The sequence below is a fragment of the Macrotis lagotis genome, chromosome 1, assembly GCF_037893015.1.
Source record: "Macrotis lagotis isolate mMagLag1 chromosome 1, bilby.v1.9.chrom.fasta, whole genome shotgun sequence".
Classification (NCBI taxonomy): domain Eukaryota; kingdom Metazoa; phylum Chordata; class Mammalia; order Peramelemorphia; family Peramelidae; genus Macrotis; species Macrotis lagotis.
The window spans coordinates 919217092-919287820 of NC_133658.1; the positions used below are offsets into that span (position 1 = coordinate 919217092).

A 70729-nucleotide genomic window follows, 5' to 3' on the forward strand; every position below is an offset into this window, starting at 1 on the left:
GAGCTGGGGGCATCCAGAATGGGAGAGACTCCTTTCCAATCTTGACCATCCTCTGCTACCTCTTTTCCTGGAAGTCCCCTGCATTCCTATCACCTTTCCTGGGAGCCTGCATCAGGGGAATGTCCTAGAGGGGGGAGGATGTGGCATGATGATCAGAGTGGGGAATAGACCTGAGGCCAGGGAGGATGACCCACTCCCCAACTTCTCCCTGTGAAGCTGCTGGCCCCACGTCCTCCTAGCCCCTGGGCCCTTGATGGCAGGACCCTGAGCAAGCAGAGTGGGTCCCCAAGGTCAGTGACAGAGCTTGGGGGGGAGGGGAGGGATAGAGAGGTCTCTCCTCTGTGATCCTGAGTACCAGGGGTTTATTGGAAGCTGACCACTCATAAGGGTAGTTACTGTCAAAGATGTAGCATCGATAAATCCCTCCATGGGCAGGGGTCACAGACGGGATGGAGAAGTTGGTCTGAGTCCCCTGGCCATGGGACTGGGTCACCCCATAGGTGATCTGTTCTCCATTCTTGTACAGAGCAAACCTGTCATACCACACCTGTGACTGACCCTGGAGGGTCACATTATGTCCTGAGGCCACCTGGGAACTGGGCAAGATGGAGAGGTGGGGGGAGGTCATAGGAATCTGGGGCAAGAGAAGAGTCTGGCATGAGAAGAGGCACAGCCCTCCCCTCCCTGTGCCCAGGCTGGAGCTAGCAGATGATGAGCAGCAGCTGCTTCATGCTCCTGTCCCTCTCCTGGTTTCAAGGGTGCCTGGGGCTGGCAGGGATTTGGGTGTCCAGGGTCCCAGAGCCAGCCCTGACTAGGAAGTCTGAGTCTGGGATTGAGAATGGTGGCTGGGGGGATCTCCTTTCACTTGGTACTATTAGCTCTAGGGGGTCACTGACCTGTGACCATGATGACTGGTTCATGTAGCGACATGGGAATCTCCCAGAAGTCTCTGCTCTCATGTAAGAGATGAGGACCTGGGCCTCCCTCCCATCTGCAGACTTCTCCATGTCCAGGTTGACTCCTTCCTTCCTTAGATGGTACAGTTCATTCCCCAGGGGCCCTTCACATCAGAGGTTCACCAGCTTCCCCTGGGGAATCACCAAGCCTGGTTCAACCCTGAGGGAGGGTCTGGGCAATGGACCTGTAAAAGAAGCAGAGCTCAGAGGGTCCCCCTCACAATTAATGCCCCAGGGCACAGCCAGTGGTCCCCTCTCAGACTCCTTCCCTGGACCCACTCCCCATTTTCATTTCCCTCAGGCTACCCTGGGGACAGCTCCCACTGCTGAACAAACAGGAGGGCCAGGGGGCATTTGGGGAAAGACTCACCCTTTTCTGCCCAGATGCCCCAGAACAGAAACAGCCCTGGAGGAGAGGGTCACGGTATGACTTATCTTCATGTCCCAGAACTCACATCCTTGTCCCCAAACCTGAGGGACAAGGGAATGAGGCCCCAGAGCCCCTGTTGGGTCTGGATGTTGAGGGGACAGCCAAACCCCAGGAGCCCTGGGCCACTGTCCTGCTTGTGCCCCTCCTCCTGGTGCCTCCATTTCCTGCTCTGTACAATGGGGAGGAGGGGTCTCTGCAGTGTCTCTCAGGTTCCTGCTAGCCTAGGTCTCCCTCTTGAAGACACCCTCTTCCTAGGACTTACCAAGCCAGAGTTGGCCATCATGCCCTCCAGGGCTGGTGAGGACAGAGTGGACACATGAACCACTTAGGAGAGAGTCATCAACCCAGGGTGAGGTCCAGGCTGGCTGTTTTCCAGGTTCCCCGATCCCCTGCCCCAAAAGAGAGTTGGGGTGACTCCTTCCTCTTTGTGGTTTCCCCTGTATCCAATGAAGGTAGGGTGAGCTTCTTGGCAGAGAAGGCTGCAGAGCCCATCTTGAGATTTGTGCCAGTTCTTGCCCTTCTCTGGGCCTTGCATCTCAGTCTGTAAAATGGACAGAAAGTCAAAGACCCTCCTTTTGCTACAACTCTCTGAAAAATCCTCTAATCAATCATGCAACCAATATTTTTGTAGCACACCTGGGTGCCAGTCACTAAGCTGAGCTCTGGGGTTATTAAGAAAGACAATAAAGACTGTCCCTGCCCAGTGACTGTCCAGCGGTGGGGGACACCAAACTGTCCCTGTGGATAAGCATGATTTAGTCAGAATAAACTGGAGATGATCTCAGGAAGAATTCACACACTTTAACATGAGTCCCCAAAAGTTTCCTATAGATGAAATTTTATTTTCTTTTGCTTTCCTATTTTTGAAAATTCAATTCTATTTTTATTTTCACTTCTGTTATAAATAGCTCGAGAATACTTAGCTCCAAGTGATTAAAATAGTTTTTATTAAGCTATCTTCACAAAATGGCACACCTCTCTCATGGTGGGAGAGAGGGGTGGGAAAATCCCAACATACAAGCTCTTCCATGCACTGTGAAAGACTTTGCTCCTGCCCCTTCGTGCCAACCATAGGCTGCGTCACAAATCTAATTGATACATCAATTCCTTTACATGTACCCACCCTACTCATTTTAGCTAGATCTCTGAGCATGTGCACAGGAGAAGGCCAGGACTAGGTTACTCTTGACCAGTTAAGGACTACTTTCTTCTAATCTAGTTTGTCATCTTTGAAATGGGATCAGGAAAACTCTCAGTTTTGTGATTGGCTGGGCCATTACCCCTTTGTCATGGATTCCCTAAGGGCTCCCCCCCACACCCGAAGACCAACAAAGTCCTACATTCCTCACAACTCCCTTCTTTTCTTTTGAATGACAACTTGGTCTTCACACTTCACCAGCAGTCGCATCCTCAAATGAATTCATAATCCTCATCTTTGATTGCATTACTGGCTTTTGCCTATCAATATTTTTACCTCTTCATTATTAGAGCCATACACCAGTCCTAATTTGCTGATAAAATTTTGTACTATTTGAATTATTAACTGAATCATACAGGGGAGACATACACATGGCTAATAGGATTATCCCACTTAGGGCCAACAGTAAGATATCCAGTAACTGGTTCCACCATGAACCAGTAAACCCATTCATCCAAGAAGTACTAAAGGGGCTTGTCCAGGTTTGGACTGGAACATGTGCCAACTATCTGATATCCCTGGTTATCTCCTTCCTCGCCTGCCCATTGTCATCTATCTTTTGACAACAATTTGATAAGTTCAGTTTACCACAGACTCCTCCTTCAGCCAACAGGTAGTCTAATACCAATCTATGTTGAATAATGGCATCTCTTGTTTGCATGGTTTAACCAACCAGAATGTACAAGGACCTAGCTGTTTGGTAATTATTTCCCCTATGTCTTAGAATCTAATATAAATTGGGGGTCTATAGCCCCAACTCCCATTTTGTGCTCAGGTAGTGCGCCCTTAAATCTAGATAACAAATGCCTGACCAACTCTTTGGACAACTGGGTCTAGGCAGTAGTCCTTACAAATCCAATGTCTCTCCAGTGCTAGTTGGTCTTCCAGAAATATAGTTTCAACAAATGGGTAATACTGTTCCTCTTTACTTCCAAGGGGCCCACTTAAATCCATATAATCATCTTGATAATAGGTACATTTCCAAAGTTGCTGTATGGGGCGGTTAGGTGGTACAGAGGATAGAGCACCAGCCCTGGAGTGAGGAGGACCTGAGTTCAAATTCGGCCTCAGACACTTAATAATTGCCTAGCTGTGTGGCCTTGCGCAAACCACTTAACTCCATTTGCCTTGAAAAACCTAAAAAAATAAACCAACACAAACTGATGCTGAGTGAAGGGAGCAATAGAATGTTGTACACATTAATAACAACCTGTGAGATGATCAACCTTGATAGATGCAGCTCCTCTCAGCAGTTCAGGGAGCTAGAACAACCCTGGGAGATGGTTATGGGCAATGCCATCTAGGGTACGGGAGGGTGTGTGGATAGAGGATCCAGGTGTTTGGTGGCTCCTGGCCCTCCGGACAGATGGGACCCTGTGGGGATCCCATGGTAATTCTCATTTTTGTCCTTAGAGGCCTAGCCAGGGGTCCTCTCCAATTCTCTACAACTCTCCTGGCATTAAGGAAGATGGAGCTGGCAGGGATTTGTGGGTGTGGGGGTCCAGAGCCAGCCCTGGCTGGGGCCAGAATCTGGGATTTGGACTGAGGGTTGGGGGGAACTCCTTTCACCTGTCACTATCAGCTCTAGGGGATCACTGGCCTCTGACCACCATGATTGGTTCATGTAGTGACATTAGTATCTCCCAGCAGTCTCTGCTCCCATTTTAGAGCTGAGGTCCTGGACCTCCCTCCCATCTGTAGACTTCTCCATGTTCTGGTTGCTTCTTTCCTTCCACAGATGGTACTGATCAGCCCCTGGGGGCCCTTCACAACAGAGGATCACCAGCTTCCCCCAGGGGATCATGAAGTCTGGCTAAACCCTGAAGGAGGGTCTGGGCAATGAGCCTGCAAGAGATGCAGAGCTCAGAAATTCCCCCTCACCCCTGCCTTCCCAGGGATCTCCCCCAGGTCCCCTCCCAGCATTCTCCCCTGGAGAATGTGTTTTTTAATAGGAATAGATGTATTTTATCAGGTTTTTTCAGCATCTATTGAGAAAATCTTATGGTATCTATTGCTTTTGCTGATATGTCCAATCATATTGAGTGTTTTCTAATATTGAACCACCCTTGCCTACCTAATATACATGCTACCTGTCCATGGTGTCTTATCCTAGTAATAACTTGCTATAATCTCATTAGTAAAATTTTATTCAATATTTTTGCATCCATATTCCTTAAGGAAATTGGACTATAATTTTCTTCAGCTGTTTTGGTTCTTTCTGGTTTAGCAGCAGTATATTGGAGTCATAAAAAAAATTGGCAGAACTCCTTCTATTTTTTAAAAATAGTTCATGTAGAATGGGAATTCATTGTTCCTTAAATGCTTGGTAGAATTTACTTGTAAATCCATCTGGACCTCTATAATTTTTCTCAGAACGTTTATCTTTTTCAGAGATGGGGTTTTTTAAGTATTTTATTTCCTTTTCTGTTAATTGGGCAGTTTTTTTTTGGTAAATATTCATTTACTTTATTTATTGACACAGGTTCAGCAAAGTAGCTTTGAAATATCTCTAATTTCCTCCTCATTGGTGGTAAGTTCACCCTTTTCATTTTTGATACTGGAAATTTGGTTATCTTCTTTCTTTTATTCATCAGATTAACCAAAATTTTATCTATATTGACTTTTTCGTAAAATCAACCCTTAGTTTTATTTATTAGAACAATGGTTATTTTTTGCCTTCAGTTTTATTATTCTTTCCCTTGATTTTCTGAATTTCTAATTTGTTATCTAATTGGGCTTCTTTAATTAGTTCTTTTTCTATCTTTTTTAGTTGCATACCTAATTCATTGATCTCTACTACTTCTATTTTATTCTTTTAAGCATTTAGAAATATAAAGTTTCCCTTCAAAACTGCCTTGCCTGCATGCCATAAATTATGGTATGATGTCTCATTATTATCATTTTCTTGGATGTAATTATTGATTATTTCTGTGATTTGCTGTTTGATTATCTAATTATTAAATTAAGATATTTGGTTTCTTAAACATTTTTGGTTTATTTCTCTTAAACATTTTTGGTTTATTTCTCCATTTCTCCATGACCATTTATTTATGTGTAATTTTTATTGCAACATAATTTAAGAAGTATGAATTTATTATTTCTGTATTTGCTTATAATGATTTTATGTCCTAGTACATGATCAGTTGTGGAATAGGTACCATATACAGGATAGAAAATATATATCCCTTTGTATACCCATTAAGTCTTCTACAGAGGTAATTCAGTAACTAAGGTTACTAAGATTTTATTCAACTTTTTAAACTTCCTTCTTGTTTATTTGTTGCTTAGATTTATCTAGCTCTGAGAGAGGAAAGTTGAGGTCCCCCATTATTAAAGTTTTACTGTCAGTGTCTCTCTGTAATTCCCTCAAATTTCCCTCTAGTTATTTGAATGCTGTGCCACTAGGTGAATCCATATTAATGGCATAACTTCCTTAGCTATGGTGCCTTTTAAGAAGAGGTAAGTTTCTTTCCTTATTTCTTTCAATGAGATTAATTTTACTTTGCTTTACCTGAAATCAGGATCACCACCTCTAATTTTTTTTACTTCAGTTTAAACATAATATATTTGACTCCATCTTTTTATCTTTACCTTGTTTGTATCTCTGCTTCAAATGCTCATGAGCACATCGAGCATGTACAAAGGAGAAGGTCAAGACTTGAAGTTACTCCTGACCAGTTAAGGACTAATTTCTTCTAATCTAGTTTGTCACTTTTGGAATGGGATTAGGAGAACTCTCCCAGTTTTGTGATTGACTGAGGCCATTCTCCTTTTGTAATGGATTTCAAAGGGGCCCCCCTCCACACCCTATGAAGACCAAGGACACCCTTCATTCCTCACACTATTTAGCTGCTGAGACCTCTGCTAATCCTCAAGCTGTGGGACCTATGCATTGTGGCTAAAAGCCTTCCACTTGCTTTCCAACTCTCCTGCCTAGCTGGACTTTACTTTCCCTTTTCTCCCAAAGACACAGACCTTCAATGAAGCTCCCTCACACTGTCTACCTTTGAGAACTTCTTTGGATCTTCCCTTTTGCTTGGTGGGTTCTGAAGCTTTAATGTCAGTGCCAAGGCTTTATTTAGCTTTGGTAGGGAAAACTCTGGGAGTATTCTAGCTTCACACAATCATCCTAAGTCCACCCCAGGCAATTCCCCAAAAGAGTTTTTTAATAGGAGATAAGATTTTGCTTTCCAATTTTTGACATTTCAATTCTATTTTTATTTTCTCTTCCATATTCTCTCCTCTCTACTTCCTTCTCCAGTGATTGAGAGGGAAACAAATGGGTCACATTTTGGATAGCCCTGCTGTTCACAATGCTTTCCTTTCCATGGCCCTGGGAAGTAGGGAGCCCCAATAGGGTAGCCCCCATTTTATAAGGTGGAGACCTTGTGTGAAGTGACTTGCTCTTGGCTCCACATCCCTCCCTCAGTCTCCCTGTCCATACTTTCTGGTACCAGTGTGTCTGCCCAGGGTCTGATGGCAGGCATCTGCCCCTCTGCCAACCCATCCCCCCCTCCTGTCCTGTTCTGGTAGCCAGCCCTGGCTGGACTTTGGCTTCTTGTCTCTGGGGCTTCTCTGGCCATAGCTCCTGCCCTCCAATGCCCCTGGTGGGGGAGGGTACTACTTCACTTCTAAGTTCTCTTATTACTCAGAATTTCCTGGCACCCCTTCTCTGGGGGTCCCATTTGATTTGCTTTAGGTGGATTGCAGTCAGGGCTGTGCAGGGTTATCCCTGATGGGGATGGTCATGGCTTGGAGGTTGCAGATGGTGGAGGAAGGTGAGGAAGAAGAGTAGAAAGGTGGGGAAGATCAGGCCCCTTCCTCTCTGGGGGAGGCAGCACCCTTTCCTCTGCAGCCCAGCCAGCCCTTGTTCCAGTGTGCAGGAGAGAGGAAGCGCCTCACAGATGTTTCTTAATGGATGGATCACCCTGGGCATCCACAAGCCCCAGAGCACCTGCCACCCCCAGCTCCTCTGCCCCTTCCCCCTTCATCAGAATGGAACTCTCTTCCCTGGAGCTCTCCCTTGGAGGGTGATCTGTCCTGTTAGACAATCAGTTCTGGAGACCCTGGACCTTCAGCTACTCTCTGTCTCTCTCTGTCTCTCTGTCTCTCTCTGTCTCTCTGTCTCTCTGTCTCTCTGTCTCTCTGTCTCTCTCTGTCTCTCTCTGTCTGTCTCTCTCTCTCTCTCTCTCTCTCTCTCTCTCTCTCTCTCTCTCTCCTCTCTCTTTCATTTCTCTGGCTCTGTCTCTCTCTTGTCCTTGGAATATTAGTATTTTTGCATTTAAGATAGAAACCTCCATTCATTACATCTGTGACTGCTGAATTCATTCATTCATTTATTCATTCAGTCACTTGTTTGTTCATGTGTTCCTTCCCTCTTCTTGTTCTTTGCCATGCCCAGGATGCTCTGGCCAGGGCTGCCCGGGCAATCTCTCAGTCCCCCCGGAGGCTGTGCAAGCTTCGATGAGCAGGATGCCCAGGATCAGGAGGACCAGCCCAGCCAGGGCGAGGCGGACCACATTGCCCACAGTGTCATCCTGGGGAGCAGCACCTGGGGGATGGGGGTTTGTCACTGACAGAGGGGCCTCCATCCAGGACCCCTGACCCCCCAAGTGTGAGCACTTGCTCAGGCCCTAAGCCCGCCCTCCCTGAATGTAACCTGTCAGGCAGCCTGTGGGGGGGGGGGGGGCAGAGGCCTGAGGGATTGGGGGGGACTCTGGGATCCTGCTTCCACCCAGTCTGTCCCCTCCTTCCCCCAATGCTTCCCCTTCCTGGCTCATTGACCCTCCGACGGCAACCTGACTCTGGCCAAGTCACCCCAGAGAAAATGCCCCCTAAGGCCAGAGTCACCAGGGAGTCTTCACTGTGTCTGACAAAGGTCCCAGACGTCACGCCCCCCCCCCCACTAACCCCCAGCACCGCAGCTCTTGAGTCTAGCCCTGGACCTGCCCATCAGTCCTCCCAGATCCCAGGATGGGGGGGGGGGCACCGCTGGTCCGAAGGGACCATTCCGTTTGGGACCCTCAGACCCGCTGCCCTTGCTCTTCTGTCACCCTGAGGCTTTGCTATATCAGAGATGTTGGAGAGAGGAGGGTGGAGAGTCACATGGGGGCCTTCTGCTTAGAGCGCTGGAGTGGGGGCCCCCAAGTGTCCCCCCCTCGTCACTGAGGGAGTTAGGGATGAAGAAATAGAGTATCTCCCCCCTAGTGGAGCTGTGACTGTATTGGTGAAGGGTGGGAAGCCATGGGATCTGCTGCGGAAGGGCTGAAAAGGGCCCGCTATGGGGGCGGCCTTGCCTTTCTCTCTGCTCCAGGCCTCCCCAGCCCCTTGCTGGCCAGCCCTATCTTCCTGCTTCCCCACCCGGAGGCTCCCCTGCCCCCTCCCTCCGGTCCTCCTCATGACTTGGTTTACTCAGAGAAATGGGAGGCTCTGCCCTGGCCTAGACACGAGACGGCCAGTCAGAGGGCAGAGAGAGACCCCCCTCCTCCCGCCCTGCGCTGAGGGCCACTGATTGCTCACTGGCTGGGGATGACGCCAGAGCTTGGGCATCCTGAGGGCATTGAGGGGGTGAGGCTCCCGGGAGAGGAAAGGGGGGGCTAAGTGGGATTGTCCCCCTTCCCCTGTCTACACATCAGACTTGCTCTGCTCTTCTCCCCTCCCACCTCCTCCCCCCATTTCCGGGACATTGAGGCACCCAACTGTCTCAGAGGGTGTGAGTGTCTCCAAGGGCCCGGGAGGGGAGGCCTCACAGTCTGAGGATGACCCACAGTCCGGACTCCCCTCCCCCCCCCCCCCCAAGGTGCCTGACCTCCAGTTCTCCCGGCCCCTGGGAGCAGCCCCTGCGCAGGCAGCGTGTGCCTAAAAGCTGCAGCATAGAGAAGTCCCTTCATGGGCAGGGGTGGCAGTCAGGATGGGGAAGCTGGTCTGAGCCCTGGTCATTGTCCTGGGCCACCCCGTAGGTGACCTCTCCTCCATCCTTGTGCAGAGCAGAGCTGCCCTACCACACCTGTGACTGACACCGGAGGGTCACCTCCTGTGCTGAGGGCACCTGGGAGCTGGGCGAGGCTGAGAGGAGGGGAGGGCAGTCACAGAGCCCTGGGGGAGGAGGAGAGCCTGGCATGACAACAGACCCATCCCTCTGCCTCTCGTGCCCAGGCTGGAGCTGGCAGAGGATGAGCAACAGCCACTTCATGCTCCTCTCCCTCTCCTGGCTTCAAAAGATCCCAGGGCCGACAGAAGTTTGGGGGTCCAGGGGCCCAGAGCCAGGCCTGGCAGGTGCCACAGTGTGAGCCCATGGCAGAGGGGTCAGGGGGGGTCCTCTCCTCTCACCTTTAACTATCAGCTCCAAGGGTTATTGGCTTCTGCCCAGGGTGATAGGTTCATGTAATGACATAGTTCTATCTTAGCTGCCTTGGCTCCCATGTAAGACATGAAGACCTGGGCTTCCCTTCCATCTGCAGACTTCCCACTGGACTGATGGACTCCTTGTTCTCTCTCTACTTGAAGCACCGCAAAGGAACCTACCCTCCCCCAAAGGCCTGGGAATCCCCAAATTCTGACATCCTCCCCATTCACTGACTCTTCAGATGATAGAACAGCCCCTGGGGGCCCCCTCACACTAGAGGGTCCCTAACTTCTCCCAGGGGATCACCAAACCTGACTCAGTCTTGAGGGAGGGTCTGGACAATGGGGCTGCAAGAGAAGCCGAGCCCTGAGGTTCCCCCTCACCCCTGCCTCCCCGAGGCTCTCTCCAGGCCCCTTCCCAGAATCCTCCCCGAGAACCATAGCCCCAACCTGGGTGGCAGAGGAGGAGGAGGAAGAGGAAGAGCAGGATGAGGAAGGCTGAGGTGCCCATCAAGATGCCCATGTGGAGGCTGGCGAATCCTGGGGCATCTGGAGGTGAAACAAGGGCAGGGGGCATAAATGACCCCTTCCTGGCCCTTGGCTGGGGCTCATTCACAAATCTGGTCCAAACCCTTTGGTGAGGCCCTAGGAATGCACCTGGCCTTCTACTAGGCAGGTCCAGGGGTGCAGAGAACACAAGGAGCTTCTGCTCTCTGTGGGCTTCCATACCAAGGAATAGAGGAAATAGCCACAGGAAATGAGGCTGAGGGTGGGGGTCAGGGAGAAGGGGACCCTGCGGTGAGGTCTACCCAAGAAACAGACCAACAAGAGGAAGGAAGTCCCTGCCTGGGCCACTCGCCAACACAGAGAAGAGTCCCGGGAGTCTGTAGCTTGGTTGGATAGAATTTGAGTCAGGAAGAGCTGAGTTCCAATCCAGTCTACATCCTTCATGGCTGTGTGACCCTGGCCAAGTCACCTGACCTCTGCCTGGTTTCCTCTTTGGTAAAATTGGGATAAGAGCAGAACCTCAGGCACGAGTTGAAGGTGCAAAAGGGGATTTCCAGAGGACATCCTGTGGGGGGGGGGAGAAACCTAGGGATACCTCCAGATTCTAAGGGGAAGGAGAGGGGTACAGCTGGTGCCAAAGGGCAGAAGGTGAAGAAGGGGCAGTCTGGACCCTGACTGCCAGCCCAGCCCCTGCCCCAGTCCATCCCACAGGGGCCTCCAACAGTCACCAGAGATCAAATCTCTCCAGAGACAGTGGGAGGGCCATGGTCTGCTGGAAGCCCTAGATGGAGAGTGAGATTGGGGACAAGTCCCTGCCCTTTGGGACCTCATTTTCCCTTCTGTGAGGGGAGGAGGGGAGGAGGAGGGGCAGAATCCTGCCCTCTGCCTCTGTTTGCGGGGCATTTCAGTGCCCTATGGGGAGGGCAGGACAGCAGGATGGGAGAGACCCCAGCCCAATCTTGGCCATCCTCTGCCCACTCCTGGAGGTCTCCTGCCTTCCTAGCACCTTTCAGAGGGGCTTGAGTCCAGGGAGATGAACGGGGTGGGGGTGGGGTGCTGATGATCAGAGTGGAGAATGGACCTGGGCCCAGGGAGCCGAGGCCCCTCTCTCTGAGGATGACCCACTGCCCAGACTCCCCTCACCCTCCCTGTGAGCTTCCTGTCTCCCTTGCTATCATGGCCCCTGTGCCTCAGTGGCAGGACCCTGAGCAGGCCGAGTGGGTCCCCAGGATGAGTGAGGGAACTCGGGAGGGGGTGGGAGGGGTGGAGAGGGCTGGGACTCTCTCACCTGTGACCCTGAGCACCAGGGGGTCGCTAGGGGCTGACCACTCATAAGGGTTGTAGCTGTGAAAACTGTAGCATCGATAAGTCCCTCCGTGGGCAGGGGTCACAGCCGGGATGGAGAAGTTGGCCTGAGCCCCCCGGCCATTGTGCTGGGCCACCCCGTAGGTGATCTCTTCTCCATCCCTGTGCAGAGCAAACCTGCTATACCACACCTGTGTCTGACACTGGAGCATCACCTCCTGTCCTGAGGCCACCTGGGAGCTGGGCAAGGCTGAGAGGGAGGGGGGGTCATGTAGGCCTGGGGGAGGAGGAGAGCCTGGCATGAGAACAGGCACAACCCTCCCCACTCTGTGCCCAGGCAGGAGCTGGCAGAGGAGGAGCAGCAGCCGCTTCATGCTCCTCTCCCTCTCCTGGTTTCAAGGGAGCCCAGGGCTGGCAGGGGTTTGGGGGTCCAAGGACCCAGAGTCATCCTTGGCTGGGTCCAGAGTGTGAGCTGGGGATGAGGATAGTGGGGAAGGGGGTCTCCTCTCACCTGTCACTCTCAGCTCCAGGGGCTCACTGTCCTCTGACCACCATGATTGCTTCATGCAGTCACATTGGTATCTTCCAGCAGTCTTTGCTGTCATGTGAGAGATGAGGAACTGAGCCTCCCTCCCATCTGCAGACTTCTCCATGTCCTCGTAGCCTCCTCCCTTCCACAGACGGTACAGTTCGGCCCCCGGGGGCCCTTCACACCAGAGGGTCACTGGCTTTTCCTGGGGGATCACCAAGTCTGGCTCAGCCTTGAGTGAGGGCTGGGGTAATGGGCCTGCAAGAGAAGTCACATTCACAGGGCACCCTCACCCTTGCCTCTGCAGAGATCACCCCCAGACCCACTCCCACAATCTCCCCTGGACTCTCAGCTGCCTCTTCTTTTTGTCTGGCTGCCCTGGGGGCAGCTCCCATCCGAGGAGGGGCAGGGGGCATTTGGGGAAAGGACTCACCCGCTTGTGCCCCGATGCCCCAGCACAGACACAGCCCTGCAGAGGAGGTTCTGTGTTAGAATCAGCTTCCTACCCCATAACGCACACCCTTGTCCCCAAATCTGAGGGACAAAGGAATGAGGCCCCAGAGCTGAGTAGACACACTCCAGGAGCCCTGGGCCACTGTCCTGCTTTTGCCCCTTCTCCTGGTGCCTCCATTTCCTGCTCTGTACAAAGGGGAGGAGGGGTCCCTGCGATGACTCTCAGGTTCCTGCCAGCCTTGGTCTCCCTCCTGAAAGGCCCCCTTCCTAGGACTTACCGAGGCAGAGTTGGGCAGAGAGTGTGGGGGCCATTGTGCCTTGCAGGGCTGGTGAGGACAAAGTGGACACATGAACCACTTAGTGGAGAGTCATCAGCACAGGGTGGGTCCAGGCTGAGCCTTCTTCCAGGTTCCGCAATCCCCCATCCCATAGGAGAGTGGGGGTGATTCCTTCCTCTTTATGGTTTCCCCTGCATCCATGGGGGTTGGGTGAGCTTCTTGATAGGGGAGGCTGCAGAGTCCAGGTTCAGATTTGTGCCAGTCCCTGCCCTTCTCTGGCTTTGGTTTTCCCTCTATAAAATGGACAGAAGACTCTTCCCTCTGCTAAGACTCTGGTAAAGCCTCTAATCAACAACCAATATTTTTGGAGCACACCTGGGCGCCAGTCACTGAGCTGGGCCCTGGGGTTATTCAGAAGGAGAATAAAGATGGAACCTGCCCAGTGACTGTCCAGTGGTTAGGTGGAGATACCAAACCGTGCCTGTGGAGAAGCAGGATCTAGTCAGAATATACTGGAGATGATCTCAGGGAGATGTCACAACATTTAGCTTGTGTCCCCAAAAATTTCTTACAGAAGATGAAATTTTATTTTCTTTTGCTTTCCAATTTTTGAAAATTCAATTCTATTTTTATTTTCACTTCCATATTCTCTTTAGTCTTCTCCCTTCTCTCCTCACAGAGAGGGAAATAAATGATACCTCTTATCCAAACAAAGTCCTGCCCACACTTCTGGGCTCACCATATCTCCCCTTACCCCAAATGAAAAGTAAGATACAGAAAAGAACTAGACAAAAGTCTGCCTCAACTTGCCCTCAGAGTCCACCAGTTCTCTCTTTGGAGGTGGAAATACTGTTCTCCATGATTCTTGGCTTTTTGGTGGATGTCTTTATTGATCAGAGCTGCTAAGGCTTTCACAGCTGATGATCAGGTCATTATTGTTTTGGCAGTTTTTCTCAATTTGCTTCTCCCATGAGTCATGGGAAGAGGTTGGATTTTAGCTGAGACTTGTGGGAACCCTGAGAAACCTCAGCACAGAGATGACAACTGAATGAAGTCGAGGTCAGCAATTAAAAGCACCCAGGACAGAGAACTGGAGGACACCCTCCATGGGTGAGAATGACAGAGGGGAGACAGGAGGAAAGGTCAGATAGGCAGGAAAAGACCCAGAGGAGGAGGAAATCCAGAGAGCCTAGAGAGAAGAGTGGATCAAAGGGAAGAGTCTGATGGACAATGTAAACCTGGAGATAACCAAAGTCAGAAAGAATGAGGATGGAAAAGGGAACTGTGTTTGGCCAAGGAAATCCTGGGCATCTTTTGAGAGAGCTGTCTTGATGCAATGAGACTAGAACCTGGACTGGAATGTCTTAAGACCAAAGTGATTTGAGAGCTAAAAGTATTTTTGAGAGATTTAAAAAATAAAAATAAAAATGGTCATGACCTCTCACGCATATATTCTTTTTTGGATTTTTCTTGTTTCATTTTGCATCAAATCATGGAAAGCTAATGACTCTTCGCAGTCTTTTCATTCATTCTTTTTTACAATGTAGTAATATTCTGTTTGCCTTCATGCACCAGTATTTCTCAAAAGTTCCTTCATTCTGCACTTACAAATAAAGCAAACATTGCCTACCAAAAAGTAAAATAAGAGGAGAAAATGTGGAGGCACCTTCTATGCTGCCCTCCTCCAGGATCTTAGCCAGTCAAGAGTGGAGGAGCACACAAATCATTACTGAAGACAGAAATGTAAATGAAAACAACTGTGAGATTCCACCTCACAAGTATCAGATTGGCTAAGATGACAGAAAGGGGAAATGATCACTGTTGGAGAGTTTTTGGGAGGATTGGGGCATTAATACATTGCTGGTGGAGTTGTGAACTGACTGTTGTGAATGTTGACTGTGAACTTTGTCTATTTGGTAGAAGAATAACTCAATAGTCCCAGATGCTGAGGGCATCTAGAGGGGCCAGGGAGGGTAGGCCTCATTCTCTGAGGATGCCCCACTGCCCTGACAAATGTTCCCCTCCCTCTGAGCCACCTGCCCCCTATCCTTCCTGAACCCGGTATATACAACCATCCCTGGTGGCAAGGGGGTCAATCCTGAGAGATAAGCATCAGGTCCTTCTATAGAGTCAACATCAGAGAAGGGCAGACCCTCAGGCTTGACCTGCCTCCTTCAGTCACCCTCACCTTCACCATTTGGGGAGCTCCAGGAAACCCATCTCACATGTTGGGTTCTTAAACCTTTCTTCTCCATCTCCCTATGGGGAAGAGAGCACATGGACCATGACATCACTTTGAGAGATGGGGAAACTGAGGCCTGGAGAGAAAGGAAGCGGAACAGGGCTGACCAATGGATTCTTTAATCTCAGAGACAGAATTTACCCCATTTTAACCCAACGTCAAACCCAGGTCTCTTTCCCCACCTGGGCACTATCGTTGTTGACATAGCGCAGAGCTCTCGCCTCTCCTCTCCTGGAGGATTCCCAGCAGCCTTTGGAAGAAGGAGACACCATGTGTTACTGAGAAAACTTGATCTACGTCAATTTTTTTTCTGCCTTCCCAAGGTGCATTGTGGCAATGCCTGACCTGCCCAGTGGGGTCTCTCTTTGCTCCTCGACCTTTCTCTTGTGCCCCTCCTAGTAACCAGAGCCCTCCTGTCCCCTCAGCTTGCCATCTGTCTGCTCTGTGTTATTAGTTGGTCTGCTCAAAGGGGACAGGGTCTGAGACTGTGGGAGGGCACAAAAGAGGTCAAACACCTAGCCCAGGTCTAGGGGATACTCTAGGCTCAGCCCCAAAGACTGTTGACCTCAGTTTTTTCATCCATGTCATGGCAATCATGGGCTGGATGATTTAATGGGGTTTTGTGCTCAAAGCCCTCTAATAAATCAGCTCCCCGTGGGCTCCAGGGTGGGGGGCCTTCCCTCAACCTTTGGGGCTCCCCCAGGGCTGATAAAGGGTGGTGATATATGAGATAAGAATGAGACAAAGGCAGATTCCTCAGAGAGTGACCAGAGGGAAACCCATTCTGCTCTCCCAGCTCCTGCCCCCTGGAGGGAGGCTGCAAATTCTGCCAGCTCTACCCCACTTTGCTTCCTTCACTGAGGACAAGGGACGACACAACAAGGACCTGTCAGCACAAGGGAGCATGGGACATTTGTGGGGTAGGATTGGGGATTTGGGTCTCTCTGTAACCCCCAAGTCATGGGCTTGTTGAGAGCACAAAGCTCTGCCAAGCTGAAGGCCTGAGAAAGGTGGGAATGAGCCAGTGAGGCAGTGGTAGATCCCAACTTCATCTAAAGGGTTCAGGCTGGAGGGGTAGATCTGAGCTCTGGAGGGACTGAGGAGAGGAGCATGTGGGGAGGGGACTCTTTGCTCTTGTCCTCTTCCCCATCCTAGACCCGAACATCTTCTTGGGGGGACCCGGGGACCCAGGTACCCATTAAGGAACAGATTGACAGGTCTGGGCTAGGGACCCTCAGCCTGCTTACTCCCTTCTTATCTTTCTTTGGGGGGGGATTTGAAGGGGATTGGGGTGAGAGACCAGGACTCTAAGTTTCTTCCTTCTGAGATTTCTTCAAGAAGGTTTTACAGGGAGCCGGGAAGAGAAAGTAGATCCACCTCCAATTCAATATATTGGGGCTCCAGGATACAGTGGATGTTCCCCGGACAAGGCAGACCCCAAATGAGAAAGTGAGAACAGGAGCAAAAATCTTATATCCTCTCTCTCTGAAGGGTTAGAGAAGGGGGCTCGAAATGATCTCTGACTTTGACCTGTGGCCCCACTTTGTCCTCAGGACTTTTTTCTCTGGGCCCTCTTTTCTGGGGCGTTCAATCTCAGGCTCCATTCCCTTTAGTAGAACACCTACTGACACAGAGCAGGCAGATGGTAACTTGGGGGAGCAGGAAGGGCCTGGTTCCTAGAAGGAGCACAATAGAGAGGTAGAGAAACGAGGGGAGACCACACTCAGGACCCCTTTGTGGGCTCAACCCGCCCCCATGATGGTCCCAGAGGCCAACCCCACTCTCTAGTGCTCAAAGACCAAGTGATTTTCCCTTTGAGAGGTGACTTTCACCCTGAGGAAGGCCAGGACCCAGGAGCCCTCCCAGGACCTTCCCTGGACCAGCTTCCTCCTCCCATCTGTGGGACCTGAGGACACTGGGAGCTACAGCTGTGCCTACAGGGAAAGGACCAACTCTGGTGGAGGATCACACCCCAATGATTCCAGGCAGGGAGTGGAACCAGGTCAGGGGTTGGGGAGTTTGAAATATCTCTGTATTCTCTACCCTGGTGAGGTCTCACAGAGACAATGTCCTGGGCTCTATGCAACCAGCATTGCTTTGAGAGCTAACAGGATTTTAGGGTTTGGGAAAAAGGTTTTCTTTCCTTATTTATCTATTCATTCATTCATTTATTTATTTACCTATTTATTTATTTGTTTGTTTGTTTATTTATTTGTTTATGTAGCTATTTAGCTATCTACCTATCTATTTTTTTATCTATCTGTCTAATTATTTAATTGCTTTCCTTATTTAAGGCACTGGGGTTAAGTGACTTGCCCAAGGTCACACAGCTAGGGGATTATTAAGTGTTTGAGGCAGGAAGTGAATGCAGCTTCCCCTAACTCCAGGGTTAGTACTCTATCGACCGGGCAACCTAGCCTCCTTGAGACATTTCTATTCTGATCCAGAATCCTAGGAAGAAAGATAGGGAGGGGCCTGAGATGGGGATGTGGAGGAGACCCAGAGTTGAAAGGGGCCTTGAAGGTTCTTCAGCCAAACCTCTCCATTACTAATATACAAAGTCAGGTCCAGGGAGGAAGGACTTGTCCAGGGTCAGAAAACATTTCAACAATAGAAGCTGGAGACAAATCTGAGCCATCTCTCTCCTGGACCAGGATCAGAGTTGAAGCTGAGCCCTGGACCTGCCTGTGATGACCCAGATGATGTGAGGTGGCTGCATCTTCTCAGAACTTCTGGGGTCACCAGATGCATGAGAACATGGGCTCCTGGGATGCACAAATCTCCTTAGATCCTGGGGAGCAACAACTAGAAGGTACCAGAGATCTCCTGCTTCAGTCCCTCATCTACAGAGGAGAGAACTGAGGCGAGGAGTAGCTGGGGACACCACAATTCACAAAGCTGGGACTGCAGAGGACTACAACTTCCCCAGTTCAAATCCCACCTCAGGCCCTTACTACTTGTTTGACCCTAGACAAGAAACTTTACCTCAATTGCCTGACTTTCCTCATTTGTAAAATGAGCTGAAGAAGGAATTGTCCAACCGCCCCAGCTGCCCCTCCCAGAAAACCTCAGATGGAGTCGTGAAGACTGGGTCATGGACGATAAATAGCTAAACAGGCAGAGCAGGGGCTTGACCCAGAGGTCCTCACTACCAGGCCTGTCTTCTTGCGCTCACAGAGTCTCTGCCCAGGCCTTCCCTCTCAGACCTTCCGTATGGTGGTGATGCTGGGGACACATGACTCTATGAGTCTGGCTGCCCCCTCACACATTCTTCAATGGTGTGACCTTTTCTCTGCTGAAAGTGGGGACCCCCCTGCCCCTTCAAAGCCAGAGAACAGAGGGGACATTGGCTGACTTTTCACTCCTCTCTGTGAGGGCCGGGATGCAGATATCTACTGTTCTGTCCACCACAGAAGAATGGTTTAACACTTTGTGTCTGAAACCAGTGATGCCCTAGAGATCTGGGTGACAGGACAGGGCATGGCTAGGGCTCCAAGACAGAAAGTTTTGAGACTCAAACCTGAGAGGGAGCCCAGGACATCTGGGAGGGCCTGTGGTTTTGGGCTCTTTTGACCTTCAGAAGAAACCTTGGAACAGGGTTGAAGGTCCTAAGGAAGGGGAGAAAATAGAAGATTGTACCAGGTTGGGTCATGCTTCAAGATAATGAGACAAGGACAGAAGGAAGAAACAGCCCCCCCATTTCTAGGTGTGGCCCAAAGAAGGTCTAAGATTTATCATCATTGCCTCTCCAGGGAAGGAGACTTTGGGCAAGGAATGGCCAAGGCCCTAGAGGAAGGGAGAACAGGTGGTCAGAGAGGATTTCAGGACCCTCCCACCCCCTTTTTCTCTGAATTTACAGATGCTAGACCTCCCCTCTCAGCCTGGCCCAAGGCAAAGGAGGCCTCAGGGGCTGATGTGAGCCTCTTTGCTGGGGGCCCTCATGGAATAGAAGCTTTGTTCTGTACAAAGAGGGAGATGAAAAAATCCTGTCCAGCTTGAACATCCCACAAGATGAGGCCCAGTTCTTCCTGCCCCCCCACCCCCCAAGTGCTCTGGGATTTACAGCTGTTTCTACTCATCTAATACCAATAGTGATCCCTGGCCACAGCCAAGTGACTCTTGGCAGGATATAGTTACAGGGAAGAAGAAGTCCCCCAGGACTCCCCGAGGAGACCAATTCCCCTCAGTTTCTTGTCCCTCCAAGGAAAAGTAACCACAGCCTTGTTCTTACAGGTGATATGACATAAGTGAGAAACAATATTAGAGCACTATCCTCAATCCCAGATTAATAAGTACCAGGCAGGGAGCTGGGACGTGGGCTTCCCTCAGTATTCTGCTGTGACATTACCCACCTTGGGTTCTGGCTTTCTAACTCTCATTTGAATGGAGGACACTCTCTAAAAAAGGATTTGTGCCAAACCATTGGAGGCTGGTGCTGATGGGAGGCTGGGGAAGATGAAGGGGAAGGGAAATTTCAAGGATAATTGCAGGGACAAAATTCATGAGAATTCTCTGTCCCACCCCAGCTTCAGGGTCCAGGTACTTCCTCATCTCCATCATCAACTGTGTCATCTTCCTCTTCCTCCTCCTCCTCCCCAGCCTCCTCATTCTGGAATTTTGCCATGGATCCATCCCTACAGGAGAGTGCAGGATGAGGGAGTGAAGCCCTTGAGGTCTGAAGGAAGTAGAAGTTGGGTGAACACTGGGAGCTCCATCTGATCTGGAAACATCTCTAATTTTGCTCCCCTTCCCTTCTCTCTCCCAGGGACCCCTGGGACTAAAGTAGCTGATGAAACTTCTTAGATTCTCAACCTATAATTTCCAGATCCTTCATTTTACTCTAATCTTAGACCTTCTTCATAAACAAGTCCTTGGTGAGCAGACAATGGTTAGAAAGCCTGCCAATGTGACCTCACTACCCACTTCTCCCTGCTCCTTTACATTGCCTCCTTCCATCTTCCCCCCCCCCCCCCCCGCCCTCTCTACAAGTAACAAGGCTTCTTCAAACCATACGCGTCCTCTCTAACCCTAACTACAAATCCCCTTCAACAATGAATTCTGGGCAAGAACACAACTGACTCAGCCCTCCCTGTGTCAGCCCAAGGGAAAGTGACCTAAAGCCCCTTGGACTCATTTTCCAGGCTGTGAGGACTGGGACAACAACCCTGGAGAGTCAATGCTCATTTCACTACAAGGGTCCAGGAGGACTCCATATCAGCCTACCTTCCCCCAGGGCCTTGGAAGATACTTTCCTGAGGTCCCAGCTGGTTCTTTGAATAGCCAGACCATTATCATCCAATTTGTGGATCCCCAGGATCTGTCTTATTCCCATAAAGTGTTGCAGGTTCTTAATAAATGTTCATCTAATAGAATTTAACATAACCTGGGCTCTGAGCATCGTTCTATTGAATTTATGTTTGTCAGGGCCCTTCCTCTCAATGTTGTATACATTAGCTAAGTACAAGTATCACCTGAAGAATTTACAAGCTCAGTATTGGCATGGACCTTGGGCTGGATCACCCTTAGTGTCCGTGACAAAGCTGCCCCTCTGGCTCCACTCCCACCAGGTTCACTGCACACAAATTTCTGGTTTGTCATTTCTCTTCCACCACATCTACAGGCTCCTCAGATCCCAAAAGGAAATGAAGTTTTGCTCACTCTCTCAAATTTCTTGGGTAGAGGGAATGGAGTCATTCTCCATGTGCCATTTTCTTTATATATTCTCTGTGTTTTTATCCCTACTGTCAGTCTTTTTGCCTCTCTCTGTCTCTCCCTCACTCTGTCTCATTCTACATCTTTGTTTGTGTGTCTCTCCCACAGCTGCCACCCTCTTGTGAAAATGTTCTCATGCCCCTGGACTAGATACATACAACTCTTATAAAATACACTCTATCAGAAACAAACAGAATTATAATTATATTAAAATGAAGCAGAACCTGAGAATGAGACATTGAGACTGTTCAGCATGTGGACACCAAGGCTGAAGAATCCCTCAATTTCATTCTGGAAGGAGTCCCAGGTGCAAGGAGCTTTGTCCTCAGTCACCTGAACTGATTCTCAGAGTTTGCCTCAATCCCATTTCCCATGAGTCAGATTTTCATTTTTCCATTATCTGCTAAGGTTATCTAAATGTTCATGTCCTCCCATGAGGGGAGTTCCCGTGTATCTTCAATAACCTCTCCATGGGTAGAGGTCACAGTTGGGATGGAGAAGTTGGCCTGAGCCCCCCAGCCATTGAACTTGGCCCCCCCATGGGTGATCCATCCTTGCAGAGAGCAGAGGTGTCATATTCCAGCTGTGACAGACACTGGAGGGAGCCCTCCTGCCCTGACCCAGGGTCAGTTGGGAGCTGGGTAAGGCCAAGACAGAGAGGGAGTGATAGAAATCTGGGGGAGGAGGAGAGCCTGGTATGAGAACAGGCTCAGGCCACTCCCCCTACATGCCCAGGCTGAAGCTGGCAGAGGAGGAGGTGAAGCCACTTCATGCTCCTCTCCCATTCCTGGCTTCAAGGTAGCCCCGGGCTGCCTGGGATATGGGGGTGTGAGAGCCCAGAGGCAGTCCCCTCTGGGGCCAGAGTACAAAGCTAGGGATGAGGATGGGGCGTTCTCCTCTCACCTGCCACTATAAGTTGCAGGGGATAACTGCTCTCATAATACAGAGACTGGCTCTTGTAGTGACATTGGTATCTCCTGGCAGTATTTGGACCCATCTTAGAGATGAGGACCTGGGCCTCCCTCCCATCCTCATACTTTTCCATATTCCTGTAGCCTCCTTCTTTGTTCAGATGCTACAGATCAGCCCCTGGGGGCCCTTCATACCAGAGGGTCATCAGGCCTGGCCCTGAGGGAGGGTCTGGGCAATGGGCCTGCAGGAGAAGCAGTCCAGAGGGGCCCCCTCACATGCCTGCCAGGGCTCACCTCCAGTTCCCCTCCCAGAATCCTCCCCTGGACCCCCTCCCCATCTTCCTTTCCCTCTGGCTGCCCTGGGGACAGCTCCCAGTGCTGAACAGGCAGGAGGGGCAGGGGGCATTGGGGGAAAGGACTCACCCTCTTGTGCCCAGATATTCTAGCATATACACAGGGTCGTAGGGGATGTAGACTCAGCTTCTGGCCCAGGAACCCACATCCTTATCTCCAAAACTGAGGGGCAAAGGAATGAGAGCACCAGGCTGCATCTGGATGCTGAGGGCGCAGCCAGACACCAGGAGACCTTGGCCACTGTCCTGCTTGTGCTCCTTCTCCTGGTGCCTCCATTTCCTACTCTGTAAAATAGGGAGGAGGGGTCGGTGCAGGGACTTCAGGTTCCTTCCAGCCTTGGCCTTCCTCTTGAAGATCTCCGTCTTCCTAGGACTTACCAAGGCAGAGTTGAGCAGAGGGTGTGGGGGTCATTGTGCCCTCCACAGCTGGTGATGACAGAGTGGGCACATGAACCTCTTAGGAGAGAATCATCAGCTCAGGGTGGGTTCTAGTCTGGTCCTGCTCCAAGTTCCCTGATCCCCTGCCCCCAGTGGAGTGCGGGGTGACTCCTTCCTCTTTGTGGTTTCCTCTGCATCCATGGAGATGGGGTGAGCTTCTTAGTAGAGGAGGCTGCCAGGCCCAGCTCGTGATTGGGCCCAGTCCCTGCCTTTCTCTGGGCCTTGACTTCTCCCTCTGTAAAATGGACAGCAGATGAAATCCTTTTCCCCTCTACTAAGACTTTGAAAAATGCTCTAATCAACCAGACAACCAATATTTATGGATCACTACAGGCTGCCAGTCACTGAGCTAAGATCTGGGATGTAAATAAAGACAGTAAAGACCATCCCTGCCCAGTGACTGTCCGGCAGCAAGATCTAGGCAGGATAAACTGGAGATGATGTCAGGGAGATGTCACAAACTTTACAGAGAAGCCCTACCTCCAGTCTGACTGACACTGGAGGGCCACCTACTATCCTGAGGCCACCTGGGAGCTGGGCAAGGGTGAGAAGGAGAGGTGGGCATAGGAACCTGGGGAGGAGGAGAGCCTGGCTTAGAACAAGGACATCCCTCCCTCATTGTGCCCAGGCTAGAGCTGGCAGAGGATGAGCAGTAGCCACTTCATATTCCTCATTGAGGAGGTGAAATTTTATCAGATTTTGTTTGCAAATTTTTTCATCATTCAATTCTAAATCTATTTTCACTTCCATATATTCGATTCTCCACTCCCTTCTCTCCTCACAGAGAAGGAAATAATTGATAGCCCTTCTCCAAACAATCATACCCAATACTTCTGGGCTCACCATGTCCCTCCTCCAAAATGAAAAGTAAAATAGTGAAAAGAATTAGAAAATCTCTGCTTCACTCTGCACTCAGGGGTCTCCACTTCTCTCTGAGGGTGGAAAATTTTTTCTCCAGGGACTTTGGATCTGTGGTGGATCTCTTCATTGATCAGAGAAGCAAAGACCTTCACAGCTGATGATCAGGGCGATATTATTTTCTAAATTTTTCTCTTGGTTCCAGTCACCTCAATTTTTTATGAGTATACTCAGATTTGTCTGAAATCCTCCCAGAGGTTGGATGTTAGCTGGGGCTCAAATGAATCCTGAGAACCATCAGCACAGGGATGACAGTTGGATGAAGGGGGGCTGATGAGGTCACCAAGCAAAGTGGCAAAGAGGGAGAAAGGACCCAGGACAAGACAGATTTCCAGCTTTGAGCAGAGAAGACAGAGGGATGGAGACAGAGAGGGGGAGAGCCAAGGGAGGGTGGGGCCCAGAAAGCCTAGAGAAGAGCATGACAGACAAGGTCAAATGCTGGGATGTTCAGGATCAAGAGTGAGGAATAAGAACTTGGCAGGGAAGGTCTCTGGTGTCTTTGGAGTGAGCTGGGGTGAGACTGGAAGCCACATTGCAAGGGGTGGGAGGAGAGCTCAAAGAATCTAGGACAGAAGAGAGGAAAAGGAAAATGGCTAGGAATCTTGGTCTCTAAACTGTGAGCTGCATGCTTCTTACTTCTTTTGGAATCAATTCATCGAAGTCTTCTGAATTTTTCAAGCCTTCCTTCTTTTTCATTTTTAATTTAAAAATGCATTTCTTTTCCCCAATTTCATGCAATGGTAGTTTCCAACTTTCATATTATTTTTCCAAAATTTTGAATTTGATAGTTTTCTCGCTCCCTCCCTTCCCTTCCTTCTTACCCCCCCCCCACAAAAAGCTATCTGATGTGATATTCATCTTTTCACATCGTAGTGATTTTCTATTGCATTCATGGCCCATATTTTGTTTTTTTTTATCTATTTCATTGTAAACTTCAGAGATAGAACAAAAATTTCCCACAAAAAGGTGAAGGGAGAAAAAGTGAAGTCACCTCCTGCAACCCCCTCCTCCAGGAGCTAAATCAGGAAAGGGTGGGGGAGCACAGGCATGTGTGCAGGCTATGGAGAAGTAAACCGGGAGAGACAGGAGATATGTGAGAAAGTGGGGGGTCTTTGAAGTGACCTATGGAAGATAAACTCAATTTTGGGGGGTAAACGTCAGGCCAATCCTGAAGCTTTGTGGCTCCTGGGCAGGTTGTGCAGTTCCTGAGACAGGAAGAGGACCCTGAAAGTACAGGTTCCAAAGCTGGACATCCTGAGACTGGGGTTTTCTGCCCTCATGTTCTCCTTGCCAGGTGTCTCAGTTTATCAGTTGTCCAGAGATATTGTGAGCTCCTGGGAAGGGGTGGGATCCTGACTTCTGTGTGACTTGCCAAGGATTTGTTTTTATTTTATCATTTTCCTTTTTTCTTTTCTTTTCTTTTCAAAGCAATGGGGTTAAGTGAGGTGCTGAATGTCACACAGGGTCTGAAGAAGATTTGAACTCAGGTCCTCTGGAATCCAGGGCCATGCTTAATCCACTGTGCCACCCTATTGTTCCTTGCCAAGGAGTTTTAATTTTTCTTTTGTCTTTCTCAACAAGGACCTAGCTTATTCTGATTTCTTTTGCCTTGATGCTGAGCAAATCCTCAAGTTTCACATCTGAATCCTCCTTGGGGGGAGCTGAGGTCCTGAAAATGGACGTGGTCACCCTGAGACCTTGGCCTCGTCCCTCTCCTGGACCAGTTCTAGGTGAGGAGGGTGTTGAGGATGATGAGGACCAGCCTGGGCCGGCAGAGGCTGACCTTGGTGCCCACACGGTTGGGGGTTAGTCATTGACAGATGGACGTCCCAACACTCAACGGTGAGGAAATACGCAGCCCCTGAGCTCTCCCCGCTGAGCCCAGCCTGGCAGACTGGCTGTGTCAGTGAGGGGGGCAGAGATGTGAGGGTTCGGGCACTGGGCACCTGCTTCCCCCAGCCTGGCCCCACCTTCCCTCAGCACTTAGACTTGCTCCACAGGTCACTACCCCTCCCTCTGCAGCCTGGTTCTGCCCAAGGCACTGGAAGGAAACTGTCCCCCGTGGCCTCAATGTCCCCCGGGTGGCCTTCACTGTGTGCAGGCTCCACCCTCTCTGTGACCCCAGGTACCCACTCTGCTCTGGGACACAGTCCTCCTGCTCAGTCCTGCCACCATCAGTGTAAATGGAGGGGCACAGGGAGAAGAAGGAAGGAGCTGGGGAGGGCGGGAGGGGCCCTCTGGATCCCCGGGCCCCTTGTCCTGGCTGCCCCTGCCCCTGAGGTCCTGCGGAATCTGGGGGAAGCAGAGGGACAGAGGAGGGAGGAAGGGGAAGGAGGTCACCCTGGAGCTTCTAACTCAGACGAATTGGGTGGGGACACCTGAACAGCCCCTCCTTCATTTTGGGGAAGCCAAGGATGGGAGAAACAGAAGCGCCTTCCCACATGTGACTGGGTGAGTGTGGGGGACCACAGGAGGTGCTGGGGAAGGGACAAGAAGGAAGGGGGGTCCCGAGAAGGAAGGGGGGGTCCCTGCCCATCCCTGCCCCCCACCCCCTCAGCCCCCTTCGTCTCCTGCTTTATTCTGCCTCCTTCTCCAGGCTAGAGTTCCCCTGCCCCTGGGCCTCCCCTCCAGTCTCCTGCTACTCTGATTTATTCTGAGATCCCCAATAGCAGAGCCCCCATTTCATAAGAGAGACACTGAGCCCTTGTGTGGAGTCATGCGCTCCTCCTGGTCCCTCATCCCTCCCACAGTCCCCCTTCCCCAAGCTCCCCTCCTTTCTGGTGCCAGTGTATCTGCCCAAGGCCTGGTGGTGGGCACCTGCCCCTATGCCAACTCTGGTCACCTGGTCTCTCTTCTTGGGGCCTGTTGTGGGAGTTAGCCCCGATTCAGGCTTCTCGTCCTGGGGCTTCTCCCCAGACCATTTCCCTGCTTCCCCAGGGCCCTTGTCCTGGCCGCAGTTCCTCCTCTCCAATGTGCCTGGTGGGTGCGGGGTGCTGCCCCACGTCTGAACTTTCTCCTTCCTTGGGTCTCTCCTTTGGCATCATGTTTTGATCTTCTTTAGTTGAACTGAAGGCTGGGTTGTCCAGGGTCCTCCTGCCTGCAGATGGTCATGGATGGGGCTGAAGTGGGGTGGAGGAAGGTGAGGAAGAAGGCGAGAATGCTGGGATAAGCCCCGTCCTCACTGGCAGAGGCAGCACCCCTTCCTCAGAGCCTCTGCAGCCCACTCAGCCCTTGGTGCCGTGGGTGGGAGAGAAGCATCTTCCCACATGTTTCTTGATGGAAGGATGGATCTGCATGGGCATCCACAGGCACCCAGCACGTGCCACCCCTCCCTGCCCCTCTGCCTCCTCCCACCACCCCAGAAGTCTGTGAGAGGAAGAATGCCAGGAAGGACCAGGGTGGGGTGGGCCCCAGGGACTACAAAGAGGAAGACTAAATGTAACCCCTCCCCCCAAGTTTTACACTTCACAATGAAGGTCTTTGACATGTGAATGTGTCCTGAGGCCTCTGAGCCAGGCCTCCCCCCAGAGAAAGGAGCTGCTGGCACCCTGGGGTGGGGTCTCTGGTGGTAATGTTCCCCTTCACCTTCCCCTGCAGCCTGTCCTGGGGGAGGAAGCTGGAGAAAGGCCCCACTGCCCACCAGCCCCTCAGGATCAGCAGGGCCTCTGGGGGGGGCCCCCAGACTGAGGCGAGACCCCTGCAGCCCCCTCTCCATCTTGCCCCCCACCCAGTTGGCCCACCAAGGCTAGGGCCACAAAAAGAGGATAAAGGCAGATGCTACTCTAAATCAGCTTCCAGTCTAACGGAGAGAATGGGCCACATGGAGGAGAAATGGGGAACGGAGGTTGGCAGTGGAATGGGGGGGCAGATGGGATGGGGCAAGAATCTGGAGGGTCTGGATTAGGGCACAACAGGTGGGCTCAACTGCTGAGGAGCAAGTGTGAGAAGACAGGTGGGAGGGGGCTGGCCTAGGCCTGAAGGGCCTGGAGATCCCACCCCCATTTTGTAGTGTCCCTGAGGGGGTTTATGAATGGGAAGGGGCCCCCAGCCAGTTTGAGCTTTAGGAAATGACTGTGGTGGTCATTTGAGGGGGCTTGGGGGGCATGAGGGGGAGGAGCAGTGGTCAGCCTCCTGACCCCTGGGATAGGGACCCTTGCAGCCTCCAACCCTTGCCCATCTTTGCTGCAAAGCAATCTGTAGAGGGGCAGCATCCCCTGAAAACCACCACCATTAAATTGAATTTCTGGAGCTGACCTGCCATGTGCCAGGCACCTTGTGGGGGCTTTGACATGATCACAGGTCTCCCTCAGGACAGTGGGGAGGAAGATGCTTCTATCTCCATTTGGAAACTGGGTAAACTGAGTCACCGGCCGGTGTCTTAGGCCAGACCGGATACTGAACAAGGAGGGTCCTCCAGCCCAAGTCCTCAGTAGGGTCCAAATGGCCAATACTAGAACCTGAGGTCATTTCATCAGGACAGATGACATCATGTACGGCTGAAGCCCTCCCTGGGTGTCCTCTCCCTTCACCCCCAGAATGGGAGCTTTCCACTTTCCCTTAGAGATCTGGAAATGTGTCCTAATTGGCCTTTTTTTATGGAAATCCCCATGTGAGGCAAAGACCAAGCACATCTCTGGGGGTCCAAAGGCAAAGAACAGAGCCTTGGGGCCCCCGGGGGCATCTTCCAGCTATGGCCTGGTGACTCTGAGGGGGGGAGGTTTAAACATGGACCTTCCCCATCACATCTGGAAGCTTCAGTTTTTCTCAGCCGCAGACCTGGGGAGGGCCTGGCTTTCTCCTGTGGTCCCCTGGGCGCTGGTGGAGGTCACCTCAGGGCAGCATAGAGGCTGGGGTCCCCTGGGTTAGAGGGCGGAGGGTCTTCAGCCCTAATCTTGAGGCTGTTGAGGTTCAGCAGGGCATAGGTCACTTCCTGAGGGTCTTCCCCTGGGGGAGCCTGGCAGAGGGAGATAAAAGAGGAGAAAGTGGGGCAGGGGGACTGAGGGGGTCAAGGGACCCAGACCCCTCCCCCAGCTTTGTGAACTTTGGGGAGCCTCCCCCTCTGTTCCCTCCATAAGGAGAGAGCTGGGGAAGGGAGGAGGGTTCTGGGAGGACTCACAGCCATGTCTTTCGGTCTGGCCTCCTCTGTCTGTTCGTCTTCACCCCTGTCCACATCTAGAGGCAAGAGGAGAAACATGAGGGGCTGGGACTCCAGCCCTGCCCAGCCCAGGCCCCGCTGCCCCTGCCCTTCACACTCACCCCGGGTCTCCTCCGGGGGGGTCCCAGTTGGGTCAGAGCTGGGGAGCAAGAAGACACAGAATGTTGAGGGGGCAAGTGCGGGAAGGTGGGCAGTGTGCTGGGGGAGGGGCTGGGGGAATCAGGGCTGTCGGGGACCCTACCTCCTGGGGGTCTTCTTGGCCCCTCCATCTCTGCCTCCCTTCCCTGTAAAGCAGAGTCAGACTTTAGTGGGGGTTCAGTTCACCCCCATTCCCTCACAGCCAAAACCCCAGGAACTCACTGAGTCTGGTTCGATGTCGCCAGCATTGGAGGCAGAGGAGGAGGAGGAAGAGGAAGAGCAGGATGAGGAAGGCTGAGGTGCCCATCAAGATGCCCACTTGGAGGCTGGAGAGTCCTGGGGCATCTGGGGGTGAAACAAGGGTGGGGGGGGCGCTGATTGACCTCTGGCCCTTGGCTGGGGCTTATTCACTAATCTGCTCCAACCCCTTTGGTGAGATCCTAGGTAAGGACCTGGGATCCTGCTAGATAGGCCCAGGGGTGCAGAGAACACGAGGGGCTCCTCCTATTAGGGGGTTTCCATAGCAAGGAACAGAGGCAATATCCACAGGAAATGAGGCTGCCAAGGCGAGGGTGGGGGTCAGGGAGAAGGGGACCCTGGGGAGAGGTCTAGCCAGGAAACAGAACAGCAAGGGGAAGGAAGTGCCCCTAGGCCACTCCCCAAAACAGAGAAGAGTCCAGGGGTGTCTGCAGGCTGGCTAGATAGACTGGGAGTCAGGAAGAGCTGAGTTCCAAACCAGTCTAGATCCTTCCGGGCTGTGTGACCCTGGCCAAGTCACCTAGCCTCTGCCGGGTTTCCTCTTTGGTAACATTGGGATAAGAGCAGAACCTCAGGCACGAGTTGAAGGAGCAAAAGGGGATTTCCAGGCAATATCCTGGGGGGGGGGGGGAGCCTTGGGAGACCTCCAGATTCTAAAATGGTGCTAAGGGGCACAAGGTGCAGAAGGGGCAGCCTGGACCCTGACTGAAAGCCCAGCCCCTGCCCCAGGCCATGCCGCAGGGTGTTCCTTCAGTCACCAGAGATCAAGTCTCTCCAGAGACAGTGGGAAGGGGCACATTCTAGAGAAAGCCTTGGATGGGATTGGGGACATGTCCATGCACTCTGGGGCCTCACTTTCCCTTCTGTGAAATGGGCTCCTGGTTCAGACGGGAGGAGGGGAGGAGGAGGGACAGAATCCTGCCCTCTCCCTCTGTTTGCTGGGCATTTCAGTGCCCTATGGGGAGGGCAGGACAGCAGGATGGGAGAGACCCCAGCCCAATCTTGGCCATCCTCTGCCCCCTCCTGGAGATCTCCTGCCTTCCGAGCACCTTTCCTAGGGTCCCGAATCCTGGGAGATATCCGCGGTGGGGCTGTGGGGCTGATGATCTGGGAGGAAAATGGACCTGGGCCCAGGGAGCTGAAGCGTCTCTCTGTGAGGATGACCCACTGCCCAGACTCCTCACACCCTCCCTCTGAGCTTCCTGTCTCCCTTGCTAACATGACCCCTGTGCCTCGGTGGCAGCACCCTGAGCAGGCCGAGTGGGTCCCCAGGATGAGTGAGGGGACTTGGGGGGGTGGGAGGGGTCGAGAGGGCTGGGACTCTCTCACCTGTGACCCTGAGCACCAGGGGGTCGCTAGGGGCTGACCACTCATAAGGGTTGTAATTGTTAAAACTGTAGCATCGATAAGTCCCTCCGTGGGCAGGGGTCACAGCCGAGATGGAGAAGTTGATCCGAGCCCCCCAGACATCGTATTGGGGCACCCCGTAGGTGATCTCTTCTCCATCCCTGTGCAGAGCAAACCTGCTAGACCACACATGTGACTGACACTGGAGGGTCACATTCTGTCCTGAGGCCACCTGGGAGCTGGGCAAGGCTGAGAGGGAGGGGGGGGCATAGGAACCTGGGGAGGAGGAGAGCCTGGCATGAGAACAGGCACAACCCTTCCCCTCTGTGCCCAGGCAGGAGCTGGCAGAGGAGAAGCAGCAGCCGCTTCATGCCCCTCTCCTGGTTTCAAGGGCACCCAGGGATGGCAGGAGTTTGGGGGTCCAAGGACCCAGAGTCATCCTTGGCTGGGGCCAGAATGTGAGGCTGGAAGTGAGAACGGTGGGGGAGGGGTTCTCCTCTCACCTGTCACTCTCAGCTCCAGGGGGTCACTGGCCTCTGACCACCATGACTGGTTCATGCAGTCACATTGGTATCTTCCAGCAGTCTTTGCTGTCATGTTAGAGATGAGGAACTGAGCCTCCCTCCCATCTGCAGACTTCTCCATGTCCTCGTAGCCTCCTCCCTTCCACAGACGGTACAGTTCGGCCCCCGGGGGCCCTTCACACCAGAGGGTCACTGGCTTTCCCTGGGGGATCACCAAGCCTGGCTCAGCCCTGAGGAAGGGTGTGGGCAATGGGCCTGCAAGAGAAGCCGAGCCCAGAGGGCCCCGTTCATCCCTGCCACCCCAGAGCTTACCCCCAGACCCCCTCCCAGAATCTCCCCTGGACCCTCAGCCCCATCATCCTTTCCCTCTGGCTACCATGGGGACAGCTCCCAGTGCTGAATAGGCAGGAGGGACAGGGGCATTTGGGGAAAGGTCTCACCGGCTTGTACCCAGATGTTCCAGCACAGATACAGCCCTGGAGGAGAGGCTCTGGGTTAGATTCAGCTTGATGCTCTCGAACCCACACCCTTGTCCCCAAAGCTGAGGGACAAGGGAATGAGGCCCCAGAGCACAGGCTGGGTCTAGATGTAGAAGGGACAGCCAGACTCCAGGAGCCCTGGGCCACTGTCCTGCTTGTGCCCCTTCTCCTGGTGCCTCCATTTCCTGCTCTGTCCAATGGGGAGGAGGGGTCAGTGCAGAGACTCTCAGTTCCTGCTAGCCTTGGTCTCCCTCATGAAGGCCCCCTTCGTAGGACTTACCAAGGCAGATTTGGGCAGAGAATGTAGGGGCCATTGCTCCCTCCAGGCTGGTGACAGACAGGATGGACACATGAACCTCTTTGTAGAGATTCATCAACACAGGGTGGGGTCCAGGCTAGGCTTTCTCCAGGTTCCCCAAAGCCCTGCCCCAAAGGAGGATGGGGGTGACTCCTTCCTCTTTATGGTTTCACCAGCATCATGGGGGCGGGGTGAGCTTCTTGGCAGAGGAGGCTGCAGAGCCCAGCTTCAGACTTGTGCCAGTTTCTACCCTTTTCTCTGGCCTTGATTTTCCCCTCTGTAAAATGGACAGAAGTCCCTTCCCTCTGTTAAGACTCTCTGGGAGGGGTGGCTAGGTGCCGTAGTGGATAAAGCACCAGCCCTGGAGTCAGGAGTACCTGGGTTCAAATCCGGTCTCAGACACTTAATAATTACCTAGCTGTGTGGCCTTGGGCAAGCCCCTTAACCCCGTTTTCCTGGCAAAAACCTAAAAAAAAAAGACTCTCTGGGAAAACCTCTAGTCAAAAACCAGTATTCTGGAGCACACCTGGGTGCCATTTACTGAGCTGAGCTCTGGGGTTGTTCAGAAAGACAATAAAGACTGGCCCTGTGACTGTCCAGTGTGTGTGGGGGGGCGGACACCAAACCATGCCTGTGGAGAAGCAGGATCTAGTCAGAATAAACTGGAGATGATCTCAGGGAGAATTCACTAAATTTACCTTTTGTCCCCAAAAATTTCTTCTAGAAGCTGAAATTTTACTTTCTTTTGCTTTCCAATTTTTGAAAATTCAATTCTATTTTTATTTTCACATCCATTTTCTCTTTACTCTTCTCCCTTCTCTCCTCACAGAGAGGGAAATAAATGACACCTTTTATCCCAACAAAGTCCTTCCCACACTTCTGGGCTCACCATATGCCCCTTCCCCCAAATGAAATGTAAGATACAGAAAAGAACTAGACAAAAGTCTGCCTCAACTTGCCCTCAGAGTCCACCAGTTCTCTCTTTGGAGGTGGAAGTACTGTTCTCCATGATTCTTGGCTTTTTGGTGGATCTCTTTATTGATCAGAGCTGCTAAGGCTTTCACAGCTGATGATCAGGTCGTTATTGTTCTGGCAGTTTTTCTCAATTTGCTTCTCCCATGAGTCTTCTCATGGGAAGAGGTTGGATTTTAGCTGAGACTTGTGGGAACCCTGAGAAACATCAGCACAGAGATGACAACTGAATGAAGTCGAGGTCAGCAATCAAAAGCACCCAGGACAGAGAACTGGAGTACACCCTCCATGGGTGAGAATGACAGAGGGGGGACAGAGGAGGAAAGGTCAGATAGGCAGGAAAAGACCCAGAGGAGGAGGAAATCCAGAGAGCCTAGAGAGAAGAGTGGATCAAAGGGAAGAGTCTGATGGACAATGTAAACCTGGAGATAACCAAAGTCAGGAAGAATGAGGATGGAAAAGGGAACTGTGTTTGGCCAAGGAAATCCTGGGCATCTTTTGAGAGAGCTGTCTTGATGCAATGAGACTGGAACCTGGACTAGAATGTCTTAAGACCAAAGTGATTTGAGAGCTAAAAGTATTTTTGAGAGATTTAAAAAATAAAAATAAAAATAAAAATGGTCATGACCTCTCACGCATATATTCTTTTTTGCATTTTTCTTGTTTCATTTTGCATCAATTCATGGAAAGCTAATGACTCTTCGCAGTCTTTTCATTCATTCTTCTTTACAATGTAGTAATATTCTGTTGCCTTCATGCACCAGTATTTCTTAAAAGTTCCTTCATTCTGCACTTACAAATAAAGCAAACATTGCCTACCAAAAAGTAAAATAAGAGGAGAAAATGTGGAGGCATCTTCTATGCTGCCCTTCTCCAGGATCTTAGCCAGTTAAAAGTGGAAGAGAACACAAATCATTACTGAAGACAGAAATGCAAATGAAAACAACTGTGAGATTGCACCTCACAAGTATCAGATTGGCTAAGATGCCAGAAAGGGGAAATGATCACTGTTGGGGAGGTTTTGGGAGGATTGCAGCATTAATACATTGCTGGTGGAGTTGTGAAATGACTGTGAACACAGTCTATTTGGTTGATGAATAACTCAATAGCCCCAGATGCTGAGGGCATCTAGAGGGGCCAGGGAGGGTTAGCCCACATTCTCTGAGGATGCCCCACTGCCCTGATGACCCTTCCCCTCCCTCTGAGGCACCTGCCCCCTCCCCAGCCTTCCTGATCCAAGTATATAAAACCATCCCTGGTGGCGAGGGGGATGAGAATCAGATCCTTCTATAGAGTCAAAACCAGAAAAGGGCAGACCCTCAGGCTTGACCTGCCTCCTCAACTCACACTCACCTTTGCCATTGGGGTATCTCCAGGAAACTCAGCTCACATGTTGGGTTCTGAAACCTTTCTTCTCCATCTCCCTATGGGGAGGAGAGCACAGGGACCATGACATCACTTTAAGAGATGCGGAAACTGAGTCCTGGAGAGGAAGGAAGGGGACCTGAGCTGGCCAATGGAGTCTTTAATCTCACAGACCGAATTTGAAGCCATGTCTTCCACCGTCAAACCTAGGTGTCTTTCCCCTCCTGGGCACTATCCTTGGTGACCCAATGCAAAGCCCCCGCCTCTCCTCTCCTGGAGGATTCCCAGCAGCCTTTGGAAGGAGACACCATGTGTTACTGAGAAAACTTTATCTATGTCAATTTGTTTTCTGCCTTCCCAAGGTCCATTATGGCAATGCATGACCTGCCTCATGGCATCCCCCTTTGCTCTTTGACCTTTCTCCCCTTCTAGTAACCAGAGCCCTCCTGTCCCCTCAGCTTGCCATCTGTCTGCTCTGTGTTATTAGTTGGTCTGCTCAAAAGGGACAGGGTGTGAGACTGGGGGACACCCAAAAAGTGGTCAAACACCTGACCCAGGTCTGGTGTTACTCTGGGCCTGGCTCCACAGGGTGTTGACCTCAATTTCTTCTTCCATGTCATGGCGATCATGGGCTGGATGATCTAATGGGGTTTTGTGACCAAAGCCCTGTGATATATCGGCTCCTTGAGGGCATCAGGGTGGGGGCCTTCCCTCAACCTTTGGGGCTCCCCCGGGGTTGATATAAGGGGGTGATATATGAGGTAAGAATGAGACAAAGGCAGATTCCTCATAGAGTGAGCAGAGGGAAACCCTTCCTGCTTTCCCAGCTCCTGCCTCCCCCCAGGGAGACCATGAGTTCTGCCAGCTCTGCCACTCTGTGCTGCCTTCACTGAGGGCAAGGGATGAAAGAACAAGGACCTGGCAGCACAAGGGAAGATGGGACATTTGTGTGGTGGGACTGGGGATTTGGGTCTCTCTGTAACCCCCAAGTCATGGGCTTGTTGAGAGCACAAAGCTCTGCCAAGCTGAAGGCTTGAGAAAGGTGGGAATGAGCCAGTGAGGCTGTGGTAGATCCCAACTTCATCTAATAGTTTCGGAGTGGAGGGGTAGAGCTGGGCTCTGGAGGGAGTGAAGAGAGGAGTATGTTGGTAGGGGACTCCTTTGCCCTTGTCCCCTCCCCTTCCTAGACCAGAACATCTTCTTGGGGGGACCCGGGGACCCGGGGACCCGGGGACCCAGGTACCCAGTACGGAACAGACTGACAGCACTGGGCTAGGGACCCTCAGCCCACTCACGCCCTTCTTAGCTATCTTTCAGTGGGGATTTGAAGAGGACTGGGGTGAGAGAGCAGGGCTCTATGTCTCTTCCTTCTCCTTTCACAGAAATCTTCCCTCCACCCTCCATTTCTGCTTCACCTCATTACCCAATGACCGCAGGGACAACAGTTCCCATCTCATTTGAAGTCTCACCCCAGGCCCCCATACCTACCACTACAATGTGACCCTCCTGGACGCCAAGAGCCTGCAACCCTTGACGCTCCAGAGAACTGGATATGAGGTCCAAGGACACTGGGGAGGGGGGCTACTGCTCTATTTATTGCAAGAGGACAGAGCCCCACAGGGCATCACAGCCCAGCAAGATCCTGGAGCTGACCTGGTGACTAGGTATTAAATACCCTTCAAAGTCCCAATTCCATCCCCCCCAAAGGGTTCTCAAGTAAATCTGGAGATATCCAAAGTCAGGAAGAATGAGGATGGAAAAGGGAACTGAGTTGGTCAAGGAAATCATGGGGTTGGGGGGGGGTGGGAGCATGTATTCCTGAGATTTCTTCTAGAAGGGTTTACAGGGAGAGGGGAAGAGAAAGTGGATCTGCCTCTAGTTCTATAGACTGGGGCTCCAGGATGCAGTGGGTGTTCCCTGGTCAAGGTAGACCCCAAGAGAGAAAGTGAGAACAGGAGTAGGAATCTTATATCCTCTCTCTCTGAAGGGTTAGGGAAGGGGCCTAGAAAGGACCTCTGGACTTGTGGCCCCACTTTCTCCTCAGGACTCCTCTCTGTAGGGCCTCTTTTCTGGGACATTCAGTCTCAGGTTCCATCCACTTTAGCAGACCACTTACTAACACAGAGCAGACAGATGGTAACTTGGGGGAGCAGAAGGGCCTGGGTTCCTAGAAAGAGAAAAAGAGAGAGGTAGAGAAGCGAGCGGAGACCACACTGGGCAGGACCCCTTTATAGGCCCAACCTGACTCCATGATGGTGGAGCACTTTGAGCACTCTCTAGTGCTCAAAGCCCAAACTGTCTACCTTTTGGAGAGGTGACTTTCACCCTGAGGAAGGCCAGGACCAAGGAGCCCTCCCAGATCCAGCCCTGGGCCAGCTTCCTCCTCCCATCTGTGGGACCTGAGGACACTGGGAACTACAGTTGTGCCTACTGGGAAAGGACCAACTCTGGTGGAGGATCAGACCCCAATGATGCCCTGGAGGTAGTGGTGCCAGGTGAGGGGGTGGGGAGTTTGGAATATCTCTGTGTTCTGTACCCTGGCGAGGTCTCACAGAGATAATGGCATGAGCTCTGCACAGGCAGCCTTGCTTTGGGAGCTGGCAGGATTCTGGGGTTTCAGAAAATGTTTTTTTTTTGCTTATTTATCTATCTATCTAATTATTTAGTTGCTTTGTTTATTTAAGGCACTGGGGTTAAGTGACTTGCCCAAGGTCACAGAGCTAGGGAATTATTAAGTGTCTGAGGGAGGAACTAAATGCAGGTTGGCCTGACTCCAGGGTCAGTATTCTATCCACTGGGCAACCTAGCCTCCTTGAGACATTTCTATTCTGATCCAAAATCCTAGGAAGAAAGGTAGGGGGAGGGTCCTGAGATAGGGATGAGGAGGGGCCTTGGAGGTTCTTCAGCCAAACTTCTCCATTACTAATACACAAAATGAGGTCCAGGGAGAAAGAAAACATCTCAATAATAGAAGCTGGAGAGAAATCTGAGCCTTCTCTCTCCTGGACCAGGATTTGAGCCCTGGTTGAAGCTGAGCCCTGGACCTGCCTGTGATGACCCAGATGATGTGAGGTGGCTGCATCTTCTCAGATCTCCTGGGGTCACCAGATGCATGAGAACATGGGCTGCTAGGATGCACAAATCTCCTTAGATCCTGGGGAGTAACAACTAGAAGGTACCAGAGATCTCCTGCTTCAATCCCTCATCTACAGAGGAGAGAACTGAGGCAAGGAGAGCTGGGGACACCATAGTTCATAATGTTGGGGCTGCAAAGAGGACAACTTCCCGAGTTCACATCTTGCCTCAGACACTTAAAACTTGTTTGACCCTAGACAAGTCACTTTACCTCAATTGCTTGAATTTCCTTATTTGTAAAATGAGCTGAAGAAGGAATTGTCCAACCGCCCCAGCTGCCCCTCCCAGAAAACCTCAGATGGAGTCATAAAGAATGGGTCATGGACAATAAATAGCTAAACCGGCAGAGCAGGGACTTGACCCAGAGGTCCTCACTACCAGGCCTGTCTTCCTGCGCTCACAGAGTCTCTGCCCAGGCCTTCCCTCTCAGAACTCCTGTCTTGTGGTGATGCTGGGGACACACATGACTCTATAGGTCTGGCTGCCCCCTCACACATTCCTCAATGGTGTGAACTTTTTTCTGCTGAATGTGGGGACCCCCCTGCCCCTGCAAAGCCAGAGAACAGTGGGGACCCAGGCTGACTTTTCACTTCTCTCTGTGAGGGCCGGGATGCAGATATCTACTGTTCTGTCCACCATAGAAGAATGGTTTAATACTTTGTGTCTGAAAAAAGTGTTGCCCTAGAGATCTAGGTGACAGGACAGGGCGTGGCTAGGGCTTTGAGACAGAAAGGTTTGAGACTCAAACCTGAGAGGGAGCCCAGGACATCTGGGAGGGCCTGTGGTTTGGGGCTCTTTTGACCTTCAGAAGAAACCTTGGAACAGGGTTGAAGGTCCTAAGGAAGGGGAGAAAATAGAAGATTGTACCAGGTTGGGTCATGCTTCAAGCTAAAGGAACAAGGACAGAAGGAAGAGACAGCCCCCCATTTCTAGGTGCAACCCAAAGAAGGTCTAAGATTTATCATCTTTGCCTCTCCAGGGAAGGAGACTTTGGGCAAGGAATTGCCAAGGCCCCAGAGGAAGGTAGAACAGATGGTCAGAGAGGATTTCAGGACCACCCATCCCATTTTTCTCTGAATTTACAGATGCCAGACCTCCACTCTCAGCCTGGCCCAAGCCAAATTAGGCCTCAGGGGCTGATGGGAGCCCCCTGTGCTGGGAGCCCTCATGGAGTAGAAGCTTTGTTCAGTACAAAGAGGGAGATGAGAAAATCCTGTGCAGCGTGGACATCCCACAAGATGAGGCCCAGTTCTTCCTGCCCCACCCCCAAGCACACTGGGATTTACAACTGTTTCTACCCATCTAATACCAATAGTGATCCCTGGACACAGCCAAGTGAACCTTGGCAGGATATAGTGACAGGGAAGAAGTCCCTGGGAGCCATGAGGGGGCCGATTCCCCTCACTTTCTCACCCCCTCCAGGGATATGTAACCATAGCCTTGTTCTTACAGGTGATGTGACATAAAGGAGAAACAACGTTAAGTGTACTATCCTCAATCCCAGATTAACGAGGACCAGGCAGGGAGCTGGCACATTTGCTTCCCCTGTATTCCTCTATGACTCACGTTAGCCACCTTGGGTTCTGGCTTTCTAACTCTGATTTGAATAGTAGTTACCCTCTAAAGAGGATTTGTGCTAACCATTGGAGGCTGGTGGTGATGGGAGATTGGGGAGGATGAAGGGGAGGGGGAACTTCAAGAATAATTGCAGGGACATGATGGACAACAATTCATGAGAATTCTCTCTCTCCCACCCCCAGCTTCAGGGCCCAGGTACTTCCTCATCTTCGCCATCAACTGAGTCATCTTCCTCTTCCTCCTCCTCCTCCCCAGCCTCCTCATTCTGGAATTTTGCCATGGATCCATCCCTACAGGAGAGTGCAGGATGAGGGAGTGAAGCCCTTGAGGTCTGAAGGAAGCAGAAGTTGGGTGAAGACTGGGAGCTTCATCTCCTCTGGAAACATCTCTAATTTTGCTCCCCTTCCCTTCTCTCTCCCAGGGACCTCTGGGACTAAAGTAGCTGATGAAACTTCTCAGGTCCTCAACCTATAATTTCCAGATCCTTCTTTTTTACTCTAATCTTAGACCCTCTTCAGGAACAAAGTCCCTGGTGAGGAGAGGATGGTCACAGAGTCTCCCAGAGTGACCTCAGTACCCCCTTGCTCGTGCACCTGTACACTGCCTCCTTCCATCTTCCTCCTCTATGTACAGGTGACAAAACTCCTTCAAACCATGTGCATCCTCTCAGACCCTGACTACAAATCCCCTTCAACAATGAATTCTGGGCAAGAACACAACTGACTCAGCCCTCCCTGTGTCAGCCCAAGGGAAAGTGACCCAAAGCCCCTGGGACTCATTTTCCAGGCTGTGAGGACTGGGACAACAACCCTGGAGAGTCAATGTTCATTTCACTACAAGGGTCCAGGAGGACTCCATATCAGCCCTCTTTCCCCCAGGGCCTTGGATGATACTTTCCTCAGGGCCCAGCTGGTTCTTTGAATCAACAGACCATTATTCTCCAATTTGTGGATCCCCAGGTTCTGTCTTATTCCCACAAAGTGCTGCAGGTTTTTAATATATATTCATCTAATAGAATTAAATAACCTGGGCTCTGAGCATCATTCTATTGAATTTGTGCTTGTTGGGGCCCTTCCTCTCAATGTCATATAGATTAGCTAAATACAAGTGTCTCCTGGAATGTCCAACCTCAGTGTTGGCATGCACCTTGTACTGCATCACCCTTAGGGTACCTGATAACGCTGCCCCTCTGGCTCCCCTCCCACCAGGATCACTGCATATACTTTTTCTGGTTTGTCATTTCTCTTCCACCACATCTGCAGGCTCCTCAGATCCCAAAAGGGAATGAGGCTTTGCTCACCCTCACAGATTTCTTGGGTACAGGGAAGGGGGCCACTTTCCATGTGTCATTTTCTGCATATCATTCTCTGTTTTTATCCCTACTGTTAGTCTCTTTGCCTCTCTCTGTCTCTCCTTCTCTCTGTCTCATTTTCTGTCTCTGCTTCTGTGTCTCTTGCATAGCTGCCACCCTCTTGTGAAAATGTCATGCCTGGACTAGATACATACAAAATCTTGTAAAATACACTCTATTAGAAACAAACAGAATTACAATTATATAAAAATGGAGCAGAATGTGAGACTTAGATAATGCGCCTGTTCAGTATGTGGACACCAAGGCTGAAGAATCCCTTGATTTCATTCTAGAAGGAGGCCCAGGTGCCAAGGTGCTTCCTCCTCACTCACCTGAACTGATTCTCAGAGCTTGCCTCAAGCCCATTTCCCATGAGTCAACTCTTCATCTTTCCATTACCTGCTAGGGTTATCTAAATGTTTACATGACCTTCTCTCTCCTCCTGCCTCTTGTACTTACCAGCCCTGGGTCATGGAATAAATCCATCAGTGGATACAAAACAGGCAGTGAATCAGTTAAAACCAGCATGGCTAACAATGTATAAAATGCATTTATTCTAAGTCACACAAAATGAATTCAAATAAATACAAAAAGTTATTAAAGTGAGAACACATTTAAAAGAACTGTGAGTAACGCATATCTCCGTGAAATGGTATAAATTAGTAAAAGACACACTCAGTGCATTACTGTACATTCTCGTTACTGTCTGGACACAAGGACAATTGATTGAATAATTTCACCTGAGACTTTTGAAGGTGACTTGGTCACTGGTCAGCCAAGCCTTGCTGTTCTGTAACCCACTAGTCAGCTGCCCTATGTCAATGCTAGATCTTAGCATAAGTTGATTACAGGCCTCATCAGAACTAAAATCCTGCCTTTCTGGACCAGAACTAGTACAGGACCCAATTAGATATTAGGTATAGCATCATAGTATCTAGCATACAGCAGGCACTTAATTAATGCCCATTCTCTCTCTGTGACAAACACATTGAGATGAACTTCTGTTACTCAACTTGCTGAGCAGAGTCTCACATATGGACAATCAATGATTGTAAAACTGCTCTCTGGTGGCCCCCATGAACATCTAGTTTGCCCAATAGGACTAATGATCTTTTCCAAGGATGTGACAGCAGATTTGAGCATCTGAGTACTGTTCCTTTGTGGGGTTCTATGTGTAGGCATTCACAACCTCAGTGTCATTTCTCAGCATTTCCACTACACTTGGGCAAGGCTACTCCAGAATATCGTGTCTCTTTCATTTTTCTCTCAATTCCTAATAGCCTTGGAGGTGCTCTCTTCATCTGAAACTCCAACCATGGGGTTCAGGAGTTGAATGACATTTTACTAGACTTGGCTCTTGCAACTAGTAAGCAACACTTCCAAGACTATTGTAGTTTTACTTTCCCTGAGCGAGATATTTTAGATATGAAACAGAAATACTTAAAAATCATTACTTTTTCCCTCTATAAAAACCCACAACCCATGACCAAATTCTATGTTTGGACACTGACACTGCTGGGACAAAATGAATGATTTTTCTTGTTCTCTCTGCCTTCTACATGTGATAACCCCCAGGACCCAGTAAGATTCTTTCGCTTACATTTAAGAAGCACAAATATTCTTAACCTTTCTGAAAAGGACTCTGCTTCTATTTGTCTCTAAGTATCATTAAGAGTGGAAGTGATAAATATTTATTAAGGACAACTGAAACCTTGCTATTTATTGCCAGGAAAGAGTGGTGGTCATAAGAAGGGTATAAATCATTCCAGGGCCCAACCTTCCAAGAATAAAGATTTTCTTTTTTGCAACCACCATAGATAGAATCCAACAGAAATCTGTGGGACCTTCAAACATTGGCTTTGTGCTCAACTTTATCCATCCAGATGTCTTGAGGATTAATTCATTTATTTGTTTGTTTGTGATTTTCCATCACAAGCCTTATAAAATTGTCTTGATTATGGTACTGCTGAAATGAATAAGTCCATTATGGCTGACCATTACCCCATGTTGCTAGTGTATAGAATGGTCTTTTCATTCTGCTCCTTTCACTCAGCATTATTTCATGCCAGTCTTCCCAGGCATTACTACGATCCCATCCCTCATAATTTCTTATAGAACAATAGTATTCCATCACATACATATATGACAATTTATTTAGTCATTCCCCAATTGTCGGGAATTCCCTCAATTTCCAGTTCTTTTTCACTAGGAAATTCTGCTTTAAATCTTTTTGCAAAAAAAGTTTTTTGTATAAATTTTTACTCAAAACTACCTCTTGGATTACAGGTGATGATTTCATGTTCGGGTTGTTGTTACTCTAAATTGTTTATGACTAAAACTTTCAATTCACTAAAACCATCAGATCATTTCATGAGAAATTTCACTATGATATTTTCACTCTATTTTTATATATAAATATAAGTAAACACATACATCTGTACCAAAAAAGAGAACTATATTTCTTTATATTACCTGTCAGATCTCTAATGCCTTCGCCTCTGAATTTGCCTCACAGAGTTACTCCATTCAATGAAAACCCTGTTCATACACTAGGAATGATGATATCTTTCCTGAATCCCCAGCTTCTAGTGCCTTCGCTCTCACATGATTTTGTACCTACTCACAGGTATATATTATTTTCTCTTGACCTTTTTCTATTCTGCCCAAACATCTCTTTTGTCTGTCACACCTGAGGATAGAATCTCCTTGAGAACCTTGATCTCTTTATATCCTCAATAGTTAATTTAAAGACTAGTCAAACTTTTATGCTTAATACATATTCTTGATTGATTACATCGAACACAACTAGTGACCATGTGACCTGCCACCACACTTGTGGGCTCATCCCTTTTTCAACCACATGGAATAAAAATTAAGTCAATCTTACATTTGACAGATGGGAAGGGCTGACTATCTACTACCCAATGTCTCTACTCAGGATTCAGAAGCATGGTCCTGTCCTGACCAAAACCATCTAATCTTCAGGCTCTCTTCTGTCTGGTCTAATCATTTCAGTTTCAGAGTCCCAACACATTCTCCCCTATTTTCCTTTCCTGTCTTCTGGAAGATGTGCTCTACCACACACAATTCCACTTAAGGCAAAGCTTTGACTTCCCATCGATATACTTGCTCTTTTACATTCCCAGGACTGAGAACAGGTCTTGACCAAATGCAGAAACTTAATAAATGATCATTGAGTTTGATCTGTGCCTTGTCTAGGCAGGAAACTACTTACCTTATGGGTCTCTGAGATAGGGAATTCCCGAGTGATGATCTTCAAGGCAACCCCAGTCTGGCAGCTGCTGTCCTAGAGGGCTCCTGAGATGTACAATCTAGGCTAAACTTTCAAGGGAGAAACAATGATCAAACTGCAAAGCAGCCAATACCACATCTGGTCATTACTGGATTAAAAGGTGTTGATGCTATATCCTATAGGATATAGCCTTTTAATTATTCAGGGACCAAGGGAAATGTATTCCTACTGCACTTATAGGAATTTGTCAGGAACACCTGAGTCAAGGAAATTGAGTTCAAAACCTGCCTTAGACACTCATTAGCTATGTGAACTTAAACAAGTAACTTCATTCTGTTTCTTATCTGATACATGGTGGTCACAAAAATCCTATTTCCCATGTGTCATGAGGATCAAATGAGACAGTATTTGTAATATATTTTCAAAAGCTTACAGAGAAAAATAAATGAGAGCCATTGGTGCTATTGATGAGGATTCTGTGTGTATCATAGCTATTAACCTCAAGAGAGAAGAAAAAGGAACCGCCACAAAAGTCATTGCATACATGTAGCTTGTGCTCCAAAAACAAGTGTCCAGGACCTGAAGGTGCTTCTGCTGGGATCATGGTATTAGGCCTCTGTGTCTCTAGTCTTTGGAATTCATTGGGATCCATTCATTTACAGACAATCTCAATATTTTGGGTGCCTTCCATGGGCCCTGATTACAAGATAACTAAGAGAGCCTCTGATTTTTGACAGGCTACACTAAACTTGAGACATTCTGATCCCCTTAAATATAAGACTTGAAGGACCATGGTCGTTTCATCACTATAAGAGCAGAAATTGTGGGGCCTGGGTTGAGGGTGTGTGTAAGGTGAAAGGGTGGGCCACCACATTCTGGGCCAGCCTTCAGTCCTGAAATATTTCTCCCTTTGAAACAATTGAGGTTGGACAGCCCAGGACAGAGCTGAAGATGCACCATGTGCCCCACAGTGACTTTCTTGCTCTCCATTGGTGAGTCTCCAGGGTCATTACTAAGAAGGTGGAAACATTGGGACATGGTCTTTAGTGGTTGATGCTAAAGGACAGGGGAGAAGTCTGAGGAGGAGACAAACCCTTCTTGGACAAAGCAGGACCCCATGTTTGCTCAAAGGCTCTTCCTTCATATTTTGACCCAAGCAGAACTAAAGTTTCAAGACTTTTACAAGCAATGGGGATGGATTTGGTTTGTACTGGAGCAAAGGTTCCTATATTCTGAACTTCTCTTCCAGGGCTGTGTCTGGTCTTGGTGACTAGGGCACAGATGGGTGAGTGCTGTCCCTAAGGTTTCTCTATTCTCTTTTTATTCCTCTTTGCAAATCAACCCAGATATCCTCTCCAAGAATAAGGAGGGAGGAAAACCAGAATGAGGGAGGGACTTCAGATTCTGGAGGTGGAGACATGATAGCTATAGAAATGCCTGGGTATCCTGGTCTCTTTTTCCCCCTCAGACTCCCTACCGAGGCCCACCCTCTGGGATGTCCCAAGTTCTGTGGTCTACAAAGGAGCAAATGTGACCCTCAGGTGCTAGGGCCACCTGGATTGTGACAGATTTCAGTTATGGAAGGATGGAGAGCTCAGAGAGGAAAGGAATGCATCCTGGGAGCCAGCAGAGTTTGTGTTCAGGAGTGTGGATGAGTGGAAGGATGTAATGAGCTACAGCTGCCACTGTGGTAAGGGATCCTTGTGGTCAGAGCTCCGTGTCCCCTTGATTCTGGTGGTTATGACAGGTGAGAGGGTGCCGGTATTCAACCCTCCCAGGTGGGAAGGAGGCCAGACCTGAGTGATGAACCCCACATTCTTCTGTCGAGTGTCAGCTACAAATTGGTCAAATTGAAACATCCATTACCTGCCTCTTCCTCTCTTTCCTCCCCAAGCTCTGGGATCCTGTTCCTTCCAAGCTCACATTTTCAAAGCATAGAGAAGGTTCTGAAATTACTAGTTTGTGAGAAGAAGAGCACAGTACTATGATTCTCTTTTAGAGATGGGAAAAATGAGGCCTAGAGAGGTGGTAAGGAGACCTGAGGGTTTTTGAACCATGTCTCCTGCCATCAGGAAACATTCTCCATCTGGTCAGTGGGACCTAATGTTGTTTCCAGGGAAGTCAGGCTACTCCTCCCTTCGAAGATGCCCAGCACCTTTGGGACCCAGTTTTTTACTGATTGAACTTTAGACTTTTCCTGATGGCTCTACAACCCAAACTAGCCACATCTCACCTGTCCAGTGGTCTCTCACTGTTCTCTTCTATCTTTCCTCACTTCCCAACAACCCAGACAGATGAGTCCATCACCTCCCATCATGTCCCACCCATTGACCTTTGCTCACCCAGGTCCTCCTTCCCAGGACACCCCGTCCACTTTCTTCTACCACTCTCCTCTACCTCCTTCAGGGCCAGCTCAGATGGCAACTGCTACAGGATGTTGTGTCTGACAACATCAAGGCACAATGTCCTGGTCTCTGGCCCTTCCTGCATGGTGCATTCATCCCTCTCCTGCACACATTTTAGCATTGGGTCCCTCCCCCCACCCCCAAGCTGCCACCCATCTGGCCTGTTCACAAGGCAGCCTCCTGTAGGGAGAAGAGCCTGAAATTGGGAACCTGAGGCAGAGGGTTCAAATATCTTCCACCCTAGCTCCTGGCTGCATGACTGTGGACCAGTTCCAGGCCTCCTGGGGGCCTTGGTTTCCTCCTTCATGATATGCAACTCAAGGACTGGATTATCTAATGGGGCCATCTGAGCTCAAACCCCTGTGATCTCTGGGTCATGGGAGCTCCCTGAGGCAGCACGGGGTTGGGGGGGGTCACCAAACCCTTGGTACACCACAACACTGAGCTGCTTTATAGGGAATGACTGGGGCAGCAAAACCAGACTGATCTACATTCTTCCCAGAACAGCCCAGAGGATGCCCCCTTTCTCCTCTCCCAGGCTCTGCCCACCCAGGGTCACCCCCAGTTCATCACTGAGGAGGGTAAGAGGGTAGCACAGGCACCTGGCTCCACAAAGTGGGGTGGAGCTGTGGGGAGGCCTTGGGGTATACCTAGTGCCCCTTTCTCACCTCACCCCTGAAGATTATTGGGGGACAAAGCTTTGCAAACTCCAGAATCTAAGAAAAAGATCTCAAGTTGTCATTGAGATTGTGTGAGGATCCTCCCTGAACCCAGCAGATTGAGGCAGGTGGGAGGAAGTGAGCCAGACCATGGAGGAATTGAGAGGGTGAGATGAAGAAGATCTTCTCTGCCCATGTCCTTTCTCCTCCCATCACTGTCTGCTTTCAGTGCTTTCCTGGGTCTAGACCATCTTCCTGCGGGGGGGCCCAGGAGTCCAGACATGGACATGGCTACTGGACTGGACACTGAGCATAGCCAGGGACCCTCGTGAACCTGCTCTTTTCATCTATGTTTCAGGAGATTATTGGAGAGGTTGGAGGAAATGTCAGGTCCCTAATTTCCTTCTTTCTTTCACAGAAGAATTCCCCAAACCCTCCTTTAAACCCTCACCTAACTCCACAATATACCTGGGGTTAACAATGACCATCAAGTGCCAAGGCTCAGTATCCCCCCAGAATTACAGCTTTGCCCTCCTGGAGGCCAAGAGCCTAGAGCTCTTGGAGACTCAGAACTCTACAGAGGCCAGGGTTGTTTTCTCACTTCAGTCTGTGAGGGCTGAGGATACTGGGAGCTACAATTGCATTTACTACAAGGAAAAAAGCCCCCCACAGGGTGTCATGTTCCAGCCAGACCCTGGAGCTGCCAGTGATTGGTGACTAGATATGAGACCCCCAAATCACCAATTCCATTCCCCGGGAGGACCCCAGAGCTATGGGGACAGATGAAATTGTGGGAATTCTGCAGGGAGTGTTTGGGGGGGAGGATGGAGCAGATCCTGGGACCCTCTCCTGTTCTACTTGGGCTCAGCTTTGGGTTTTAGGATAGTGAGGGGGCAGTTTGCCAGCTCTGGGTAGATGCCAGACAGGAAAGTGAGAACAGAGGTAGAATCCCTACACAATTACCCTCTCACTAAGCTATTAGTCAAGGGGGCCTTGAAATAAACCCTGACCTTGACCTGTGGCCCCCCTTCCTCCTCAGGAACCCTCCCCAAGCCCACCCTCTTGTCCCAACCTGGTCTCATGATGGCCCCCGGGGGCCAACATCACTCTCTGGTGCTCAAGGCCCAAGCTGTCTGCCCTAGGAGAGGTGACTTTCACCTGTGTCTATAGCTGTGTCTACCAGGAAATCATAAACCCTGCTAGAGGATCAGAGCCTAGTGATGCCCTGGAGCTGGTGCTGCCAGGTGAGGGGGTGGGGGTTGGGGAGCCAGAACAATATGACCCTCTGCTCGCCATCAGACAGAGGTCTCACAGTAACAAGGGCAGAGTGTCTGCATAATCAGCTCTGCCCTGGGATCTGTCAGGATTCTTGGATCTTGGAAGACATGAGGCATTTCTATTCTGATCCAGAATCTGGAGAATAAAGGTGGGGGAGTCTGTCAGGGGTGAGGAGAAGAGTCCCAAGAACCCACAACTGAAAGGGGTCTTGGAAGTTCTTGAGGTCAAACCCTTCCACTGTTGAAAGCCAACATAAGACCCAGAGAGAAAGGACTTGTGAGGGTCACATAATATGTGAGTGACAGGGCCTGGAGATGAACCTGAGTTTTCTCTCCTGGACCAGGATCTGGGTCCTGGTGTAGGTTAGCCCTGGGCCTGTCTGTGAGGGTCCAGATGAAGAGGGAGGGGCCAGGATTTCCCCTCCTGGTGGGGGGCTCATCAGAGACCTGAGACCAAAGGCTGGAAGAGAAGGGTAAAGTCTCCTGAGTCTCCTGAGAGCTACAGTTGGTGTGGGACCAGTAATTCTCTAGTAAAATTCTCATTTACAGTGAAAGAACTGTGGCTCACATGGGCTGCCAGTGGCCTGAAGTCAGAAAGACTCAACTTCCCAAGCTCAAATCCGGCCTCAGGCACTAACTATGTGACTCCAGACAAGTCACCTAGCCCTCTCTGCCTCACTTTCCTCATTTGTAATATGAGCTGGAGAAGGAAATGGCATACTGCTCCAGTGTCTCTGCCACAAAACCCAGAATGGACCCAAGAAGCATAAGATATGGCAGAAAAAACCACCAAACAGCAATCAGTGCCTCAGACAGGACAGTGAATGGACCAGGGTCACTCAGAGACTCAGAGGCAGAGCAGACACATGACCCAGGGCTCCTGACCCCCACCCTGTGTTCTTCCTCTCACAGGGTCTCTGCCTAGGTCTTCCCTCTCAGCCCTTCCAGGCTTCATGGTGGACCCCAGGAAGCATGTAACTCTGTGGTGCCGGCTGCCTCATTAGTAATTCTTTTGGGGGCCACATTCTGTCTGCTGAAGGTGTGGTCCCTCCTGCCCCTGCAGAGCCAGAGCCCAATGGAGACCTATGTTGACTTCCCCCTCCTCTCTGTGGGGGCCCAGGATGCTGGCCTCTACAGCTGTGTCCACTATGGGAGGATGGCGCCACACCAGGTGTCTAAGGTCAGTGAGGCCCTAGAGATCTGGGTGACAGGTGAGGGGGTGACTAGGGCCCCAAGGCAGAAAGGACTGAGAATTTGGGGGGGGAAGGGAATGTTATTCTGGGCACTTTTTACCATAATGAGGTTGGGACAAGGGCCGAGTGTCCCTGAGGAAGGGAAGAGCAAAGGAGGGAGGGTGGATTAGAACCTCCTGTGCCAGGGACCCTCATGGAGTAGGGGTTTTGTTCTGTACAATGAGAGAGATGAGAAAATTCTGCCAAGCATGGACACCACTAAAAATGGAGCCTGATTCCTCCTGACTCATGCAACCCCCAAGGACTCTGGAAATTACAGTTGTGTCCACAAAGTCAGGACCAATGGAAGCTTCTGGATACAACACAGTGATCCCCTCCAGCTTATAGTGAAAGGTGAGAAGAAGCCTCCAGGACCCACTGGAAGGGCCTAGGACCTCCCTCCCTCAGCTCTAACAATGAAATGAAACCAGGATCTTGGCATGGCCCAAGAAATATAGAATGGTTATCTGGGTGGTGAAGCAGATAGAGCACTGGCCAATAGTCCAGAAGAAATGAAGTCAAATCTGGTCTCAGACACTTAATACTTACTCGACTGTGTGACCTTGGGCAAGTCACTTAATCCTATTGTCTTTCAAAACTCCAAAAAAGGAAAAAAGAGAGACATGGGCTATGTGACAACAGAGATGCTGACATTATCCTCAATTCCAGGTCCATAGAGAACAAGAGTGTGGGATGGGACAGGAGACTTCCCCCCATGCAGCCCGATGACCCACATATCTCTGTCCTTGGGGTTTTCCACCTAATTTCAAAGGATAAGGCAACTCAGCAGCCTTTCTGTCAAGCTGTTGGGTGTTTGTGGTGAAGGTTAGCTATGGAGGAAGATGGGATCAATGTGGGGAGTCCCCTCAGGACAGTGATTTATGAAGATTCTTCTCTATCACCCAAGGTTCCAAGTCCAGTAATGCCCTCATTATCACCTGCAGTTGTGCTTCCCTCTTCCTCTTCCTTGTCTGCCTTTTGTTGTTGGCCTTCCTCTGTAAAAGATCCATCCCTTCAGGTGAGATAGAATTATATCCATCATGGGTTAAGGAATGGAAATGGGTAAATCCTGGGATCCCTGTTTCCTCCCTTGAAATTTTCCCTAACCTCGCTCCCCTTTCCATGTCTCTTCCACCAGGGTCTTTCCAAGGAGATAGCAGGAGCAGGTAAGGAGCCTCAGCTTCTCTTCCCATGTCCCCTGTTCCTTCCTTGCCATGTAATCCTGGACTCTACACAGAACAGAGTATGTGGGGATGAGAGGGTGCTCAAAGATCATTCTTCTCCTCCTAGCCCATTATCTCCCTTTCTCTGGACCCTAGGTTTCTTTGTTCCCTTTGTCATTCTTTGTGTACCTGCCTGTCTCATCACCCTGGGGACCACAGAGATGTTCTAAGTAAGTTTTCCTGGTAGGAAGGGGGATAATGAGACAGGATAGGAATTATGGATGGGTGTCATGGTCTTGAGGGCTATGGAAATAATGGAACCTTTCTTCTACCTCAGGTACAGAGGTGACCAAGGGCAGATCAAGGCAACCATTGGTGAGTTAGCCCCATTCCCTTTCTCCACCAGCCTATTGTATCCTTGACCCTCACCTTTCATGACAGGCTACAGGTCTAAAGTTAGATTTCTTAATTGCTCACTCATTTATTTTCTAGTCACTCAATATGAGGCCTCTAATTAACATATTGAGGTGATTTATTAAATATTAGAATCATTCTACTTTATATGATTCAATAATTATATAGAACTATAGAGTGCATTTACTGTAATAGAAGCAATGAGAAGGAAAATGCATACATAGATTTCACCAGAAAGACTCTCATACCATTGAAAAAACACAAAAACAACGAAGAATTGCCCCAAAGTCACTCACTGTTCTCTTAACTTTGGACTTCTCCTGCAGATTCCCATGAATGAAGAACCCCAGGGAGTGGTCTATGCTCAGCTGAACATAAATTTGTCGAGTGAGAGGAAAACTGTTCCCACAAAGACATCCACAGGGCCCATTGTCTATACCACTGTGTCCAAAGACTGAGGCTTTGGGCTACTTTCACAAAAGAAGTTCTGGCCATCCTCTTTTCTCCCATGTCCTCTCCTTTCCCTCACCCTGATTTCATCTTTTTCTAGTATAACTACCCCAGGTTTTCATCACTGAGGAACCATGATGCCCACTGTGGTTGCCAATTCTAGATTTGCCTCCATCTATGATAATGAGAAACCTAGAAAATGCATAGAAAATAGAAGGGGTAACCATTTCAAAGAGGAAGTCACTAGCAATTGTGGCACCAGCTAAAATATTCTTAATTAGACTGGATTGGAGCTGAGATTCAAGGAATCTAAGCATATCAAGAGGCAGATTGGAGGAAAGATAGCATTCCAGTAATGTTGAGAGGCACCAAAGAGTCATGGAGTTAAGAGAATAATGTGTAAAAGGAAAAAAAAAAACTCCAACCTTGTAACTGCTTCATAGAGTGAGTGGATAGAAATGAGGAGTTAGAAGATTTGAAAAAGAGGAAACCACAGAGGGTCATCGTCCCATTACCATCCCCTATGCATCCCTCAAACTCATCCCATGTATCTGCTTCCCAGCTCTATATTTTCCACCTTTCTAATATCTTTTGTATATGTTCCTTCTTTCTAAATACACAACTTATATCCTGTGGCTCACCTCATGCCTGGTCTTTTGCAATGACCTGTTTTTGGAACTTTCTGGTACCAGACTCTCTCACTCCAGTCCATCTTCCACTCAGCCATTAAAAGTGATGACTCTACAATGCAGGTCTCACTATGACGTTCCCCTGGTAAATTTGTTCCATTGGCTCCCTACCAACTGAAATATTCAAAACCCTTTCATATGATGACTCCCAACCAATGCATATCAGCTATGTTTATTTCCCAATATGTTGGCTTTCCTTAGAGAATTTTCTTTTTTTTAATTTATTTATTCATTTTCATCCATATGAACATGCATATTTTCAATTTTAAAAATTTCCTTCCACCCTCCCTTCCCACCTACTCCTTTCCTCACAGGCACCCAGTCAAGTTGCATTTTACTCACATATTTTGATAAACAAATTTTCGGGAATGAGGAAATAAGATTAAGGGAAAGAGAAACATAAGAGATAATTTTTATAAATTGTTCATCAGATTCAGAAGTCTTGCTTTGTATGTGTGTTTGTGTTTGTGTTTTGTTTTGTTTTTCTCCCTTTGGTTGAGGATAATATAGTCCATAGCTGGTCAAATACAATTGTCCTAGCTCTCTGGATTGCTGAGAGCAGCTGTTTCCATCAAGGTTGTTCATCTCACAGTGTTGCTGTTGATGCGTATGCTGTTCTTTTCATTTTACCCTCTTCACTCATAATCAGATTGATAAGTCATTTCATGCTTCTCTAAAATCTGACCATATATGGCTTCTTATAGAACAATAGTGTTCCATAGTATTCATGTACCATAACTTGTTTAGCCATTCCCCAGTTGATGGGCATCCCCTCTATTTCCAATTCTTTGCCACTTCAAAAAGAGCTGCTTTGAATATTTTGGAACATGTAGAACTTTTCCTTTTTTATATATAATTTATTCTGGATATGGTCCTGGAACTGGAATTGCTGAGTTAAAGGGTATAAACAGTTCTATTGCTTTTGGGCATAGTTCCATATTGCTCTCTTTTTTTTAATTTTAGAAAGGTTTTATTTATTTTCAGTTTAACAATTTTTGCACCAATCTTGTTTCCCTCCTCCCACTCCCCCAAAGAGGTTAGTCTTTACATCATTCCCATAGTATGCATTGATCTAAGTTGAATGTGGTGAGGAAGAAATCATATACTTAAGGAAGAAACATATAGTATGAGATATAGCAGATTTACATAATAAGACAATTTTAAAAAATTAAATTAAAGGTATATAGAAAGTCTTTGGTCTTTGTTCAAACTCCACAATTCTTTCTCAGGATACACATGGCATTCTAATTCTATATTGTCCTTCAGAAAGGTTGAATACATTCACAACTCCACCAGCAATGCATCAATGTCCCAATTCTCCCACAACCTCTACAACTTTTATCATTTCCCCTAATTCTCATCTTGGTCAATCTAATAGTTATGAGATTATACTTCATTGGTGTTTTAATTTGCATTTCTCTAATCAATAATGATTTGGAGCATTTATATGATTATTTATAGCTTTAATTTCTTCATTTGAAAACTTTCTGTTCACATTCTTTGACTTGGGGAATGACTCGTGTTCTATAAATGTTATAGAGTTCTCTATATATTTTAGAAATGAGACCTTTATCAGAACTCTTAGTTGTGAAGATTGTTTCCAGGTTTCCTGGTTTCCTCCTCATTTTGACAGCATTGATTTTATTAGTGCAAAAACTCTTTTAATTTAATACAGTCAAAATCATTCATTATATGAGATATAAGACATAAGATATAAGAATATATCTTATTCCCTCTCTGGTCTATTTAATAGAACTTATTCAGCATTCACATTTTCTCTTCTTTCCCTCTGAAATTATAAATCTTTGTGCCTCTTCCCTTGGTATTATTTATCATTCTAGTACTATTAGTCAGGTATCATTGATTAGCATTTGATAATTTTATTGCTTGATAAACTCACATTCTTATCAGGATACCATCACAGATTTTTTACTTGATTACTTGATAAGCAGCTTTGACTCAAATTGCATCAAATTATAATCATTTTTAACCTTATCTTCTTTGCCATTTTTTCCAGTACAAAGAATTCTCTTTATGCCTCAAAATATCCAAAGCCATATCAATTTTTGAACTATATATGTCCCTCCCCCCAGGGCTATTTTCTCTTCCAATTTACATCTCTCTCTGCCCCACCTAGAGTTAGTGTACTTACCCCTTCATTAAGTGAAGCAAGGCCTATTTTCTTTCACGTCTTACCCTCTTCCCCTCCTCACCCAGGGTACTTAACCCTTTGTTAAATGAGGCACAGATTAATTCAAACTTTGATCTAATTAACTACAAGAATCGTAAAGATTTCTAAATACTGGAAGTCTCTGGAGGTCTCACCTGACAACTTTACAAATGATATAAGTTAGAGAGACAAAGACTCAGGACCCCACAGTTTAGGAGGCTCTCTTTAGACAAGATGCTAAGCACCCTGTGATTAAAGTGTTTCTAAGGATAATGAGACACTTAAGTTTAAAGTTAAACCCCTACCTTTCTTCAGAGCTTTTTTTTCCTTAAACATAGTGATGGCATCTTGGGCCCCTTCAATTGAGAGACAAGACCCAATTATGCGCATATTTTTAGTCTATTCTCTTCAATTATATTCTACCCTTTAATTATCCCAAGAGAAGTAAAGTTCTAAAGTTATAGGTGTTATAACTTCCCTTTAAGGGTTGTATACAATTTGATGGTCTTGACCAACATTTGTTTTGTTTTGTTTTTGCCTTCTCCTTTCATTTATCCTTTTTATGCAACTCTTGAGTTGTGTATTTGGCAGTTGAATTCTCTGTTCAGTAAGTCTTCTATTTTATTGAACATTAATCTTTTTCCCTGACAATATATTCTGAATTTTTGCAGGGTAGTACATTCAGGTCTTTTACTTCCCAAAATATGCTATTCTAGGTCTTCTGGTCCTTCAGTATTGAGCCTGATAGATCCTGTGTGAGTCTCATTGTATTCCCTATATATTTGAATTATTTTCTTTTTTCTTCTTGCAATATTTTCTCCTTTATTTGAGGGTTCTGGAATTTGGTTATTACGACCCTTGGAGTTTCTACACAGGGTTTTTTTCTGGAAGGGTTCTGTGAATTCTTTTAGTGGTTATATTGTTATTTTGTTCAATAGATTTGGACTTATAATTTCCCACATGATGTTTTCTAGGTTCTTTTTTTCATCCAAATTTTCTGGTAGTCTGATGATTTGAGGATTCTTTCCTGGATCTATTTTCCAGTGATTCATTTTTAAAAGGTACTTTACATTTTCTTCAATTTTTTCAGCCTTTTTTATTTTGTTTGAGTGAATCTTGTATTTTTGGAGATTCATTCACTTCTATTTGTTCAATTCTAATTTTTAGGATATTTTTCTTCAGTTAGCTTCTGTGTTTCCTTTTCTAGTTGATTATTTTTACTTTTAAGGAAGTTGATTTGTTTGGTAAATTTTTCATAATTTTCCTGTATAAATTTCATTTCTTTTTTCTATTTCTCTTCTTCCTCTATTTTTTAGTTTTTAAATTCTTTTTTTAAAGCTCTTTGATGCACTTTTGTATTTGCTACCAATTCAAAGACTCTTTGGGTACTTCCCCTGTGAGTGATTTTTCACTCCTTTTTTCTTCAGACATGGCACTGCTGTCATCTTTGTCTGGCAAAGTAGTTTTCTATAATGCATTCTCATTTAGAATTTTTTGTTCATCTTTGTTGTTTTCGCTCTGTTCCTGGGGTATAGGGATTATAGATCCAAGTTTTTATTTGCTGGAGATCTGGTCTGATCCCAGGCTTGTCTCTGGCCAAGATGTTGCCTGTGTTGTCCAGGCCTTTCCTTTGTCAAGTCTTCTTTTTTCTTCCTTTATGTCCCGGTTCTGACTTAACAGTGGTTTGTTCCTGACCCAGTTCTGTCCTTTACTCCAGTGTTCACAGGTTTCATGCTTTGATTGGTGCTGGAGAACTCCCTGCTGGCTTGCTATCTAGCTGCCAGGACCTCTGCTGTTGTTAAGCTACCAGGACCTGGGATGTCACTGTGGCTAAGACCACTTTCCTGCCTTCTAGACTTTACTTCCCCTTTTCCCCGGAAAGAGACAGACCTTCACTGAAGATCCTCCCTGATGTCTACTGTTGAAAACTTCTTTGAATCTTCTCTTTTTCTTGGTGGGTTCTGTGTAGTGTGAATGTCAGAATAAAGGCTTCATTTATCTTTGGTAGGGAAAAGCTCCAGGAGCATGTTAGCTTCATGCCAACACCTTGGCTCCACCCTAAAAGTCTAGAGAATTTTCAAGATTGAGAGCAGGGATTGTGGTATTTTCAACCTTTCTAACTCAAGGACTAACCCCATAACTAGAAAGAATTAGATATTTAATTAAAAAATGATTGATCTTTGGGTAATGTGTCATGCTGCATTTGAAAGGCCCTTGATATATTTAGTATGAGATGCACAGGAAGCTTACTACTCACTGGCTACCTAGAATAGTTAGTGATCTGCACAGAGATGAAGTCTCAGTCCAGCAGACCTGATGAGATCCCCCAAGACACAAGAGGCTCACATGAAAATAGGAGTCTCTAGGAATGCAGGCTAGATGGAGAATTCATGGGGGGCACCAAGGAATGGTGAGGCACAGATGAGAAAAAGAGCCCTCAAGTCTACCTCTGGTCTATGAAAACACTTTTCTACTTTCCTAATGGACATTGGATAATTCTTACACTGCAGAGTCGTGTGTCTTCATTGGTTAATTTGTTTTGGACAAGGGGATCAAGAAAACATTCTATGTATTTTTCTAATTATTTTGAATTCAAATGCATAAACTTGTATCAAAATGACAGTTTTTCCAATATCCAAAAGAGCACAGAAATAAAGTTGAGTATATGTCTCTGAATTTCCATTTCTTATCTTTCAATTCATTAAATATTATATGTGTGCATTACATACATGTGCATGGGTATTTCTTCCCTGTTACCTTCAAAATTGCCCAGCTGAATGTTCTTCCTTCTGAACATTCTTCTGTTTACTTCTGAATATTTAAATATATATACACACATATATATATATATTTATGAATGACCTGCCTTCTTTAACATTACTATAATTGCTACAAATGTTTATAGAACAACCTCCACCAAATTAAAAAAAGAAACTTATGCCAAATACAGTAATTAAAAATAAATTGACATAATGAACTTTTATATATATATATATATATATATATATATACATACATATACATATAGAATTATAGAATTATGAGCCAGAGCTTCTGACCCATCCTGCTCCTTCTCATGTCATAGTGACTGTGTTTAGTCTAAGATTAATCCTCTGGTGAAACTTGGACAATCATTTTATACACCTAATTTTTTGCTTTTCAGGATACCCTCCCTTATATTTTCTGGAAGGCAATCCCAGGCGTTTGTTATGATATTTACTAATTGCCATATTAGAAATTTAATAAATGTGAAATGATTGATAGATTATTCTAACTATGTGACAATTCTCTTCTGGTGAAGTAAAATAATTAAGCAAAACTAACAATAGTGTGACCTCATCTGAAAATATACATGAGTACCCACGAACTATAGTATTCTCTTCTGTATTGAAAAATTATAATAGGGAGAGAGAGAGGATTCTGGGAAGATGATAAAGTAGGTCAGATTTTCTACAAAGACAGATAGTTTTGTGACCACCTTGCCTATTCCAGTTCCTTCAATATCTTTGTTCCCATTGTTAATACTAATTTTTTTAATTTAAAAAATATCTAAATGTTTTATCTGTTTTCCAGTTACATACAATGGTAGTTTCTACAAATCTTTTTTTGCAAGGTTTTGAATTTTACAATTTTTTTCTCCCTTCCTCCCTTCCCTCCCCCCCACCCCCAAAACGGCTATCTGATATGGCCTTTTTTGCTGTTTGTTGTTGGTGTTTTCCCCCAGGTAACAGGGTTAAGTGACTTGCCCAAGGTCACATAATTAAAGTCTCTGAGGTCATATTGGAACTCAGGTCCTCTGGACTCTTGAGTTGGTGCTCCATCCACTACATCACTTAGCTACCCTTGATATAGTCTTTATATTTGAAAAAATAATATTTCTAATAAAATATTTAATAATAATATTTATCTTTCATTCTCGAAGAAAATGGTGTCATCAGGAGACTTGATGTCATGAAAAGAACATGAATTCACTTTGAGTGAAAGTGTGCTGTAATAGGCATCCTTGTTTCACCCTTGCTCTTATTGAGAGTGCTTCTGGTTCATCCCCATTACATAAAATGATTGCTAATGGTTTTAGATAAATAATGCTTATCATTTTAAGGAATACTGCATTTATTCCTATTCTCTCTAGTCTTCTTAAAAGAATTGGGCAATGAATTTTATCAAAAAGCTTTTTCAATATCTATTGAGATAATCATATAATTTCTGAAAGGTTTGTTATTTATATGGTGAAATATTCTGATCATTTTCCTAATATTGTACCATTTCTGCATTGCTGGTATAAATCCTCCAAGGCCATAGTGTATTATCCTAGTGATGATTTGCTATAATCTCTGTTAGCATTTTATTTAAATTTTTGCACCAGTATTCAGTAGCAAAATTGGTCTATAATTATTCTTGTCTGTTTTGGTACCTCAGAGTTTAAGTATCAGTACAATATTGGTATCATAAAAAGGAATTTGGTAGAACCCCTTTTCCTATTTTTTTAAAAATCGATCATAAAGGATTTGAATTAATTATTCTTTAAATGTTTGGAAGAATTCACTGGAGCTTTTTTCCTTAGAGAAAAAGTTTGTTGCTGATTTGTTCAATTTCTTTTTTTTTTCTGAAGTGGGATAACATAAGTGTTTTGTTTCTTCTATTAATGTGGAAAATTTATGGATGTTTTTGCAAATATTCATCCATTTTACTTAAAATATCAGATTTACTGGCATAGAGTTAAACAGCTCTGAATTATTTCCTCTTCATTGGACATTGGTTCACCTTCTTCATTTTTGCTACTGGTAATTTCTTCTTTTTAAATCAAATAAGCAAAGAATTATCTATTTTATTGTTATTTCTCCAAAAAAATTAATTTATAGGTTTATCTATTGGTTCAACAGTTTTTCTTTATTTTTGCTTCTGTTAATATTTTTTGATTTTTAAAATTTCTTCTTTGTTATTTAATGGGAATTTTTAATTATTTTTTTAGGCTTTTTTTTTAGTTATATACTTTGGAAGCAACTCACAACTTTTGGTATGTTGTCTCATTATTCTCATTACCTAGGTTGAAACTATTGCTTCTTTGATTTGCTTTTTGACCTACTGATTCTATAAAATTAGGTTATATAGTTTCCATTTAATCTTAAGTCTACCTTTGCATTACCCTTAATAGCATGTGATGTTTATTGAAAAATGATCTGAAAAGGATGCACTTAATATTTGCATCTTTCTACATTAAATTGTAAGGTTTTTTACCCCAATATATAGTCAATTTTTTCCCCAAAGATTTTATTTATTTTGCTTTACAATTTTTCCCCTAATCTTGCTTCCTTCCTCCCATCCCCCACAGAAGGCAATTTGCCAGTCTATATATTGTTTCCATGATATGCATTGATCCAAATTGAATGTGATGAAAGGGAAATCATATCCTTAAGGAAGAAAAATAAAGTACAAGTGATAGCAAAATTACAATAATAAGATAGTTTTTTTTTTCTAATTTGAAGGTTAATAGTCTTTGGTGTTTCTTCAAAGTCCACAATTCTTTCTCTGGATACAGATGGTATTCTCCATCACAGATAGATCAAAATTGTTCCTGGTTGTTACACTGATGGAATAATCCAGTCCATCAAGGTTGATAATCACCCCCATATTGCTGTTAGAGTGTACAATGTTTTTCTTGTTCTGCTCATCTCTCTAAGCATCAGTCTAATCGAATCCCTCCAAGCTTCCCTGAATTCCCATCCCTCCTGGTTTCCAATAGAACAATAGTGTTCCATAGTCATTTTTTTGTTGGTGCCATATAACACTGAAAATAACAAAAAAGCATATTTTTCTATCCCCATTCAATTTTCACCACAAGTCTATCACACCTAACTTTCCTAATATCCTATAACTTTCTTAATTATTTTCTTATTTATTTGTGTTTAAACTTAATTAGTTCTGAGAGAGAAAGGTTGAGGGCCCCACTAGGATAGTTTTGTTGTCTGTGTCTTCCTGTTATTTATTTAGGTTCTCCTCTAAGAATTTGGATGCTATTTGGTGTCTATTTGATTAATAATGATATTGCTTCATAGTCTATGGTACTGTTTAGAAAGATGTAGCTTCAATGTGTATGTAGAAAATTCCCCTGACTTTTCACTGCTTAAGAGAGTGGGGTGAGAAGGGAGGGTGGAAGGAAATTATGCCACTTAAAAATACGCATATGCATGTGGATGAATGCTGAAAAACTTTCATAACGTAATGGGAAAATAAAATTAACAATTAAAAGTATATACTTCTTTATTGGTTTTAATTAAATCCATTTTTGCTTTTGTTTTGTCTGTGAAAAGGATTGGTACCCCATTTCTAAAATTGTTTTGTTTTGTTGGTTTTTTACTTAATTTGAAGCATAATACATTCTGTTCCAATCTTTTACCTTTATTCTGAATGTATCTTTCTTCTTCAAATGTGTTTCCTGTAAATAACACATTATAGGATTCTGATTTTAATCCCACTGGGCTATTAATTTTCATTTTGTAGGAGTGTTCATCCCATTTACATTCACAGTTCTGATTATTAACCTTTTGTTACTCTCCAAGTTATTTCCCAATTTGTATTTTTCTCTTTCCTTTAATCCTATCATTCCACTCCAATGTTTGTTTGAAAGGACTACCTCCCTCAATCTGCCCTCTTAACCCCCTCCTTTTTCTTTAACCTTTCCATTCCTAGTTCTACTTTCCTTTTTGCCCTCCCTTCTATGAGGTCCTCCTTCTTTTTTTGTTCCTTTTTCCTCTCTTAATTCCCTGTAGGGTTAGATAAATTTCTAAACCCCACTGAGTGTACATGCTATTCCATCATTGAGACAAATATAATGAGATCAAGATTCAAGTAGTTCTCACCTTCTACATTCTTTTTTCTCTATAGTGACAGGTCCTTTGCAACTATTTATGTGATTTAATTTACATATTCAGCCTCTCCTTTTTCTTTTTTCCCAAAGCACTCCTTTGTTATCCATTATTAATTTTTATATCAATCCAACAAAATCAACTTGTGCCTATGTCTTCTATTAAGTATACTCATTTTATTAGAAATAAAGTTACAAGAGTTACAAGTATCATCTTCCCATATAGAAATGAAAACAATTTAATCTTCTTGTACAATTTTATTTTTTGCTTTCTGGTTTTTTTGAGATAAATTCTGCTTTTATTTAAAAGAGAAAATTACTTGCACATGTATATTCAAAGCTTAAACCAGTTTTCTTTTTTTATGCTTCTCAAGTTTTGTGTTTGAGGCTTGAACTTTCCATTCAGTTCCATTCTTTTCCTCAGGAAAATTTGAAAGTCTCCTATTTTGTTGAATGTCTATCCTTTTATCTGAAAGCATTTGTTCACTTTGGTAGGGTGGTGGATTCTTGGTCAAAATTCAAGTTTCTTTGCCCTCTGGAATATCATATTCTATGATTTACAGTAATTTAATGTTTATGTTGTCAAGTCTTTTGTATTTGAATTGTTTATTTCTGGCTAGATGAAATATTTTTTCCTTGAACTGACAGTTTGAAATTTGGGTACTATAATCCTTGGCACTTTCATTTTAGGATACATTTTTGGAGATTATTGGTGGATTCCTTTCAGTGATTATTTTACCTTCTTCTTCTACAATATAAGAGCTTTATTCCATGATTATTTTTTTATTTACATGATCTAGCTTCCATTTTTAATAATGATTTTCAAATAGTCCAATAATTTGCAAATTATTTCTCCTGGATCTCTTTTGCCTGTAAGTTGTTTCTTATGAAAGAGGTCTTTTATATCATTTTTAATTTTTTTTTACTGGACTGATTCTTGATGTCTCATAGAACCATTAGACTTCACTTACCGAAGTATATTTTTAAGTAATTATTTTCTTTAGATAGTTTTTGCTTCTCCTTTTCTCAGTTGATCAATTATATGTTTAAATGAGTTGGTTTCTCTTTTTTTTATTTTATCAATTCTAATTTTACAAAATTGTTTTATTTAGAGGTGGCTAGGTGGAATGAGCAAGTCCATCAAGGTTGATCATCACTCATGTTGCTGTTAGGGTGTACAGTGTTTATCTGGTTCTGCTCATCTCACTCAGCATCAGTTCATGCAAATCCCTCCAGGCTTCCCTGAATTCCCATCCCTCCTGGTTTCTAATAGAACAATAGTATTCCATGACATACATATACCACAGTTTGCTAAGCCATTCCCCAATTGAAGGACATTTATTTGATTTCCAATTCTTTGCCACCACAAACAGGGCTGCTATGAATATTTTTGTACAAGTGATGTTTTTACCCTTTTTCCATCATCTCTTCAGGCTATAGACCCAGTAGTCATATTGTTGGATGAAAGGGTATGCACATTTTTGTTGCCCTTTGGGTGTAGTTCCAAATTTCTCTCCCGGAAGGTTGGCTGAGCTCACTTGCTGCATTATTTCTTGAAAAATGAGGTATAGGCTCTTTTCCTAGTCATGACTTTCAAAAAGCCCAATAATTTTAGAATTATCTCTTCTAGGTCTGTTTTCTAGGTCTATTGTTTTTCCAATGAGGTATTTCACATTTTCTTCTAATTTTGGGTTTTTTTGTTATTGATTTATTGTTTCTTGATTTCTCTCAAAGTCATCATTGTCCTTTAGCTTCATTCTACATTTGAAAGAGTCATTTTCTTCAGAAAGCTTTTGTTATCTCCTTTTTCAGCTGGCCAATTCTGCTTTTTAAGCCATTGTTCTCATTTGCCTTTTTGGTTGCTTTTTCCATTTGGCTTCAGTTTTTTTGGTACTTTTTTTCACCAAGCAACTGACAGTTTTTTATGATTTACTAGCATCACTTTCATTTCTCGTCCCAATTTTTTCTCTATTTCCCCTTACTGTTTTTAAAGGGTTTTTTGAGTTATTCTATTGCCTGAACTCATTTCCTACTTCTCCTGGAGGCTTTGGATACAGAAGCTTGGACTTTGTCATCTATTGAGTGTGTATTTTCATCCTCCATGGGACCAATATAAATTTCTATGTTCAGATTCTTCTTTTTCTGTTGTTTGCTCACTTCATTAGCCTATGACTTATTTACCACACTTCCAAAGTTTGGGGAGGTTTTTGGGACATCCCACAGGGACCTAAATTCCTCCAAAAGTCTTATGAGAGGCTCTGACAGCTCTCTTGCCTGTGCTCTATGGATGACCCAAGCCCTCCCCCTGCCCTAGACTTTTGAAGTTGGTCCCTGCTCCACGAGGGTAGTATGGGAGCCAGACTGTAACCTGGATCTGAGTGTGGGCAAAAGCAGTGTCCTACCCCAGGGAGAGATCTCTGCAGTCTTTCCCCACCCCCTTGCCAGCTGTGGCCTGGAAGCTCTGGACATGCTGGGGGGCTCTGCAAGATTCAGCTGCAGGTTCTCACTTCATGGCTACTCTTTTATCTTTCAGTTTCAAAGAAGATAACAACACAAGGGAGGTGATGCCATGACAAGCACATGAATTGGATTTGAGTGAAGGGTTGCTGTGCTAGGTCATCAACCTCACTGTCTTCCATAGTCATCTGGGTTCAGTGGCCAGATATGTAGCTGGACAATTTGAAATGACCCTGGTTGTGGGACAACCAGAGTTAAGTGATTTGCTATGCACAGCTAGCAAGTGTCACGTGTCTGAGGCCACATTCATACTATTGTTCTTATGAATCTAAGTCAATGCTCTATCCACTGAGCCACCTAGATGCCCTTTCCATTTAAGTCTTTTACCAACAACCTATTTTGAGAATTGTTTTGATCTTCATTATCACCATAGTAGTATTCTGTTATTAGGACTTTCTTTTATTTCTTATTCATGATTTGCCTTGTACATGATTTTTCAAGTTGAGCTCTACTCCTGGTCTCAGGGGGCCACTGTTCCAACCTTCTCAGACTCGAAGTAAGAGATCTGTTTACTAATTTTCTACCCACCCAAGCATTATTGACTTCTCCACAAGACTGGACTTGACAATGCTAGTTATTTTTTCCATAGTTGTGAAATTTGAAATCAGTATTTGTGAGAGAGAGAGAGAGAGAGAGAGAGAGAGAAAGAGATCCATTAAAGTATTGTAAGTATTTCAAGTGCCAGCAAATTTTTGCACCTATATGGAGAAAGCTCTGTTGATGATTTACTATAGTGTACTCCATGCATGCTAGCCAGTTAGTTAACATACAGTACCTTTAATTTAAATGACTTCTTGCAAAATGGACTAGATTGGACTGTATTATCATTGGTTTGTTCTGCTTATTATGCCTTCTATTGTGATGATACCAGATATAGTGAATGCTTTCGGTCATATTTTAGCATTTGATATTGTAACTTCATTGCTGTATAATTTGTGGTCCTTTTTAAACCAAATACATCTCATTTTTACAGTAATTTATACCATTGCTCCTCCTCTGTTCTCCTGCACTCTTCCCAAACACCTCTCTTACCCACATCCTTTCACCTAGGCAAGGTGGTGATGTATTCAAAAAGAAAGGAAAAGAAATAAGCACATATAATAGTTTGAGGTCACCAGTAAAGAAAACTTCCATTGCAAACAAATGTTCTAATGATAGTTGGACTGTAAAAATTTTCTGATGTGTCTGGCACTAAAAACAAAATGAGAGAAAAAATATTTCTGAATAAAAGTGAAAAGGAATGGGGAAAAAGTAAAATTTAGATGACATATAAATAATTTAGCTTTATTTCCACCAGAATTTTTTTTGATTTGTATATTCCCCCTAGATTTTACTCACTATGTGATTTATCAATGATTAAGAGACAAATGGAGAGTGATATCCCTTATCATTACTGTGTTAATATGTTTTCCTCTAACTTAATATTTCATCTGAGAATTTAGATGATGAACCATTTGGATGATAAAATTTTGATATACCTATAGGCTCATTGTCTAAGACTTTCAGCAAAATGTACATTATTTCTTTATAATTTTTTTTAGTTTTTGCTTTGTTTGAAAGTAAGAAGACTAGGGGCAGCTAGGTGCAGTGGATAAAGCACTGGCCCTGGGGTCAGGAGTACCTGGGTTCAAATCCAGTCTCAGACACTTAATAATTACCTAGCTGTGTGGCTTTGGTCAAGCCACTTAACCCCATTTGCCTTGCAAAAAAAAAAGAAAAAAGAAAGTAAGAAGATTGCCAATCTTGCTTTTCTGGGTTAATTTAATACATAAGAACTTGTCAATCCTCTCATGACTTTCTCTTTGTGTGTGTATATTTAATTTGTGCTTCATGTAAAAAAACAGATCAAAGGTGTTTTTATTCTATGTCCACTATCACTTTCCCCCAACTTTACTGACTGCAAATAAAAATTTATGAGATCTAGGTTTATATTTGCCCTTGTAGTTAATTTTTGTTCACAAATGGATTTCACTATTTTGCACTGTAAATACTAAACTTCCTCTTGGCTGTTAATTCTCAGTCTTTATGAATAAAAACTCTTTTTTTTACTGACTTTTACCCACAACATCCACCGGACTACTATTTGTTAAACCTTTCCCTGGTTTTGGAGTTTGCTTCATCACTTTTTATTTGTTTTCTATTCTTATAAATTTATTTACTTCTTATCTTTCCCCCCCCCAGCTAATCAATAAAAATGAAACCCCATGCTTTCCCCCTTTAACTTTTTTTTTCTATTTTAAAGATGTCCTTTTCTGAACATGACATGTCAACATAACTGAAATATTAATATTATGAAAGTTAAATTACATTTGAATTCAATCAGATTAGACTCTCATAGGAGTACTATGCCAAAGTTAAAGCCAAAACTAGAGAAGATGTCTATCCCCCCTTTTTTGCAGAAGAGAGAGCCACAAATTTTTTGTATTGCTCATATTTTTCAGACATTTTTAATATCCTGACTATATTTGCTATCTTTTGTCTTCCTTTTCTTTTTCCTTTAAATATAAATGTTGTATGGAAAGATGCTCTAGGAAGAAGTACTACAAGTTTAAAGAAAGAATTTCTAATGAAGTAAAAGTTAGGAAATATTACTATTTTATTTACCTGTATTTTAAATTCATGTTTAAATTTTCTTTTAAAAAGTCTATTTTAAAATAAATATAGGAATGTTGTTTATAGTCTTTTATTATCAAGGCCAAATAAAAACAATTCTTTTAACTTGTCATTATATGAAAGTTAATCATTTTCTAACATTGAGCTTGTCACTTCAGTTCATTGAGTCGTACTTTCATTATGTGTAAGAAGAGGGATTGGACTAGATCACCATTAACCTGGTTTTGATTTATGATACTGGGACCTAGTCATGTCATCTGGCACTGAATTTTTTCTACTTTATTCATATTCATCATTAGGCATAATTCTCCATATTTCGTCCAACTTGGGCATGATACAGTAACATATTCATAGTCTAAGCTTAGCCACATCCCTTCTCTAAATGTGGGTGAGAATCTCAGAAGTGTTGGAGGTTGCTGCTTGGCTACATTGTTTACACTGCAGGTTTTCCATTTGCTAAAACCACCAGAGCATTAGATGAAAAATTGAGTGTAGCATTTACAATACTTTGCTATGTATACACATGTCTCTCTCTATCTGTGGTAATACCTGTGAATATAAACTCATATATATGCATAAACCATATATATCTGATATATATGACATTCAACTATCTAAATATTGTTATATATTTGTTTGAATTATCTGTTATTTCTATAACTCTGTACCCCAACCTTTACCTCACAGGTTCATGCTTTTCATTTAAGATGCTGCTCATACCCTATCTTCTACCATAATGTCTTTACTGACCCCACCCCTGCTAGTGCCTTCCCTCTCTCACAAACATGTCCCTACCCACATGCATATATTCATTCCATATAGGCCATAGAAATATGTGTTATTTATACATATGTGAATGCACGGATTTATTACCCATAAACCAGCACTTGTACACTTGTTATCTCACCTCAGAATGGAAGACCCTAGAGAGCCTTTCTGACTTTGAAGCCCTAAGAGTTACCTTTAAAGCCTGGCAACACTGGATGCTCAAGAAGTATTAGAAAAATGATTGTGCATCAGAAATGACCAGTGACCACATGACCTGACATCATACATGTGTAGTTAACTCCCTTTTTCATCCATTGGCAAGGAAACATGCTAAAGTTAATTTTTCACTAAAATGAAGGACTGGTTGACTATTTAATTCTCAAAGACCCACTCATAATTCTGAGTCTTGGATGCCCAGGTCAGAGTTAGGATTCTGTTCATCAGATTCATTTCTATTGGGTTCATCTATTTCAATTCATTCTCGCCTATGTCCCATGCTACTCTTCTCTACTATTCCTTTGGGTGCTCTAAAGACTTGATTCTTTCATGAACAAACGGCCATTCGAGACAGAACTCTGCCTTCCACCCCAAAATGAATATGTATAATTATTTTGTATTGACAAGTATATTAAAAAGATATTTTAGTCAACTCCTCCTCCATCAGTTTCCTCCTTGATAAGAGCATCATTTCTCTTTTTCTCTTTGCACTCACAACACCTACCATAGGACTGATCATATAGTAGAAAGACAATAAAAATGACTTAATTTGAACCCAGTCTTATCTAAGCAAGAAGAGTCATGGGCCTCTATATCAGGAAAGCAATATGTGATGATAGGCAAGGCAAGCCAGGACTGTCAGCTCTTGCTATGATGCAATTCTGAGATGTCCTGCCCAAGTTAAAGTTTTATGACTAGGTACAAGCCTTGACTAAACTGCAGTCAGAACAGCCAGAACCATCTCTGGCCATTCCTGGACAAAAGGTGCTGCCATTATGGTATCCTACCAGAGATGCCATAACTGAGATCCTTCAATCCCTGGAAGTTAGGTGCCTCTAGACTACACTAAATTCCTATAATAACTGGAGACAAATTTATCATTTCAACTGAGTTGGACTCTGCCATACTTGAGTTGAACTCTTTCCTTGGACTTTTATTAGCCTTGTGAACTCTGGTACCAGATTACCTCAGTTTTTTCATGCAAAAAAATGAGGATAATATTGAACCTCCTTTCCAAACTGTTGCAAGGATTGAAGGGGAAAATATCTATGAAGTATTTTACACAACAGAAAATGCTATATAAATGCTAATCAGTGTTGCTGCTGTTGTATTTTTTTATGATGATGCTGATGATGTTACTCATCTTACAATAGCAGAAAATGAGACTGCCCCAGAAGTTATATCAAACAAGGAATTGATATTCAACAACTCAGTGATTCCCTGATTCTGGTGGTGACAGACAGTTACTGCTGGTATATGACTCTTCCTGTTGGGAAGGAGAAGAGCCTTAGATCCCATTCTAGAGAGTATTCTACAAGTAGGGAAACCCTTAAGCATAACTACCTGCTTCCCATTAACCCCCTTTCCTCCCAAAACTCTGATAACCTCTGGCTCCCAAGTTCACATTTTGGGAAGATTCTGAAATCTTTTTCCTCAGTAATCCTGTGAGTAGATAAAACATTTACCATGATTTCTCTTTTTCAGATGGAGAAACTGAAACATGGAGCAGAAGTAAGGTGACTTGAGCAGGTCAACTCTATCTTTAGTGTCAGGACCAGAAGTCATTCCATGTCTAGTCATGGTCCCTTGGTGACTCAATCAGAAGTCATCCCTTAGATGACATAGTAGACTTGGAAAGAAGGGAAACACAGCTTTTACTGAGATAAATTTATCTTGAGAAAAATCTCCTGTCTTCTCTTAGACTCTAATTGGCAACATCCAACCTGTCCAGTTGTGCCTCACCTTGTTTCTACACCTCTATCTTGCCACCACTCTAGCATCAGGGCCCTTCCTACTATCCCATGTTGTTGTCCTGTTCTGTATTAAGAGACAGTCTGTTGAAGAGGGAAAGAACCTGCAATAAGAAGTCAGAGAAAGGGGACTGAAATACCTTCCCCCAGGTCCAGGCTATGTGATTGTGGGCAGGTCCCCGACATTAAGTTCACCTCTTATTCCAGAAGCTAATGACTTTGGGTTCTCAAATATTGGATTACTATTCATTTACTTCTTTTTCTTTTGTACCTATCCTTATTCACTAGTCCTTTACTCTTTTTCTTAAGAAGTATTAGAATGTTTTGATGATGGTTGCTTTATTGTATAGTTTTAGATGGGGTACAGCTAGACCATCTTACTTTGCATTTTTTTTTACCATCAATTCCCTTGATCTTTGGGAATTTTCATTGCTCCAGATGAATTTTGATACTATTTCTTCTAAATCTGTAAAGAGATTTTTGGTAGTTTGACTGATATGGTGCTGCATAAGCAATTTAATTTGGGTAGAATTGTCATTTTTTATCAGCTTGGCCTAATCTTGAGCAACTGATGATTTACCAGTTGTTTATAGTAGTTATCATTTGTGGGTTTGTCTTGAAAGTTAGATTCCCATGTGTTTAAAGTTGCGTACAGTAACTCTGAATGTAATTTCTATCCCTTTTCTTGGATTTTGAGGTTCATCAATAGAAAAGTTAATGCTTTATGTGGGTTGATTTTATATCATACTACTTTGATGAAGTTGTTAGGTGTTTCAAGTAGGTTTTTAGTTGATTTACTAGGATTCTGCCATCATTTCATCTATAATGTGAAGTTTTACTTCCTCATTAAAACTATAATTCTTTCAATATTTTTCTTCTCTTATTGCTAAAACTAACATTTTTAACACTATATTGAAATTAATGATGATAATGAATAATATTGAAATATGTGCTCATACTTACATATATATGCTTCTTCATGGTTTTTGATATATCTTGTTTATTATTTTCAGGAAAACTGTTTATTCCTATTCTCTCTCTGCTGTTTTAATAAGAGTGAATATTGAATTTTGACAAATGCTTTTTCAGAAACTACTGAGATAATCATAGGATTTCTATTGGTTATGTAATTGATATATTCAATTATGTTAATTATTTTTCTAAAATTGAACCATCCATAAATACTTAGTAGAAAGCCTATCTGATCATGGAATATTGTCCTAGTAACAACTTCTTGTAATCTCTTTACAAAAATATTATTTAAGATTTTTGCATCAATATTCATTAGTGAGATTGGGCTACAGTTTTATTTGTGTCTTTTGACTTGTCATTTTTAAGATATCAGCACCATATTGTATAATAAAAGGACTTTGCCTGAACACCTATTTTTTAAAAATAGTTTATATGGATTTGGATTTAATTATGCCTTACATATTCACTTGTAACTCCATCTGGTCCTGGATATTTTTTCTTAAGGACTTTATTTGTCCTTTTCAATTTATTTTTCTGAAATGGGGCTATTTTAAAATGCAATTTCCTCTTCTGTTAATCTGAGTAGTCTGTATATCTGTAAATATTTCTCTGTTTCACTAAGACTGTCAAAGTTTTTGACATGTTGGGCAAAAATAACTCTAAATTATGTCTTTCATTTCATTCTCATTGGTGATGATGTCACTCCTTTCATTATGAAACTGGTAATTTACTTTTCTGATTTGTTTTCCAAATTGTTATTTCAATTTATTTTTTCAATTACATGTTATGAAAAATTTTTAATATTCATCCATGTGTAAATGCGTATTTTTAAACTACATAATTTCCTTCTACTCTTCTTCCTACTTCCCTTCCCCAGCAGGCAAGAGTCTGATGAATAATATACACACACATTCGTGTTTAATATATTTACAGATTATTTATTTTCTGTATGAGGAATTAGGATTAAGGAAAAAGAACAAAACTGTGAGATGGGAATTCATAAGAAAAAAATTTTTTAAAGTGAATGTAGTTTTCATTCAGATTCTGTAGGGTTTTTGTTTTGTTTTGTTTGTTTTATTGTCCATAGCAGGTCTCGTAGGGTTGTCCAACTTCTCTAAACTGCTGAGAGAAGCTGCATCCA

The 70729-nt window shown here is 45.7% G+C and overlaps 2 protein-coding genes across 14 annotated transcripts; both read right to left on the minus strand.

Annotated features, from left to right (window-relative positions):
- Nucleotides 1–4664: 4664 nt before the first annotated feature.
- On the minus strand, nt 4665–13333 carry LOC141510003 (platelet glycoprotein VI-like). 5 transcript variants are annotated; one of them, XM_074219921.1, is made up of 5 exons: nt 13001–13325; nt 12703–12738; nt 12252–12527; nt 11724–12017; nt 4665–8135 (listed from the first exon to the last, which is right to left on the minus strand). In XM_074219921.1, the coding sequence occupies exons 1-5, from the start codon at nt 13032–13034 to the stop codon at nt 7945–7947; spliced, it is 831 nt and encodes a 276-aa protein (XP_074076022.1). In that variant the 5' UTR covers nt 13035–13325; the 3' UTR covers nt 4665–7944. The 5 variants fall into 5 exon arrangements, with proteins under 5 accessions (XP_074076022.1, XP_074076020.1, XP_074076021.1 ...); XM_074219919.1 differs by lacking the exon at nt 4665–8135 and adding an exon at nt 9400–10477 and having other exon boundaries at nt 13001–13333; XM_074219922.1 differs by lacking the exon at nt 4665–8135 and adding an exon at nt 10418–11000 and having other exon boundaries at nt 13001–13328.
- A 6910-nt stretch (nt 13334–20243) lies between these two features.
- LOC141510008 (platelet glycoprotein VI-like) lies at nt 20244–31892 on the minus strand. Of its 9 annotated transcripts, none has more exons than XM_074219950.1 (11): nt 31756–31892; nt 31373–31472; nt 30976–31251; nt 30455–30748; nt 29090–29212; nt 28971–29013; nt 28831–28868; nt 28691–28746; nt 28351–28528; nt 26417–26671; nt 20244–22891 (listed from the first exon to the last, which is right to left on the minus strand). In XM_074219950.1, the coding sequence occupies exons 1-9, from the start codon at nt 31825–31827 to the stop codon at nt 28400–28402; spliced, it is 1131 nt and encodes a 376-aa protein (XP_074076051.1). In that variant the 5' UTR covers nt 31828–31892; the 3' UTR covers nt 20244–22891; nt 26417–26671; nt 28351–28399. The 9 variants fall into 9 exon arrangements, with proteins under 9 accessions (XP_074076051.1, XP_074076049.1, XP_074076050.1 ...); XM_074219948.1 differs by having other exon boundaries at nt 26417–26693; XM_074219949.1 differs by having other exon boundaries at nt 27829–28528.
- Between the last annotated feature and the right edge of the window lie 38837 nt (nt 31893–70729).

Coding starts and splice junctions, on each gene's coding strand:
- LOC141510003 (XM_074219919.1), bottom strand. CDS start 13,034: ATGGCCCCCACACTCTCTGCCCAACTCTGCCTCG. Junction 12,018..12,251: donor CCTGGAGCTGAGAGTGACAG/GTGAGAGGAGAC, acceptor CTCCTCCCCCAG/GCCTACATGACCCCCCCTCC. Junction 10,478..11,723: donor CCTGGTGCTCAGGGTCACAG/GTGAGAGAGTCC, acceptor TTTCACCTCCAG/ATGCCCCAGGATTCGCCAGC.
- LOC141510008 (XM_074219950.1), bottom strand. CDS start 31,827: ATGTGTCCATCCTGTCTGTCACCAGCCTGGAGGGAGCAATGGCCCCTA. Junction 31,252..31,372: donor CACTGGGAGCTGTCCCCATG/GTAGCCAGAGGG, acceptor CTTCTCTTGCAG/GCCCATTGCCCACACCCTTC. Junction 28,529..28,690: donor CCAGACCGAAAGACATGGCT/GTGAGTCCTCCC, acceptor TCCCTCTGCCAG/GCTCCCCCAGGGGAAGACCC.